Here is a 72,089-nt window from a genome sequence, read left to right on the forward strand (position 1 = left end):
TGCTTCGATCGGCGGTTAGTCCTCTTGAAGCGCCTTGCTCTGATACCACTTGTTGGTCCCTTTGGAGGCCGGCAAGAGGGGAGGGGTGAATTTTCCTACAAAATAAAACTCGAACCTTTCTCGGATTTCAACTATATCATAAACACTTGTAATAAAAAGTAGAGACTAAGTAAAGAAATCATACACCAGAGATTTACTTGGTTTGCAATCAGAGGATTGCTAATCCAAGGAAAGTAAGCGCACTATGATCTCCTCTGGGCGGAGAAGCCTCTTTACAACGTTGACAGTACAAATAAAAAGAACATAACTGAAAGCACAGAAAGAATTGATTACAAGTGAGTTTTTTTATCTGTGCAAACCAGTGCTATATTTATAGCACTGGTCGGGGCGCCCCGAGGGATTCCAGGCGCCCTGGGGGGATAAAATTTTTTCCCCCAATGATCAGATCGCGTTTGACGCGATCCTGGTCAAAATCCAGGTCCGGGCGCCCGGAAGGGTTCCGGGCGCCCCGGAGGGCTCCGGGCACCCCGGAGCCCAAAGTCAACAACGTTGACTTTTTCGCCTCCGATTCAACTAGTCTCGGTCCGGGTCTTATTCGCTCCGGCTCCGCTAGCTTTAGGTGATCTCGGCCATCCGGAATAGGGTTCACCCGAACCCAAGTTCCGGCCTTCTCCTCGAGCAGCCTTCCTTCCCGGTTTCTCGTCCCTTGAACGCCGCGCACATTCTTCTCATCCACCGATGTACTCTTCCGCGGTCACCTCGTCCCTCGGACGCACCGAGCCCGTCGGCTCTCTCCCAGTGTCGTCCTTCTCGCTAGCCGCATCTTCCGCTCGATTTCCTGTGTTCCTAAGCTCCTGCACACTTAGACACAAGGGTTAAACAAATGCAGGACTTAACTTAGCTTGTTTGATCACATAAAAACACCTTGGGGTTCCAACAGTTGAGGCTATGAGAATTAGCCTAACTTAAATGAGGTATTGTCTGTTGATACAGTCTGACCTGGATGTTGTTTTGCTGTTGACACTGATTTAAGTTTGTATCAGATATTTAACTCAGATTGATTACTAATCTAGGTTGACTTAGTTGACCTGATTGAGAAAGTCCTAACTGGGATGTTAGGCAGTTGGAAAGTCCTGGTGAGTGAAGCCAGGCAGATCTTGGTGAGTGAAGCCAAGTGAAAACCCTAGTGAGTGAAGCTAGGTGCAAGTCCTGGTGAGTGAAGCCAGGCAAGGGAAAATCCAGATGGATCAAGGGTGATCGGACATCTGGTGTTGAAAAGTCCAAGAAGGAAACTTGGCATGCGAAGTCAGAGAGGGCTCGGTAGCTCGTTCTCTAGGACCAGATGAAGTCGGAGAGAGCTAGGGAGCTCGGTTCTCCGGACTAGGTCAGAGAGGGCTCGACCCGGACTGAGTCAAGAAGTCGGATCGATCGGTGAAACCTGGACACCTGATTGGTCCGGCGACCGATCGGGAATCGATCGATGGCTATCGTAAATCGATCGAGTTCATCAGGATTTACCGATCGAGACCGATCGAGGCCGTAAGCGCTTGGGAAGAGCGACATCCGATCGGTCTCGGACCGATCAGATTAGTGCTGATCGGTCCGCAGAGCCGTCGGAAGGATATCCGATCGGTCCGGAGACCGATCAGATTAGTTCCGATCGGTCCGCAGACCGATCGAGAAAGCGTGGATCGGTCTGCAGACCGACCCACGGTATTGTTTGTTTTGCATGTACTTTTTCTGATTGCCGTATTTGTTTTCACCCATCTGTTTTTAACCATCTGCTGTGAGTCTTTTTAGCTTGCAGGTTGCAGGTCACACTCTCATGGTTGAATTCAAATTAAGCTTCATTAAGAGAAGAAGACAAGTGCTCTTTATACTGTGATTTGCTGCAACAGATGCATTTGAGGCATCAACGTTCACTGACGAATCTGATTACGATTGGGCTGCGCTCAGTTTGACCTCTACTTATTGGTTCGTATCCAGAGACGCCAGTGATTTCCATTGGCATGGGTTCAGAGAACCAGATGAGGAGGAGAGGTGATTGGCTACGCTTTGTTGGCAGCAGCGATTCTGCAGGCGGCAGTGATTCGAGCCAGTAAAGCAGAGAGACATAAGAAGGAAGAAGAGAGGTTCAGAAAGGAGTTAACTGGATTCTCTGTTTTCCAATCGATCAATCCTTTGAGAAAGCAAGTTGGTGAAGCTGTGAGCTCCTTGCTAAGAAGGTTGTTGTGTGCTCTCTGCTCTGTTTCTTCTCCGCGTGGCTGTAAGCTCATCTGATTATTCTTCTCAGCCACTGTAAGTCTTGTGCTTAACTCTATAATCAACTGAGACTCTGTTGAGAGGTTGCTCCACCGAGAAGGAGACATCTTTAGCCGAATTTTGTCCGGGGTGCGATCTACCGAAAGATCAAGGAGTCGTCCTCCTTACGGACACGCCGAGGAGTAGGGGCAAGTTATCCCCGAACCTCGTATATCCTTGTGTCTGCTGTGTGTGTTTTTCTTCCTTCGTTTTAGTTTTCTACTTCCGCTGTGCTAACTAGTTTTTGTGTAGAACTTTCTGTCTAAGTTTTTTTTAAGAGGCTATTCACCCCCCCTCTAGCCATCTAAGATCCCAACAAGTGGTATCAGAGCAAGGGGCTCTTTGATTCGGATTAACTCCCAAAAGAGCAAACAAGGATGGCTATGAAGGAAGGCTTTAGCACAAATCGACCACCCTACTTTGAAGGAGCAGATTTTCAATATTGGAAGGGCCGCATGGAGTATTACCTCAAGACCGACATTGCCATGTGGTTCTCAGTCAAGGAAGGTTTCACACCACCAAAGGATGAAGAAGGTAAGGAACTCGATTCGTCAAGGTGGTCTACCGAACAACTCCGCAAAGCACAAGCCGATGCCAAGGCTATGGTCACCTTGCAATGTGGAATCGCCAAGGACCAACTCGTCAAGGTAGGTCCGTTCTCGAGTGCAAGAGACCTATGGAACAAACTCATCGAGCTCCAAGAGGGAACTCGAGATTCTCGGATTGCCAAGAGGGACCTATTCTTGAATCAGCTCCAAAATCTAACCATGAAGGACAATGAAACGGTAAGTGAACTTCATGGGAGATTCAAGGAGATCATCAACGGTCTACACTCTGTGGACGAACGAGTGGAGAATCGCGATCTAGTAAGGTACGCTCTTAAATCTTTTCCTAGGAATGCCTTGTGGTCATCTATGGTAGATGCCTACAAGGTATCCAAGGATCTTTCCATTGTTAAACTAGATGAATTTTTCTGTGAGATGGAACTTCATGAGCTTGCTAACAAAGGTCAAAAAGAGAAGGGTATTGCTTTATTTGCAGGACCAAAGAGCAAGGATGGAAGAAGGAAGAAGGAAAAGAAGAAGGAAAGGGAGATTTCCTCATCCACCTCTTCCTCCGAATCCGATGATGAAAGTGGATCATCATCAAGTGAGATGGCGAACTTCGTAAGAAGGATTATGAGAAGAAGCCGAAGATACAAAGGAAAAGGTAAAACAAATGATCAAAATTTTGATAAATCTAATGTTATATGTTATGAGTGTAGCAAGAAAGGACACATTCGGAGCGAGTGTCCGAAATTAAAGAGGAAGGAGGAACGAGCCAAAAAGAAGGAGGAAAGAGCCAAGAAGAAGAAGGCTCTCAAGGCCACTTGGGATGAGTCCTCATCAAGCTCATCGGAGGAAGAAGAGAAGATGGAAAAGAGCACACGACAATTAGCACTCATGGCAAGGGAGGTTTCGGACTCCGGAAGTGAGGGAGATTCGAGCGACGCCTCAACCGCGGCTTCATCATCGTCGGATGATGAAGAGGTAACCTCTTCTCATATAGAAAAGTGTTATAAGACTATCACTCACTTATCTACATTGCTTAAAAAGTCAAAAACAGAAAATAAATTGTTAAAAGAAGAAGTAAAAACCTTAAGGACCCTTAGGGAAGATGAGGTCGATGACCTACATCTAGAAGTCCTTGAGGATGAGAACAAGGCATTAAAGGGTGAGGTTGAGAAACTCAAGAAAATGCTTGAGAAGTTCTCAACTAGCTCTAAGACTCTAGACATGATTCTAAATGCCCAAAGGGCAGTCTACAACAAGGCCGGGCTAGGGTATCAACCCAAGGAGTCGAGTTTCATTTCTCTAATGTCTAGAACTCAAAATAGTAGATCACATGTTTCTAGGGCTCATGGAACTAGGAAAGGTATGACCAAGGCATGGATTCCTAGGTCTTTCGTTGTAGAAGCATTAGGTCCCAAGATTTGGGTACCTAAAACCTCTATCTTCCGTGTCTTGTAGGCATTGGTCGAGGGGGAGCATCTATCAACTTGGTTTGTTGATAGTGGATGCTCCAAGCACATGACGGGGACAAATCACTGTTTACAACCATTCAAAACAAAAGTAGAGGTAATGTGTCTTTTGGTAATAATGGTAGCCTTAAGGTTGTAGGAGTTGGAGACATTCATATATCCGAATGTTTCCATATCAAGAATGTCCTTCTAGTCAAGGGGATGACTTTTAATCTCCTAAGTGTCAGTCAATTGTGTGATACGGGTTACACAATTGAATTTCATTCAAGTCAATGTTTGGTTAAACACATTGACACACTTGACACAGTACTAGTAGGCACAAGGGTTGATAATATTTATCAAGTATCGTTTAAAAGTGCTACTAATGCTTTGATTAAGTGTTTCATGTCGAAAGAAGAAGAGTCTTGGCTATGGCATAGAAGGTTGACACATGTAAACATGAAGAACATCCGGAAGTTGGCCGACCAAGGATTAGTGTGAGACTTACCCAGCATCAAGTACCACAAGACCAAACTATGTGATGCATGTCAAAAGGGTAAGCAAACAAAAGTTGTTCATAAAGGTAAAAGCACTGTAAGTACATCTACTGCTTTAGATTTATTGCACATGGACCTATTTGATTGCAGTAGTGTAATATCATTGAATGGAAGTAGATATTGCTTGGTAATCGTTGATGATTTTACTAGATACACATGGACTTTCTTTTTGAAACATAAGGACCAAACTATAGATATTTTTATTTCCTTTTGTAGAAGAACTGAAAATGAAAAATCGACAACAATTAAAACCATTAGAAGTGATCATGGTGGGGAATTTCAAAATCATAGGTTTTTAGGGTTTTGTCAAGAAAAGGGATATAGGCATGAGTTCTCTACTCCAAGGACCCCACAGCAAAATGAGGTTGTGGAGAGAAAGAACCGAGTCCTACAAGAGGCTGCACGAAACATGCTCAATGAGTACTCACTACCGAGCTATTTATGGGCTGAAGCTGTGAATACAGCTTGCTATGTGTAAAATCGAGTTTTAATACATAGGTTTTTAGGAAAGACTCCCCATGGACTTTGGTTTGGGAAACCGCCTACAATTAAACATCTTAGGGTGTTTGGTTGTAAGGTGTTTATCTTGAACACCAAGGATCATCTTGGGAAGTTCACGGCTAAGGCTGATCAAGGGATACTGGTCGGGTACTCTCTTACCAGCAAAGCCTATCGAGTCTACAACAATAGGACTAAATTGATTGAAGAGTCCTCTGATGTAGTTTTTGAAGAAATCCCTAACTTAAATGATCAACCAAGGGATGTAGGAGAAATTCAATTTGAACTTAGAAATCTAAGTTTGAATGATCAAAATGAAGAACGAGTCGAAGTTGACTCTGATGTTGATGAGCAAAGGCAACAAAGAACTCAATCTGATCCTTTGCCTGATATTGAGTCCTTGCCTGTGCCGAGTGAGACCACTCATGAGGCACCGCCAACACCAAGGCAGTCTAGGTTAGCCACTAGTCATCCCCAAGACCAAATTGTGGGAGACATCCAATAAGGGGTTAGGACTAGGTCATTCTTTAGAAATGAGTCTAATGAAGTCGCATTGATTTCAGATATTGAACCAAAAATAGTTGATGAGGCATTGCACGATCCTGATTGGATCTTAGCTATGCAAGATGAGTTAGGTCAATTTGAAAGGAGCCAAGTGTGGGACTTAGTTCCTAGACCTAAGAAGACCACCATTATTGGAACTAAATGGGTCTTCAAAAATAAGTTAAATCAAAAGGGAGAAGTTGTAAGAAACAAGGCAAGACTTGTAGCCAAGGGCTATAGTCAAGTCGAAGGTCTCGATTATGATGAGACTTATGCTCCCGTGACTCGATTAGAGTCCATTCGTTTGATGCTAGCTTTTGCTGCACATAGAGGTTTCAAGCTCTATCAAATGGACGTTAAATCAGCCTTCTTAAATGGATTCATCAAAGAAGAGGTCTATGTTGAACAACCACCGGGGTTTGTGAATACCGAAGTTCCAAACCACGTGTACAAGCTCAAGAAAGCTCTTTATGGGCTTAAACAAGCACCTCGAGCATGGTACGAAAGGTTGTCAACTTACCTATTAGAAAAGGGCTTTGTAAGAGGCCAAATAGACCCAACACTATTTCTGCGTAGAGATGGTAAAAATATTTTTGTAGCCCAAGTGTATGTCGATGACATAATTTGTGGCTCAAATAACAAGGGCTATTTGAATGAATTCATTTCTCACATGGAAAGTGAGTTTGAGATGAGTCTAGTAGAAGAGTTGACATTCTTCCTCGGACTTGAAATCAAACAAACTCGAGATGGAATTTATGTCCATCAGACAAAATACACTCAAGAGATGCTTAGAAAATTCAATATGAGTGACTCTAAGGAAGTGTCCACTCCAATGGCGACAAACACTCGCCTTGACAATGATGAGAGTGGAAAACCAATTGATCTAACGCAATATAGAAGCATGATTGGTAGTCTTCTATATCTCACAGCTAGTCGACCAGACATACTTTTTGTTATGGGCATGTGCGCTAGATATCAAGTCTGTGCCAAGGAATCTCATTTAATTGCAGTTAAGAGAATATTGAGATACCTTAAGGGCACAATTCGAGTAGGTCTATGGTACCCTCGTACAGAGTCTTTTGACTTGATAGGCTATACCGATTCCGATTATGCTGGGTGCAAATTGGATCGGAAAAGCACTAGTGGGGGTTGCCAATTCTTAGGTTCATCATTAGTTAGTTGGTCAAGTCGGAAGCAACATTGTGTTGCTCTCTCCACGACCGAGGCTGAATACATTGCCATGGGAGAGAGTGTATCACAATTGTTGTGGATGATTCACACTCTAGAAGATTATGGACTTTCGTATAAGGGAGTGCAAGTGTTGTGTGACAACATTAGCACAATAAACCTAACGAAAAATTCAGTCCATCATTCAAGGACCAAACACATTGAAGTGCGTCATCACTTCATTAGAGATCACGTATCTAGGGGAGACATTGCACTCACATATGTTGAGTCAAAGTCAAACTTAGCCGACATTTTCACAAAACCCCTTCCGAAAAATGAATTTAGTCATTTAAGGAGGGAATTGGGAATGTGTTTGGCTCAATAAGTCATGTTGACCACATCATGATCAATAAGGACCATTAAAATGACAAGAAAAATTGGAAAATTAATTTGGGCAACTTGGGGACATCTCACACAAACTATAAGGTTTAACAAATTATTTTTGTTTGCTAAATATGGGGTGAGATGCTAGGATCAACCAAATTATTCAAAATGTATCATGCATCCCTTGAATAATTAGGTTGAAGAGACATTAATTGAGTATGGGGAAGGCCATTACATAATTCATGTGTATTTGGCTCCTAGATCTTACTCATATATTCCAACCAAGGAATCTTGGTTGGACTTTTGCCTAGAAATTATCTAATTATGGTTGATGGTTGATGTGTTGATTGGTATTGTTGTTTGGTTCATTTCATGACTTTGATTGATAAAACGATAGGTTGTTAAAGGAAATAATAGCAACTTGGATATATTTTGACAAACTTGAAACTAAACATAACAAAGATAAAAAATTTCAGCTTTCATGCCTTGATTGAAAAATTAGGACAAGTTGTTTATATTTTGACAAATTTGAACCTGATCATAGAGATGAGTTTAGCAAAAATATGTTTTGAACTTCTAAGGACCAAGAAGACAGAACTCCATATGGTTGGAGTTAGTGTGAGGTTTTGTTTGATAAGAGTCTGAAACTTTTGGATTATGAACAAGTTCAGGCCATAAGAAATCATATTTCGAATATATTAGTGTTTGGTGATTCCTAAGTTCTAGGGTATGTCTTAGGGAAGTTATGAATTCTTGAGTTCCGGATTCTTCAGACTTCATGGCTCAGTATTTCAGTTACTGAAATTACTGAAATCAGGTTATCAGACACTGATCGGTCCACGCATCGATCAGAAAATCTGATCGGTCATCGACCGATCCGAACGAAGTCAAACTCTGTTTGGTATCCGATCGGTCCGGTGATCGATCGGCGAAGAAAGCCCCCTGATCGGTCCGGGCACCGATCAGGATGATCCCTGATCGGTCCACTGACCGATCAGGTGTCGCCGATTCACTCGGGTGAATCTGATCGTTCAGGATTTCTCCTGATCGAACAGCCGTCCGATCAGGGAATAGATCGATCCCTGGCTTTAACTCCTCCCGACTCCCTCCTTTCCCATTACCTACGAAGCCCTAGCCGACTCTCTTTTTTTCCCCCGTTTCTTCTTCCCCTTGATCGCCGAACCCTAGACGACTCCCTCCTGCCTCAACATTTCTTTCTTTCTTCGAAAACCAGAGAAATGGCTCCAAGGTAACTTCATCAGCTCTATTTCTCGTTAGTACTTCATTTGTTTCATTTCTCACTGATTCAGTGATTTGGGGTGGTGCTCGGGTTGTGCTCCTTTGCTTCATCTGTGTCATGTTCCTAACCCCTTAGGAAGAAACCAGTAAGTGAGGGTACTTCCAAGTCCAAAGATAAATCCAAATCCAAAGAAACCTCCCGACCTCAACCATCCAGTTCGGGAAGATTTCCCAACCAATAGTTTGAACAATCCTTTAAGGAAAGGACCTTCAAGTTGCTCCCATGTAGATCAGTCGATAAAAAATACATGAATGAGTTTTGTCCAGCGATTACGGAGACCATAGCCTACTATAAACTTGATTCCTTGGTATATTTAGAGAGGGATATCAACCTTGACCTAGTTTCTGAATTCTATAACAACCTTCATCAGACTATTGATGGTAGTTATAGATCAAGAGTGGCTAAGCAAACCGTTGATTTCAGCTTAATTACCTTTTTTGATTATTTAGGCTGTCGTTTGTGTTCGGGGACGGTGTTCTCATTCTATCCTGCTTTGCCTGAACCCGTGCCTCATCCTCTTGATGTCTCATCTGACTCGATTTATGAGTACTTCTTTGGACATCCGAGACCGGATGGATTAGATGAGTTAGATGTCGACTTTCCTACATTTGCAGCCCTTGGCCTTTCTGCTCCTGATTACATTCTTTTCAAAATTATCACAAACTGTCTACTACCTATTACTTCTAAACCATTGGCAGAGATTCGACCGTATCATTGTCTGATGCTTTATGGGTTGCGTAGGCGTCTTGACTTTGATATCATGTCGAGTGTCTATACTTCTATCATATCCCATAGCGAGCCAAGCGGTTCCACCATCTATATGCCTTATGGGCATATAATTACTGATTGGCTTGAGTCCCTGGGTGTTGACGTCTCTAGGGGGAGGATGGTAAAGATGGTTAGGAAGGATTGTCGACTTGGGAAACGTGCATTTTCCAAGTCTGGAATCTTAGGACAGGCTGGGGAAGTTAGGTGGAAGGATGGAGGGCATTGGGTGAGTTACCTCGACGACAGGTTGCTCCTGTTGCTGCTCCTCCTGCTGCTGACGATGGAGAGGCCGATCCTGATCTGCGCTGGCAGATCGTCGAGCTGGAGAGTCGCTTTGATCGCCACGAGGAGATGATGGCTGCTGAGTTCGATGGACTACGCATACGGATTGACCAGCGCTACGACGATCTGCGCGGCGCTACGACGATCTGCGCAGCCAGCAGTTGGTGACTCAGCAACTGCTTCGAGGGTGGATGGCCAGATACCCACCTCCGCAGCACCACCCGGACCATACACTTTCGAGCAGCAGCATCCCGCCTCCGGAAGATATTCCTCCAGCCGACACTGGAGATATTCCTCATCTTGAGGAAGATGACTGATACTTTTTGATGATCATATTGATTGTATGTTTTGGATGATGGTTGCTAGATACTTATGCCTGACCTGGTTGTATGCTACTTACTGTTATGCTACTCATTCTTCCTTATATATTTGCTGTTCTTTTCTTGGTTGTTACTATACTCTTCATATGTCTTTTATTTCTTTATTCATTTACTGTCCTAAAATACACTTAGAAGGAATTCTAGGGGGATTAAGCAGAAGACAGTATGGATTAAGGGGGAGCTCTTTAAGTTATCTTACCTTGTTCGCTCCTTTTCGGTGTTTGACAAAGGGGGAGAAGATAACTAAGTTTAGAAATGAATGAAAGGTTGATTTTAGGGGAGAGGATGACTTTGAGTCTTTTTGAATCCTCTTACCTAATTCGCACCTATTCGACTAAGTTAAGTTAAGTGATGAATTGACTTCATCGAGTCGATATGAAAAAAGGGGAGAAGATAACTAAGGTATATCCGTCTTAGGGGGAGGATCCTGATTTCCCTAAAAATTATGGGTATATGAGCATTTCTGATCTAAACTTAAATCGTGTTGTCAAACAACAAAAAGGGGGAGATTGTTGATACAGTCTGACCTGGATGTTGTTTTGCTGTTGACACTGATTTAAGTTTGTATCAGATATTTAACTCAGATTGATTACTAATCTAGGTTGACTTAGTTGACCTGATTGAGAAAGTCCTAACTGGGATGTTAGGTAGTTGGAAAGTCCTGGTGAGTGAAGCCAGGCAGATTGGAAATCTTGGTGAGTGAAGCCAAGTAAAAACCCTAGTGAGTGAAGCTAGTTGCAAGTCCTGGTGAGTGAAGCCAGGCAAGGGAAAATCCAGATGGATCAAGGATGATCGGACATCTGGTGTTGAAAAGTCCAAGAAGGAAACTTGGCATGCGAAGTCAGAGAGGGCTCGGTAGCTCGTTCTCTAGGACCAGATGAAGTCGGAGAGAGCTAGGGAGCTCGGTTCTCCGGACTAGGTCAGAGAGGGCTCGACCCGGACTGAGTCAAGAAGCTGGATCAGTCGGCAGACCGATCCAGTGAAACCTTGGACACCTGATCGGTCTGGCGACCGATCAGGAATCGATGCTCTTGATCGATTCTCGATCTGCGGACCGATCGAAATCGATCGAGTTCATCGGATTTTACCGATCGGCCCGAGACCGATCGAGGCCGTAAGCGCTTAGGAAGAGCGACATCTGATCGGTCTCGGGACCGATTAGATTAGTGCTGATCGGTCCGCCGATCGGAAGTCGCGGCGACATCTCGATCGATCGGAGACCGATCAGATTAGTTCCTGATCGGTCTGTAGACCGATCAGCGATGATTCAGAAAGCGTGGATCGGTCTGCAGACCGACCCACGGTATTGTTTGTTTTGCATGTACTTTTTCTGATTGTCGTATTTGTTTTCACCCATCTGTTTTTAACCATCTGCTGTGAGTCTTTTTAGCTTGCAGGTTGCAGGTTGCAGGTCACACTCTCATGGTTGAATTCAAATTAAGCTTCATTAAGAAAAGAAGACAAGTGCTCTTTATACTGTGATTTGCTGCAACAGATGCATTTGAGGCATCAACGTTCACTGACGAATCTGATTACGATTGGGCTGCGCTCAGTTTGACCTCTACTTATTGGTTCGTATCCAGAGACGCCAGTGATTTCCATTGGCATGGGTTCAGAGAACCAGATGAGGAGGAGAGGTGATTGGCTACGCTTTGTTGGCAGCAGCGATTCTGCAGGCGGCAGTGATTCGAGCCAGTAAAGCAGAGAGACATAAGAAGGAAGAAGAGAGGTTCAGAAAGGAGTTAACTGGATTCTCTGTTTTCCAATCGATCAATCCTTTGAGAAAGCAAGTTGGTGAAGCTGTGAGCTCCTTGCTAAGAAGGTTGTTGTGTGCTCTCTGCTCTGTTTCTTCTCCGCGTGGCTGTAAGCTCATCTGATTATTCTTCTCAGCCACTGTAAGTCTTGTGCTTAACTCTATAATCAACTGAGACTCTGTTGAGAGGTTGCTCCACCGAGAAGGAGACATCTTTAGCCGGATTTTGTCCGGGGTGCGATCTACCGAAAGATCAAGGAGTCGTCCTCCTTACGGACACGCCGAGGAGTAGGGGCAAGTTATCACCGAACCTCGTATATCCTTGTGTCTGCTGTGTGTGTTTTTCTTCCTTCGTTTTAGTTTTCTACTTCCGCTGTGCTAACTAGTTTTTGTGTAGAACTTTCTGTCTAAGTTTTTTTTAAGAGGCTATTCACCCCCCCCCCCCCTCTAGCCATCTAAGATCCCAACATTGTCAAACATCAAAAAGGGAGAGATTGTTTGTGCAATATCCCTCAAGTCAAGATTGACCTGATTGACCAAGCTTGAGTCTTGGTTTGGATTTCGATGTTTGAAAATACAAGACTTCGATGATATAGACAAGTACATGTGCAGTTGTTCATTTGGGGAGATTGTTTGGTGCAATTCCCCTCTGATCAGGGTCTGATCAGGTTGGTTGAAGAAGAGTCAAGTAGGTCAAGGTTGACCAGATACTTGACTGGGAAGTCCTAACTGGGATGTTAGGTAGAAGGAACATCCTGGTGAGTGAAGCCAGGTGAAAGACCTAGTGAGTGAAGCTAGGCAGAAAGAAAATCCTGGTGAGTGAAGCTAGGTGAAAGACCTAGTGAGTGAAGCTAGGCAGAGAGAAAATCCTTGTGAGTGAAGTCAGGTGAAAGACCTAGTGAGTGAAGCTAGGCAGTTTGAAAATCCTGGTGAGTGAAGCCAGGTAAGGGAAAATCCAGATGGATCAAGGCTGATCGGACATCTGATGTTAGGAAGTCCAAGTAGGTCAAAGGATTGACTGGATACTTGGCACGAGAAAATCCAGATGGGTCAATGTTGACCAGACATCTGATGAAAATCCAAGTAGGTCAAGGGAGTGACCGGATACTTGGCATGATGAGGAAAAGTCCAAGTGGGTCAAAGGGATTGACCGGACACTTGGTGAGGGAGTCCTAGCAGGTCAAGGGTGACCGGATGCTAGACATGATGAACCAACATGTCATGGATTGACCGAATGTTGGTTTGGGGGCTTGGGACTTGGTTTTGGACAAAAACCAATGTTTGGATCCATCAGCCGATCGATTGGCTGATGCCCAATCGATCGGCCGATCGATTGGGAAGGTCCCCGCGACAAGCCTCGAGTGGGCAAGTCGCACAGAACGTCTCTGGATCGATCGGTCGATCGATCCAGAGACCCCAATCGATCAGTGGATCGATTGGGGTGGCGCGTTTTTACGTGATAAAGGCTAGATCGATCAGCCGATCGATCCAGACATTTCCCGAAGAGCACAGAGGCGCTCTGGATCGATCGACAGATTGATCCAAAGCCTCCCCGATCGATTTGGAACAATCCAATCGATTGGGATCCGACTGTTGGCGCAGATAAAGGCTGCAGGCGTGCGATTCCTTCGATAGAACTCTCGGCCACTTCTCCCGATCTTCACCAGCGATCGCAGAGCTTCTCCACAGGGTTCTCACCGCCAGTTCTTGAAGCTCTTGGAGGTTTTTTCAAGTCAAGAGGCGGACCTACAGCAAGAGGAAGAAAGCTAGGGTTAGGGTCTTCTATACTCATTGTAATCTTTTGCTTGTATTTGTGTATATTTTCCCTTTCTTCTTGTAGTGTGAACTTGTAGGGTTTCTCCACCTTCGACAGTTACCGAAAAGGAGTGTTTAATCGATTGTAAATGGCTCTTTGTTTTCCAAGAATCAGATCAAGATTCTTGGAACCCAAGGTGAACCGTTCTAACGTGTCTTTAAGTTCTTTAACTTGAGTTTTCAAATTGGAATTTTCTTCCTCAAGTTGTTGGACTTGAGTTGAACTTCCAATTTGAACTGGCTCAGTCAAAGGAATCAATTTAGTCTCCTCCTGAAGGATTATTACCTCCTTTTAGAGTGGTTTGATTCGGAGATTGTATTTGGCTAACTTACGCATAAGATAATTGGCTAAATTATGGAGTTTAGTTAATTGAGAAATACTTACAATGGGGTTAGGCCCTTCAGAAACGAATACTGATCCATGGCTTCTCTCGGACTCAGCTTCTAGCTCGCTCTCGTATTCGGATTCATCAACTTGTTCGCAGGCCGTAAGTGCAAGGAAGCTCGTCTGTTTGAACTCTTTGTCAGAATCTTCTGAAGAAGACTCATCCCTTATTGCTTGCAGTGCTTTCTTCTTCTTTTGCTTCTTTGCTTCCTTTTGGTCTGGATAGTTGGCTTTGATGTGCCCTTTTTGGTTGTAGTCGTAGAAGGTTACTTTGAACTTCACTTTTGGACTTGATTGTACCTTCTTGGATTGAATCACCCTTTCGATGTCCTTCTTGGTGAATCCTTTCTTTTTGTAGAGTTTACATACTAGGTTAACGATCTCGGCTGCGATCTTGTCGTCATCATTGTCTGAGTCTGGTTCATCTTTGGATTTAGGTTCGGTTCGACACTTGATTTTTGGTTCTCTTGTTTTGCTTACACCTGCAATCAAAACAATACCTTTCTCGATCGGACGTGCATTAGTCTGTTCGTGCAATTCAAATTCTAAAAATAACTCGTCTAGTCTAATTGAGGAGAGGTCCTTAGAGACCTTGTAAGCATTTACCATTGATGCCCACAAGGTGTTCCTTGGAAAAGCATTAAGTGCATACCTGATGATGTCGCGATTCTCCACCTTCTGCCCAATACCTTTCTCAATAGATCTTGTATGCGAGAATGGAGTTGGCTAGCTGACTCACCTTCTTGCATTTTTATATTATATAGTTTATTCAAAATTAAATCATGTTTACTTACTTTTGTATCGGAAGTTCCCTCGTGCAACTCAATTAACTTCTCCCACAACCCTTTTGCACTTGAAAATGAGTCGACTCGGTTCAGTTCTTCTTTGGTTATGCCGCATTGAAGTATTTGTGTTGCTTTTGCATCAGCTTCAATTTTCTTGCGGGTTGGTGCGCCCCATTTGTCACAAGGGATAAGGACTCCATTTTCGGTGGGAAATGTGAATTATGTCTGGATGATTATCCACATTTCCACCTGTGTCTTCAGATGGTACTCCATTCGACCTTTCCAGTATCCAAATCGTCACCGAAGAAAAGAGGCGGACAAGATGTGTTGTAGCCTTCTTGGTGGGCCATTAAAAAAAATCTCGCACACACAAAAATAAGAAAACTTGTTCCAAGACTTGGTCTTGGATTAGTAATGCGAGATTAAGAAATCAATATGCGAACTCGAGTGGTGTTGCACCAGCTTCGAGAGAAAATTTCGATTGCGATAAAAATAGCTCAGAAGGCGGCAATTTTATCGATTCCGATCGACTCCGAAAATTAAAAAATTACCACGAAAAAGAAATGCTTGAATGACGATCTCATCGATTCGAAGTGACCCCGCTCTGATACCAATTATAGGATCGAAAAACACTAGAGGGGGCGGTGAATATCGTTCGTGGCTAATTCGTTCGTTTTAAAGCAATCGAGTTAATATGCAGCGAAAATAAGAAACAAACAATGCTAACATCGAGATGTACTTGGTTCGAAGCCTATGATGACTCCTACTCCAAGGTCCACACTCGTTGAGTGTTTACTTTGGACAATCACTATCAATTCGCAGAATTTACAAGTATAAAAGATTAACTGCAGTAATGAAAATTATACCGACAACTAAGAATAAAAATTTTGAAGCTTCTGGTCGTCGGAGTCGAGTTACAGTTTTGTTGGATCGTCCTTTGAGCAGCGCGTAGTAGAAAGATTGTAAGTTCTTGATGTGTTAAGCCTTTGCTTGAGACAAGCTTATATAGTCTGTTGAGGGCGCCTCCAACCGCATGGAGGGCACCTCCAACCCCGTCGAATCCGCAACGCCGATAAGCTCCGTTTCGCCCGCTACTTATCAGCCCGAGGGCGCCTCCATGCTCCATGTTCATCCAAGGTTTTTCATCTTTTTCACTCCCTGCAAGATGTGTTAGTCCAAAAATACCAAACATATCCTGCAAAATAGAGTTAACACATTAAATTATGAAATAGAAAGTTGTTTTGACAGTCTCCGGACTGTCCGGTTCTGACTTCCGATTTCCCTTCCGGAAATCCTAAGTTGAACTGACGCCTACTGTTCCCTCACTGGGGAACGCGTCCTCACCTACTCCACTCAAGAGAGTTTACCTGTTGTCAGACCGGTCCTCTAGATTGACTGGACTTTTGCTCAGTGCCTGAGGCTTCCGGTCTTCATGCTGGACGTCCGCTCCACGACCCGTCCAGACTTCCACCCGGTTCGCGACGCCAAGATTTCAACCTATAGTCCCCGACTCTAGGATTTTGCCCGAAGCTCTCGACTCGCCAAGACTTTCCGCCTAGGGTTACCACCCCCCTAGGATTTTCCACCTGCCTAACCGCAGCTAGGACTTTTTACCTAAGTATACTTAGGACTTTCTTGCAATCTCATTCAAACTTGTTAGATCACAAATAACCTTAACTTTAAACCATTTGTCATTACCAAAACTTAAGTTCGATCGTCGGATTCTTCCAGCACCAACACCTTGTAGTTCTTGAGCGTGGAGTTGGCTCACCACTTCAAGATGCCAGCCGGTCGAGAAGTCAAGCCGCTCGAGAAGGCATACGAAAAAGAAATGCTCGCGCCAATACTTATTTGAAGTGGGTATTTTATCGAAAAAACTAAGCCCAGTCGGGTTTGGAAAAGAAAAGTTCTCGGCTGGGACAATATGGGATAGTAAAAATAGTGAAAGAGCCGGGAGTAAGAGAAATACCGTGTAGGCGGAACAGAACGACTATCCTGCACAGCAGCTGAAAGGAGTTCAACACTAGTTGATGGAGAGAAATTCGAAAGTATTTACATACGACAGAAAAGAAAGGGTGGATCAGAAATCGTAGACCGACAGTAACTGATCCCTAAAGAAACAAAGGTAGTCGGGCGACGGATAGTGTGGCCGATCGGAGGAAGTAGGAAGAAGAATTTCATAAATTGGAGGAAATTCGTAGGCGGTCGTTAAGCTCTCAGTATCGCTGGCGTCAAACCTGGACTCAGTAAAGGTATACCAAAGTCCAGGGACGGCGACGGGAGGCTGTTAAGAACTCGCCATCGAAAAAATAGAAAGGCAGCAAAAAGACGCGATTGAGGGGAAAGAGCTTACTGGAATGTCACCGGAGGAACAGTAGAGGAGTATTGTCGAGAAACAGACGAGAAGTGTCACCGGAGAGCTTGAAGACGGAAATGCGCAAAGGAAAAAGGCGATGTGCACGGGTTTATAAACCTCGGGTCCGGTCAACCGGAGCCGTTCAATCTATGGTCACGAAAACCTAGGAAAAGATTTGTCCATTGAATTCGAAACGTCAAATGTCACATCACCAACGGATATCCGCATGTGACGTCGAGCGTGCGGCGGCAACACGTGAGACACGTGGCGCTTGACTACGGGATGACATTTAATAAAGGCAATTAAGAGACATGGATGCACGCTCAGCCATAATGAGCTTGGATTTGTACGGTCTTCCAAAAATATGGATGACGTGTGCCCAGATTGTGTTCATCCAAGGAAGCACAAGGAAAGGACAAAGTATGGATACTCGCCGTGTCGATCGGCTCAAGGAAGAGGACATATGGCTGAACGACACAAGAAAGGTGTTAGCACATCGATCAATTACGAAGAAGCGGGCACATAGCCGAACAATATGTTATGGCCGTTCGATTAGAGGCTAAGGAGTGCCATAGGCCGATCGACTGAAAATCGTCACTAACACCATTTATCCCACCAGAAGACGAGAATTGCCCGCACTGTCGACGAGACTTGAGCCTTGATCCGAAACACTCTTATCTCGAGCAAAGAGACTACGCAGAAACCTGCAACATCGATCGAAATAAATCTGGAAATCTACATGCATATAAAAAGCTTGAACCTGAGACTATTGATCTCAGAGCCTCCGTCTTAACCAATAGGTCAAGGTCTCATTGGCATTCAAGTGCATTTATTAACCTGACTTGTGAGTCTTGTTTTATTAGATTTGAATTATTTTTTAAATTACAGCAGAGTTTATAAAAATAATAATTATTGGTTTCTTTGCTTTGAGAGGGGTATTTTGAATAAACAAGTAGAAAATATTTGTTATGATTGTTAATCAAATAAAGTTTATTTTGATTGTCAACAGAGTATGGTGGACTTGGACTAAACTCATTTAGGATACAAATACAACATAAACTCAGAATTTAATTAAATATGATATATCTATCCGCACCAGCGATGCGAACTGTCCGTACCTTCGACGAGCCACACTTATCTCGAACAAAGAAACTAATTAAATCTACCTAAATAAATTAGCAAAACTGCCAAGAAAAAATCTCAGGGCCTGCGCCTTAACCATTGGACCAAGACCTCATCGACGGACCAAACTCATTATTAATATCGCTCTTAGACTACGAAAAAAAAAAAATCTCCGTCGACTGAAGAGTTAAAAAAGCACGTCGCCTATCACCACCGGCCATGTGTCTTTCTTCCTCGGTTCAGCCAGTTTATCTTCGCTGATGAATTCTGTTATTTCTCTTCATCCACCGTCCACTCGACTCGTCTTCGAATTCCAGAATCTTCCACGATTCGACGCCCCGCATAAAGCCGTTGTCTTATCCTTTCTCTTTCACCCACTCGCACTCACAGTTGAGGTCTCCCTGCGCCGCTGCGCTACCACCGGCCCGCTAGCCTTGGATTAGGGTTTGCGTCTTCTTGATTCGTAGGCTTATTCGATCGTCCATGGCGGCCTCGTCGGCGCAAATCCATGTCCTCGGCTCTTCTGGAGCCTTCCCTTCTCTTAAGTTGCCGTCCTCTTGCTTTGCCGCTTCCAATTCCCTCTTCTTCGGCCTCTGCCGACCTAGTGGCGCTCGGATTGTTTTTGGGCGCCGGAGCCATGACTCCGGTTATAGGCCCTTGCGGGTCGCGTGCGAGAAGGTTGTCGGGATCGATATCGGCAGCACTAACTCCGCCGTTGCTGCCATGAAAGGAGGGATGCTGACGATCGTGACCAAGGGACAGCGAACAACGCCCTCGGTGGTGGCCTACACGAAGAACGGCGATCGGTTGGTCGGGCAAATTGCCAAGCGGCAGGCCGTGGTCAACCCTGAGAATACATTCTTTTCGGTGAAGCGGTTCATCGGACGGAAGATGTTAGAAGTGGTCGAGGAGTTGAAGCAAGTCTCTTATCGGGTTCTGAGAGACGAGAATGGAAATGTCAAGCTCAATTGCCCTGCCATCGGGAAACAGTTTGCTGCTGAAGAGATCTCAGCTCAGGTAATTTTTTTTGTCCTGCTTTGTCTATTTCGTTTAGTAGTATGTCGTGTGAGCTATTTAGTTTAAAGTTTCTTTACGAGAAGTTTGCTGGCTTGAGTTTCAGTCCACTGACATAACAGTGGCCGCAACTTGTTTCCCTTCCCTAATTGTTTAGTAGCTAGAGATTAAACTGTGGTATTTCCCTCGCTAGCTAATAAGACAATATGATTTAGAATCATTTTACTATAAAAACAATAATATAAAAACTGTAATGATGGGTAGCATTTTAAAGATCCCGACTCGTCGAATTGTTGGACCTTTGTTGCAAATATTTATGGTTAAGTTAAATTCTATAACTTATGTTGTCACAGTTCTGATTGCTAAGCTTTGACTTGGTTGCATTATTTTTGCCTTGATTGTTAACAACTTTTTATTTTTATTTTTTTTTCGTTCTTCAGGTTTTGAGAAAGCTTGTGGATGATGCTTCCAAGTTTTTGAATGATAAAGTTATGAAAGCGGTGGTAACTGTTCCTGCTTACTTCAGCGATTCTCAAAGGACAGCTACAAAGGATGCTGGCCGTATTGCTGGTTCAGAAGTCCTTCGTATCATTAATGAGCCAACAGCCGCATCATTGGCATATGGGTTTGAAAAGAAAAATAATGAAACTATTCTGGGATTTGATTTGGGAGGTGACACTTTCGATGTTTCAGGTAAACATGCTCACTGAAGTTTATTTATTTTTGTAATTATCTTATCTAGCCAATTCCATTTTCAGATGTTATTTGAAATTTCAGATTATTAAGGACCCTAGGGCATTCCAATCTTCCAGTTCAATATGGACATGTTGGTAGTTTGCATTATAACAGAAAAAAATAGAGTTCAGTTATGTCTTTGGATTTTGAATTCTTCTTATGTTAAGAGGTAACTTTGAATGTACATTTATGCACACGCATCTTGTGAGTTTCACATCATTGATGCCAACTTTTGTAAAATTCAGATCAAACACATTATTCAGCAGTTTGATATTTGTTTCATCATCTTAAAAATTTAAAGGCATAGAATACCTTTGTTACATTATTGTAGGAGATGAATATGCTTTGAATGTTAAAGATGGTAGTACTTTTGGTAGTTCTGATTATGGTTGGCTGCAAATATTTGCCTTTGATTGACTGGACTACACCTAATTGTATATTGCAGGGGTTCAATAGTTGTAAATTTAGTCGTTAACCTATGAACGGAAACTCAAATCACAGAGCACTTAATACTCTATCCTCACTATTTATCCACAAAGTTTCTTTGTTGACAAGCATACGACACTTTGTTGTATTGCATGTGATTAATAGGAATAGATAGAGGAAAACAGGTTAAAAATTGATTTGGATGATTTAGCATGGCATGGAGCAGTAGCAGTAGCAGTGTGTTCATGCTTCTGAAACTATTAATTGAATAGACAATCTACTTTAGTTTCATATAGGTTATTTTCATGACATAAGGAGATCATGATAAAGGTTTTTAAAAAATATGCATGAAAGTAGCTTCTTGACAATCTACTTTGAAAGTGTTGCATGAAAAAGTGATGCAGGTTGTTGGCACATGCTTCTTGACAATTCCTTCAAGCTCACATCGTCATCTCAATCCGTACCAATCAGCCGCAAACTCCCGACAACACCAACACCAACGACATTCAACTTCCTTTTGGTGCCGTTGGGCCCTTGCCCATTGCTGACCAACATCGCCAACCAACATGCTAAGTCCCCTGCATGGTCCCCTCAGTTGCACCTCATGCAATGTCGCAGGCTTGTCAAATCAAATCATATAAACCCTATTTATAGTCTTTTACATTTTAGTCTAGAAAATTTTCAGTTTTACATTTTAATCATCTATTCTGTTTTTTAAAAAGTTACTGTGGCAACAATAGCCAAATAAAAAGGAAAATAGAAAAAAAACGAGGAAAAGCAGTAAGAGAAAGTTGTAAAAAAATTTATTGGTGTACTATACACCCCCGACCTCCACTTCAAGCTTTGTCTTCATTGTTAACCTTAACACCCTCTTGTAACACCCTCTTGCAAGCATCATGTAAAATTATAGTATTAAGTATGTTCATCCATTGGTCTAATTAAAAACTTGTGGCTACTTCAATGTCAATGAATGATCTCATCTAAGTATAATCACATTTCCTCTTTGAAAATTACTTTTTTATTTAGTTGGTAATTTTAAATCACCTACATTTAATTGGTGTTTTCACAATTATTTCACGCTCATATATTATTTAGAAGAGACAAAATACTATCACATTGTTTTCTATGTAGTGTAGTCATCATCCATTTGAAAATATATATACTACTATAAGTATAATAATTTTTTTTAATGTTCTTTTGCATTGCATTTAATTTATCATATTCCTTTTATTTTATAATTATCATTAGTTGTCGATACTTAGATTGACATATCAATAAGAATTGCCCAACTTAACACTAATACATAAGAGAGTGGATTTTAAGAGAGTGATATCAACCAAACTATATTAATGTTAACAATAAGCTTAATTTCATGAGAACTATAACAAACCACCCAAATAATTATTTATACATTTATAATTTAATGACACTCAAATTATGTCATATCTACAGAAGATTTATTCTATTATTTTTTTGAGAATAATACTTGTTGTGACCCAATGAGTTTAGGACAAATGCCCCTATTTTTGTTGGTAGAATGGACCTTAATGTATTTCTTGAGTGCTTGGATGATATTGAAAATTATTTTAAGACATAATGTGTCATCTATTGAATGTGTACAATTCGGTAAATTCACTTTTAATGGATCCACTAAAAATTTTTAGTGATATGTCCAGACCATTAGTCTAAGAAGGACAAAAGCCAATTACACATTAACATGAAATGAAAAGACAAAGGACAAGATACACATTGACATGAAATAAACAGAGAATTAATGAAAAGATATATTACAATTTTAATTGACGGGCCTAACAAGTATGTAAAGACAAAATAAATTTCTTCAAGTGGGTTAAACTCGAAGGTAGCATCCAAAGACCTTAGTTCACTTGCAATCCATCAACTTGTAACTAAGATGAAAGAGTTGTGGTTAAATAAAGCTCCTAATAATCAATATAAAATAACTCTCTTATTACAATTTTAAAAAGGCCCTCCAATGTTACTTTAAATGAGCCCTTTAGCAATGCAATTTTAGAAAAACCTTATATTTACTTAACTCCTTTTGAAGATAGTGAACTTGATATCAACCAAACTTAGGCTCACAAATTTAACTCATTCGTGTTATTCAGAAAAACCAAAAAAAAGAAACTATGCAAAGCAAATATCATGAACTAGTATTGGAAGAAATCTAACTGAAAACTTTGCAAATTACTTGAGATGACTCCTTTAATAGATGTTTGTCAACCAATTGAATAAAGTTATTTTTTTTCTATCCATTGAATCGAGAGTTCCTCCGCTTCATCAATGTTCTCTAAGTTCTTAGTGGTTCGATGCTTCAATTTGGTGACTTCTCTAAGTTCTTGGTGATTCAATGGTTCTATTTTGGTGTTGTGTCATATAGTCTATATGGATCTTAATTATTTTTGACTCAGATTATGAACATAATAAATTTTTTTTATTCTTCATTCATAAGACAAATTAGCAACTGTGTCACCCAAGAAGTAAAAATTAGATCACATGCTACAATGACTTTTTTTTTTCTACATGAGAAATTTGGCCAGGTGCCTAATGGCTTGGGATATCAAGCAGGTGGCAATATGTGTTAAAGAGTACATGTGACTCATTTCTTGGTCCGCCATGTATGTGTTGACTATTGGATCAGGCTGTGTTGGGTCAAGCCCAATCATGAGCTAGGGTTGTGTGCTACATATGTAGTAGATCTCCTTGGTCGAGTTTGGCCCGCAATATTTTCATATTAAAGTACTAACACTAGCTATTAATCCAAAATATTTTTAATAATACTTAATAAAATTTATATTTTTAATAATATTTATCCTGGATTTTTAATGTAAAATACAATTAAAATTATCAAGATTAGAAGAAAAAAATGGTACCAGACCTAATAGTATGAAAATATTGATATTTGAGTTTGAGCCTGAAAGATATAAGGGACATTCGAATTTGATTTGAAGTTCGAAAATACAAATAATTTTGATTCAAAATAAAATTCAAGCTCGAGTTCGATTCCAATTATTCGAACCTTGATTCGAGCATTATCGAAGGGTTCAAGTTATTCGGACCTTAATTTGAGCATATTTAAATTAAAATTATATAAAAATAATCAGTATTTGGTTCGAGTTCAGCTCGTGAACAATCGAATAAAATATTATGGATTTGAATTCGGCTCGAAGAAATTATCGAACACATTCGAGTTTGGCTTGAATTCAATAATTTCGAATACGAATCAAATATTTTTCGAGCCGACTCGAAAAGCTCGTGAAGAGACTCGATTCGTTGACACCCCTAATTTGGGCCGTGCTCGGCACAGCCTGAATTGGTCCGAACTGAGAAGACACTGCATGGTTTTTCACAGGCTCAAATTGGCCCAGGTTGTGCCAAGCATGGGGCCGGTCCATTGATAATTTAGTGTCAATGATTTATAAATTTAAGTAGCCCATTAAAGATCTGTACACTTGCTGATTGGATATGCAGGTGTAAGAACTCATGTTGCAGCAGTTGAACAACCCATTACTGCAAAGGCTCAAAAGTTAGAAGCACCTGTTGTCATTGTTACTGGAGCATCCAGAGGTATAGGAAAAGCAATAGCCTTAAAACTGGGCAAAGCTGGTTGCAAGGTCAGTTGATTTGATGTATGCCTTGTAATAGAAATTTGTGTTCATGGTATTTTGTTTAAATGTAAGTTGAGATTGCAATTGCTCGAGCAAGCATGCCATTCTGCAGGATTCATGAAATGAAGATGACAAGTCTTGTCATCTTACTAGTTAGTAACGATTGTTTCATGGGCCTTGAAATTCTTTATAATTTAAATTGAAAACTAGCATTAATATACATACCTAAATCAAAATTTTCAGTCTCGTGTGATTATGATTATTGCATGACCCTTAAAGCTTGTTTTCTACTAGAGAAGGAAATGAAGTGATAGAAAAAAAATTCCTAGTTTTTCCTCCATTTATGTTGGTGGAGCGAAAAGGAGGGCAGAAAAACGTCAGAGGAAAATTTTAATTAGTTTCCCTTATATTAATTTCATCTGATTTAGTCATAGAACTCACTTTTGTGTGCAATGGAATTTAATTCTATTTTTGATCTATGTTTTGTTATGTTTTTAAGAAATAAAATTTTAAAATTTATGATTTCTTCCCTCTATGGAAACAGTTAGAAAATATTTCACAATCTCTTTTCTCTACATTTTTTTTTCATTCCCTAGCAATTTCCTTGCATTGTAGGAAACAAGGCATTAAGGTAAAAAGGAATATGTTGTTGTGTGATTCATCATGCTGTAAGAGTATTGGATTGTAAACATACAGAATGACAATGTTGAGAAGCATGCTACATGATATGAGACCACAACAACAAAGCCTTATCCCACTAGGTGGGGTCGGCTGTTTCATGAAATGAGAAAAAAAATGAAAATTGTTATTATTTGTTAGTAGATAAGTGGAGTTCCAATAGGTGATAAAATGAGAAATATAACACGAATTAATTAGAACTGGTGTGAGGGGTAAGTAGATACCAAAGAAAATTTGTACTTAATTAAAAGATACCTAAATGACCTAGGTAATACAAATGATATGGGCTCACATAAAACTAAACAAGTCAATTTAAGATCCAGGTAGCCAGCGACATATGTTTGACTATGACCTGTTATTGCACTTGAAAATACTTTTGGCACATTTTTTTTACTTCAGCAAGCCAATGACCTGACATGACGTGCAGTGACTTGGAAGTAGGTTGTATGTGTGTGTGTGTATAATTTCTGCAACTTGCTATGTTAACTTCCATATGGAGTGATCGAATCTTATATCAAGGTGTTATAAATATTGTACATTCTTCGGACAACTACTTCTTTTGGAGTGTATTTCGGAAAGGTTTCAAATCCATCTCCACATGGAGTCTCTCATTTTGAGTTAGTGTCCAAGTTCTGGTGCGCACAACAGCTTTTACAGTTGGTACTATGATGTCTGAGTGAAATATAGTTTTTCCAATAAAATTGTAGTGTGAGTTCCCTGTTCAAAACACAGATTATTACTGTTTTAATTTCCTTAATTTGGCCCACTTGTGGATCTTGGAGAGTTATTAACATGAATGCTATATTTCCAATGAACAATATTATTTTTGGGTTTCTGTTAATTATTATTCTCTATGGAAGTCAGGTTCTTGTGAATTATGCAAGATCGTCCAAGGAAGCTGAAGAAGTATCCAAAGAAGTAGGTTCACTTTATTTGTCATATATATATATAATTTTTGATTTAGGCTATCATCTGTGAGTGTAATATTTTATTTGTTTGGTCCTCCAACAGAAATTTGTATTGATGGGATTTGACTCTGGAAGTTCTACATCACACTTTATTATTGTCTTTTTGCTTCTTTAATTTGACCAATCACATGCTTTTTGCAAATTAGTTTTTACCCCTTGGTGGACATCTTTTGTAGTATCATTTTGCATTACATCAGCGTTCTAAAGTGTTTGCAATTTGAGAAAACTTATTTTGTTGTATTTTTCTTTTTAAATTTAGCAATGTAAGTAATAAGAACAAGAGTGTCTGAATGTAAGAAGATTTTATAGTGTAGCTTGGAGTGTCATGAGAAGATACATTTTATGTTAGAGATGATAGGGAGCATATTGGTACAAGGTCTGACTGTTAAACATCATTGCAGTATTGAGGACCAGAATTTAAATATCCAAACATATTTGGTCTGTTATAAACAAGTCGTTAAAAAAGAAAAAATCATTAGGTTCCCCTATGGATTTCCCAAGTTTTGGTAAAGGTTGTCCTGATATATTTTGGTAAATCGCTCATCAGATTACAATCTATGAGGTCATTTGAATACTAAAGATTCAAAGAGATTACCTCTAAAAATGAGCTAAAATCCATGGGTAGATGGTAAGGTAGTATATTGATACAAGTCCTGACTATTAAACACATTTTGTCCATCATAAACATGGTTGTCAAATTTTTCTGTTATCATTATGGATCGATGAGTTCGATCCATGCAAATAAAGGATGATTTCATCTTTTTTCAGAATCCGTAATCTCATATAGATTTGTTAGGTAGTTTAACAAACTAGAGTTTCAAGAAATTATCTAAAATGAGTAGAATCCATTGGGAAATAGAAGGAACTAATTGAAATTTGGTCTATCAGAGAAAAAAAGGGATAGAATATCTTGGCATTTGCTTAATTAGCTACTTAAAAAAACTTGGCTGATCTAGCCTCTGTTTTTTTTTTGCTGATTGTTGCTTGAATGCTAGCGAAACGGGAGCAAAGAGTCTTTAGCATATCTTAGATTCCAAATCACATAGCCTCACTATGATACCTCAATTTATTGTGAGATTGGTCAAGTGATCTCTTTGAATAGATGGAACTAATTGAAATTTGGTAAATCAGAGGAAAAAAATGGATAGAATATCTTGGCATTTGCTTAAATTAGCTACTTTAAAAAACTTGGCTGATCTAGTCATTCTTTTTTGCTGATTCTTGCTTGAATCCTAGCGAATTGGGAGCAAAGAGTCTTTATCATATCTTAAATTCAAAATCACATAGCTTCACTATCACTCAATTTATTGTGAGATTGATCAGGTAATCTCTTTGAACGCTTACAATCAGTCACCAACTAGGCCAACCACCTTATCCATATATCTCTCTGTCTTGCTTATTATTGATCTAGAGAGAATTCAATGCATCTCTCACTTGACAATAGTCTCAAACTCCTTCCTATAATCCTGCTTTCGATATGATTGAAGTCCCAATTAAATCCTAATAAGAGATATTAATTGATAGTATACTTTTATTAAATTTATATTAATAATCTAACAGTATTTAATAACTTCATATTTATCGATATGATGTCATTAAATATTGTAATATACTTATATATATAAAAAAAGGGCAGCCCAGTGCACGAAGCTCCCGCCATGCGGGGCCCTGAAGAAGGATCCATTGTTCGCAACCTTACCCTACTTTTTGTAAGAGGCTATTTCCAGGATTCGAACCCGTGACCTTTTGGTCACATGGCAACAACTTTACCATTGCGCCAAGGCTCCCCTTCATTGTAATATACTTATATAATTTTATTAATTATATATTAACAAAAATATGGTTTATCATATATAAATTAATCTAATAGATATACATCTTTAATAATGTTATAATTTTATTTAAGATTTTTAATTTATGATAATATTCTATGTGCTACTTATCTAGTTCTATCAATTCAACTATTTATGATTTATCATTTGTGTTATTAATAATCTGTTACTCAAAGAAACAATTCATTCGTCTAATCCTGATACCACCATTACTGATTTTAACAATTGTGATCGTAAAATTAACCTTTACAAATAGATACATTGATGCTTGACTGAATGATTCTCGTTGTGCTGAAATGATTTTTGCCAATACAGTTTCTCTTGGTAAGGCATTCTTGTAGCAGTGAGACTAATGCCGGATCTTGATTTTTCAACAATATCTGCAGATTGAGTTATCTGGTGGTCAAGCAATTACTTTTGGTGGTGATGTTTCTAGGGAAGCTGATGTGGAATCTATGATAAAAACTGTTAGTTAGAAACACTATGCATTTAATGTCTTCACATTTAGCTTGAACTTACTATATTGTAAATCTGATTCTTCCAGGCAGTTAATACATGGGGAACAATTGATATTTTAGTTAATAATGCAGGTCCTTAGAATCTCAACTCTTCCTGGTTGTATTTTTTAAATATATTGTTTCCTGATGGTGAATATTAATTGATGCTTTCAGGAATTACACGAGACACATTGTTGATGCGAATGAAAACATCTCAATGGCAGGAAGTCATTGACCTTAATCTTACTGGTGTTTTCCTTTGTACACAGGTCTGCTAAGATTTATGTTTGTGAGTTTTGCATGATAAATTAGTTAACTCTCCATTTCTACGTAAACAACTCTGCAGGCAGCAGCCAAAATAATGTTGAAGAAGAAAAAGGTACAATATTCATCTAAATTTTGCTATAACATAGTTAATAGTTGAGCATGCGATACTTTTGTTATCCAGGAGGGAATCTACTGACAGTTTTATTGGTTTAATTTAATTGCACACATCACTAGATTATTCTTTATTGGTTGCAGTAAATTTTGAAAGATATGAATGTATTATTGGTGCCACTATGTGCAATCAACTGTACTGAAGAATTCTTGAGTTAATTGGTTTTTAGTTGAGCTTATTTTGTTAAATAATTTGCAAATTATTATTTTCTGGCCGTGGTCACTACTGATTACCATGCCCCTGTGCCGAAAAGATCTCTGCCACTATTTTTTCAGTTCTGAACGTGTGCTGTGATAGTAATAAGAAAGTCTGAGTTCCTGTGGTATTACATGAAATTAGATAAGATAATTGGCATATGATTCCATTGCAAGAAGATATTGGAACAATGAACTTTCTGGTCTTGCATCATATATTTTATTCCTGTTATATAGGTATAGCTAGGGCTGGGATGTGTTTTCCAATTTCTTGCTAGCAATATAAACTTAGGGCTGAGATGTATATCGGGAAATCATGGGATTTGGCGGATTTAATTGGCAATCGAAGTAGCATAAGCTGATTTCAATATATATCATGATTCCCTAGTTAGTCACACATGCAAGTTGTTTATTCAAGGATGACTGAATTATGGTTAACTTTTTAATATTTTTGCCTAATAACTTAATGAGTCAATTCTCTCATTGGACTAGTTATTAGAATTGGTAGCAAAATGGAGCTAAATCTTTGGTATGGCAAGCTATTTGGAGAGGGTTGTCTATGGGATGTCTGTGCTATTATTGAGCTTCACATGCTGCTCATCAGCCAATTAGAGATGATTATGAGCTTTGATTTGGAATTTTAACCTTGAGCCTTTGGCAGGGAGATTGTGATTCAAGTTTGGTTCTACATGGTGAGGTGTGGGCTAATGAAAGGAACTTACTGGAGTGGATGGCTAAACTTCAATTAAGTTGGGTTCAAGTATTTTGGCTAGTGGTTTGGCTTAATGTGTAGTTACTCTCTTTTGCGGTATCTTCAATATCTACTATTCTTATCATCAAATTCTATGACTTGATTGCAGAAATATTTACACTTTAAAATTTGCCTTTCTACAGGTTTAGTTTTTATGCAGTTTATGCTTATTAGTGAATTGCCCTCTTAGTGATATATATACCTTGACAATCTTATGAAGGCTGCAAATGTTACAGCCTCTGATCAATCAATTTGCTGCATCCCATTATGCTTTTGTGCTTCATTATGATCAAACATTAATTGCCAATATACCATTCATATCGCTTTATTTTTTAATAGGGGAGAATTATTAACATAGCATCTGTCGTTGGCCTTGTGGGGAATGCTGGCCAAGCTAATTACAGCGCTGCAAAGGCTGGAGTTATTGGTTTTACTAAAAGTGTTGCAAAGGAATATGCAAGCAGGAATATCAATGTAAATATATGTTTTAATCATGCAAAAGGTTCAATTTAATTTTCCAATTCTCTTTGTTCTGATTGTCTAGTGATATTTTTTTTAGGTGAATGCTGTTGCTCCTGGATTCATCGCATCTGATATGACTGCTAAATTAGGTGAAGACATTGAGAAGAAAATATTGGGGACCATTCCCTTAGGTAAATTAGAAATGCGAATTATTGGCTTTACATGAAGCCTAATTCCTCATAATGCTTTCCTACAATTGTAAAAATTCACTAAAGTTGGATGTGTTCTAAGGCACCACCCTACCAGCTATACAATTATATGTAGTAATTACATGTTGACCTCTTTCCTATTTGGAACTCTTGCAGTCTCTGCTTGAATTTTGTCCCAACTGTATACCACTAATCTGATTTAGATCATCTCAGCTTCCAATTACCTAGACTATCTTTCAGTTGCAGCTATTTTTGTTGCTGAGTTTTTATGATTATACTGCAAATTATCTTCAGCTTTGCCAATAGCCTGCTAATACTTTGGATCATGCTTTATATGGTATTAGAGTAAGATGGGATTATGTGTAACGGGTTAGTTCGATACTTCTTGTTTTAACCTTATATGCGTAGGGTATTCGTTGAGACATGTAATTGTCCTCTTGAAAACAAGCAAGGCAATATTATTATCTCCAATTTTCACAATATTATAAGTTATCACTTAAAATAACCATTCAGGGAGATACGGCCAACCAGAAGAAGTTGCTGGATTGGTAGAGTTCTTGGCTCTAAATCCTGCATCAAGTTACATTACTGGCCAGGTAACGATAGAATAGTCAAGCACTTGCTTTTGAATTCACGAGTGTTTATCAATATTGGTTTATGACCATTTTCAATTTGCTATTAAAGAACTCTCAACTTCATGCAGTTATTCCCTTGTGTGAACTGTATTTATCTTCTTGTTGCTATGTTTCCTGAGAGCATTTCACTGTATTATGTTGCAGGTCTTTACCATTGATGGTGGAATGGTAATGTAATACCACAAGCAGTTTTCATGTTCGGCATTTGGCAGTTCTGTCGCCTAGAGTTTGAACAATGATCCAGACAACGAGTCCTTTCCACCCTGCTTAGTTTCCGGCAAATGTTAGTCTTAAATGCTAAAAAAAATTCACACTTCGTTTGTTCCCCCCCGGATAGCTATAAAATTCACAGTATTTAGCACATATGCCAAAAGGTTTCGAGGACGCGAGACGACAAAGTAAAGGGGAATGTGATACAATGCAAATACCACCACTTGAACTTGTAGCCAACTCACTTTGACCAAATTGCATTCCCATCATTGTTGGGCATCACTATTATTAAGACGATTTGCAATTCATGTGCATTTATTAACATGATTTGTGAGTCTTGTTTTATTAGATTTGAATTATATATACAGAGTATCCTGATAGCTTGTATTCCTTATGCTGTGCACTCATACGCGGCATTCCTCTTGCGTATTATTTCTTTTTTATTTTATTTTTATAAATCCAATTTGTTCTCGTGTTTTCTCTTGATTCTTGCTTATCCATGCCGCCTGCCTACCGTGCCTGTTGCTTGCTCGGTTGGCAGAATCCGGCCGCTTCTATACCTCGACTGGTTCGTTGCTAGAATCCGGTTGGAATTGGTCGCAATCTGGCCATGATGATAGCGACTGAAATTTCGGTGGGATTTTGGCGCAGTTGAATTCCGGCCACGATCCAGTTGCGATTCAGCATGATCGTGGTCAGAATTCGGTCGTTGCTAGACCTAGGGTTGTAAACAAGTTGAGCTGAGTTTTGGGGTATTTAAGTTTGATAAGGTAATCGAGCTTAAAATGAAATAAATTTTTGAAATGATTGTTCAAGCTTAGTTTGGTTTATTTTTTATGAGTTTAAGTTTGTTTGAAGCTTGGCTTGAGCTTGATTCATTTAGATGTAATCGAGTTCTCAATTTAAGTTTGGCTTGAGTTTGGTTCAAGTTTGGTTTGAGCTTGGTTTGTTTAGATGTTATCGAGTTCTCAATTTAAACTTGTTTGATTGATTATTGAGCTTGTTAATTTAAATTTATTTATTTATTTTATTTATTATTTATTTAGCATATTGAAAAAAATTTTATTAATAAATGATACATGTTATATCAAGCAGTTCCCTGGAGATGGCGTGGAGGTTTAGATCAAGGCGATGTGGGGGTCAAAATCGGAATAGGGCAGCAATCCCCATCTGCTTCTGTGGATCACCCAACTCTCGGACTTTGTTCGAGTGGTTTTGATGTAGAACGTTCAGATAAAGTTGACCGACTATAAGGCAAGTGCTGACTGACTATAAGGCAAGTTGGACATAAGGACTCTAGTAGTTTACTCAGTAAATAATGTACCCGGTTAGTCAAACAGCTGGCCATATTCAAAGGGGCCATGCTAGAGGAAAAGATCGGGCGGACTCGAGAACATTTAGCCTCATAAAGCGCTCAATAGACGTCTGACCAGATAAAGGCCGAGTGAATATAAGATTTTATGTGCACGCCCGCCTGAGCAAAGACCGAATGGACTCAAGGACACATAGCCTCATAAAGCGCTCAATGGACGCTCGACCGGATAAAGGCTGAGCAAATATAAGGCTTTCTGTGCACGTCTGGTCGGATAAAGACCGAGCGGGCTCAAGGACACTCAGCCACATAAAGCACTCAATAGGCGCTTGGCCGGATAAGGTCGAGCGAATATGAGGCTTGTTGTATACACCCGGCCGAGCAAAAATCGGTCCGGCTCAAAGACACTTTGCCTCATAAAGTGATCAATAGATGCCCGGACAGATAAAGGTCGAGCAAATATAAGACTTTCTGTGCACGCTCGACCGGGCAAAGACTGGACGGGCTCAAGAACACTTAGCCTCATAAAGCGCTTAATAGACGCCCGATCGGATAAAGGGTGAGCGAATATAAGGCTTTTTGTGCGCGCCCGGCCGGTCAAAGACCGGGCGGATTCAAGAACACTTAGCCTCATAAAGCACTCAATAGGCGCCTGGCCGGATAAAGGCCGAGCAAATATAAAACTTGTTGTATACGCTCAGCCGGACAAAGACTGGACGCGTTCAAGGACACAACCTCATAAAGCACTCAATAGATGCTTGATCAGATAAAGGCCAACTGAATATAAGGCTTGATGTGTATGCTTGGCCGGGCAAAGACTCGGCAGGCTTACTAACTTTCACCTTCCTCTTCCGTTCCTTCGAAGCTTCGTTCCTCATGTCGCCGCCTCTCCATCGAGTGGAAGGGCTAAGCGATTGAAGAAGCCATGGCCGTCGGCGAGGTTACAGAGGTCGTAGCGGCTGCCGCCCATCGACTTGCTTAGGAGACCTCTGCACCTTCTGCGCCCTCCTTTCCATGAAAAGATTTCTGAGTTTTTTTTTTAATGGCTTTATGTGCCAGATAGCACCCAGACTGATCGCCCTTCCAGGGACTATTCGCTACGCATCTTGCTTTTTATTGCTACTGGCTCTTCTTCTCCCAGGTCGAGCAGATCTGTCCGGTGGACCACGTCCTGCTTTGGTCCTTCTTTTCCCATGTCGCCGACGCTACGGATGAGAGCATTCATAATAGAGATATTTTTAAAAATATATTTTTCTAAATATTTTACTTCTCAACTATCCCTTCTTCAGGGATATTTAAAAGGTAATTAAAAATCATCCGGCATACCGATGATTTTTTTCCTATGGAGACTACCAAAAGTGGATAATCTTTATTTTTTATTTTTTATTTTTTTATTTTTTATTTATTTTTTAAATTTAATTACTGTGTGGTAAATAAAAATAAATTTTCAACATGATAATTTTTTTTTAAAAAAAAATCAATCAACGTTGTTCGTCCATGTTCATTTTTCCTGCTATATATTTTTCATCTATATTACATTAAAAAAAATGGCTACGTACCACATTTATTCTCCTCTTTATCACACTAAATTTTTCATTTGTTCCAAAATATTTCAAGATCTCAACCAAATTAATACGAAAAAACAATTCCAAAGATACAACAAGCCATATATAATATCAAATCATGATGAAACAATTATTCGTGATGGTAGTACATAATTAATTTAGAGGGATTGAATTTGTATAAGATTATTATGGGAGTACACAAAGAAAAAAGATAATTATTATCTGATACACTCAACTTATCAATGATTATTTTTCTGTTAAGTCGGTATATACTGATGACATGTTCCGATGACAAGTTCAAATAAGAAAAGAGTTATTTTTTGCATATGGTCACGAATTTAGAAAATGATAAGGTCATATTCTCACTGCCCCACCTTTCCCGGTCAGCATATTAATAAGGTCATATTCTTACCTTCATCCTCTAGCTATAGCCTCACACTGATATATGATAGTGGATTCTTGATGCTTGCGAGCCCCGAAGGAGCAGAGTGGATTAGAGGGGGAAACGTATATTTGTTGTGAAAGATATTATTTTATTTTAATGGATTGCTATATGAAGTGGATCGTGGCTACAGAATTCTTATATTCGACCTCACTTCGTTCCCTCTAGAGACAAATATGTACATCGAATGTAAGTTTGAGCCGCATGTCTTAGAACAAGATGAATCAGTGGACCTTGTCGAATTGACATGCGAGATATTGCTGGTGATTCAGAATATGTTTGATAAAGATATCGAAGAGGACCGCACGCCTTACGTTGACTGCCAACTTCACCCCGCCCTGATCTGACTCATACGAATCCGTCAATTTAAAATCTTTAAAATGATAGAGGTAAAAAATCTCAAGGCACATCTTCTGAGTGGAACAAGATGGAGGCTAGGAGATTACAGATCTAGGCAATTTTACTCTATTTTTGGGAATAAATGAGTCATTATTATTGTAGATTAGTGAATTTCCAATAGGGGTGAGTATTCGATTAAAATCAAATCAAACTGAACCGATCCGAACCGATATTTTCCAAGAAACCAAACTGAATCGATTTTCGATAAAAACCGAACCGAACCGAACCGAATTTTTAATAAAACCGAACAAACTGATTTTTTCTAAAAATTTGGTTTGACTTTATAAAAATTTAGTTCAGCCTAAAATTTATGGTCTAAAAAATCGATTTAATTCAAAAATTCGGTTTATTCGGTTTAACCAACTAAAAAAATTTAAAATCGAACCCGAACCGAATTAACCGATTTTTTGGAAGTAAAAAACTGAATTTCTGAATAAACCGAACCGAATTTTTAAATTTGGTCGGTTTGATCGGTTTAACCGAACTTTTGCTCACCCCTAATTTCCAACACTCAAAAGAAATTCAATTTATTTCACTAGCTACATCAAAACCTACACTAAGAATGAAGTAGAAAAGGTTATATTTGGCTCATTGCTGAATAATCCAGCTACCGATGTGGGGGTGTATGATATAGAGACGATGAGCATAGACCTAATATTAGATTCTAATGGGCGAGGGACTCAGCTTGTCGGTGCCACCAATTTAGTTTTTTCCATCTTATTAATGATTTTTTTTTCTGCAGAAACAAGAACCTTTTTAGTTTACATTTGAAGAATTTTTTTTGTAATTTTGTGTCATTTGTGATTAGCATTTACCAATTATTACTGTTCATCAATTTTCTGTATTGCTCATGAATACATGATACTGGTACATAATTCTGAATAAAAAATTATTCTGACTAATAATTTTGTAGTGTAACCCATCAATTATTAAATTATGAACCGAATTAACTAATTTTTTAGAAAAAAAAATTGAATTCTGAATAAACCGAACCAAATTTTTAAATTCGGTCGGTTTGATCGGTTTAACCGAATTTTTGCTCACCCCTAATTTTCAACACTCAAAAGGAATTCAATTTATTTCACTGACTACATCAAAACCTGAAGTGGAAAAGACTATATTTGACTCATTGCTGAATAATTCAACTGCCGATGTGGGGGTATATGACATAGATACGAGGAGCATAGAGACAATATTAGATTCTGACGGGCATGAGGGACTCAGCTTGTCGGTGCCACCAATTTGGGGGTTTTCCATCTTATTAATGTTTTTTTTTTGTTGCAGGAACAAGAACTTTTTTAGTTTACATTTGAAGAACTTTTTTTTGTAATTTTGTGTCTTTTGCGATTAGCATTTACCAATTGCTATTGTTCATCAATTTTCTGTATTGCTCATGAATACATGATACTTGGACATAAGTCTGAATAAAAAATTGTTCTGACTAATAATTTTATAATGTAACCCAATGGTATTCTAAAATTAGGTATTTTATTGTTAAAAGTTGCAAGGAGGAAAATTTGGAAATATCTGTTTAGCAGGGTGTTTGGGCAATTCAAAGAAGTAATGAAGTTATTGAATGAGGCATTTGAATCCACATAAAATGTTATTTTGATATTCTCAATCAACAACACTCACCATTTTCAGAATTATGTTGATTATGTATGCATGTAACTTGTGTTGTTATTTTGATATCTTACCGTGCTTTGCATTTGATATGTTGTATCTGAAACATAGAATGTGTGTCGATGATTTTATAATTAGTGTGTGCTGAAACATAGATGACTTATAGAATTGTTGGTTTTATTGGTGGAGGGAATTGGAGATATTCACACTTTGGTCCAAACTTTTCACTTAAATGACGAAAGGTACAATGATTTGAAATCAATTCATACTATAGCTTTCTTTGCTTGCTCAGACTTCTCTAGTGATATTTCTTTATACTATTTGTCAACTAAATGCTTTTTCCCCTTCTAACTTTGCTAAATTGTGTTTGCAGTTGTTTCTACTAGGCATAATTTTGAATTATAGTTCGATTTTGTTCGAATCATGTTCAAATAATTCAAATCGAACTAAATTTTATTTCAAATTGAACTCGAGCAAACAATATTTATATTTTTCAAACTTTGAATTCAATTCCAATAGGATATCATATCTCCATATATAAATTTGAACTCAAATATTAATATTTTCATACCATTGGATCGATTGAGTTCATTTGCATCCCTACTACACACAATTTTATTTTATCCCGTAACACATGATCTTTCACATATATCCAATGCTGCTGCAGTTCTTCACCAGAAAAACTTCCAACAGCACATTTCCTATACCAAAAGATTGAGTTAGAGGTATGGCATCTTTTCCTTCCCTTTTTGATTAAATTTTGTCGTTGTAATGTCCTAGTTGCAGCGAAGTTTTTTGTAAATTTTGATTTTTTTTTTTTTTTTTTTTTGCCATTCCTTGAAAATAATTTAGTGCATAAAAATTGTTCAAGTAATTAATAGGGTAGACAATGCTATAAATATCCTCTTGTTTTATGTTCTAACTTTTATACTTCCACTAAAAAAATATATATTGATTTAACGATAAATTTTGGTAAAAAAAATTATCATAAATCTACAACAAAACAAAAAATCATTACTAATTAGTAACAAAATTAATAAAAAAAAATTATCGTAAATTAACCATAAAAGATCTTTTATCTTAAAATTTGTTATAAATTAACAACCAAATTCAAAATTCATCATTAAATTGTGATGAAATTTAAATTCGTCATAAAATTTTACTATAAATTTACAATTCGTTACAAATTTATTACAAATTTTATGATGAAAAAATTTCCTCACAGGAGCACACACAATTCCAAAAAAAAAAAAAAAATGGATTTCCCTCGGGTATGATAATTTAAAACTTTGATTTAGTTTATTTGAAATTTATTTTTTTAAAAAAATATCAATTATTTAGCATAATCCATAGAATATACCGGTCGTTAATAATGAAGTATTTAACATGAAAATTATTTTTACAGCTTAATCTGTAAGAACTTTTTTTTTCATAATTAAAAATTAATTTCGTATTTTTTTCGTCACAAGAATTTCGTAAACCTGGACGGCCACGATGATTAACAAAGGCACAGATCCGTAATAGCGTTCTTCCTTTACTAACTTTCACCTTCCTCTTCTGTTCCTTCGAAGCTTCGTTCCTCATGTCGTCTCCTCTCCATCGAGTGGAAGGGCTAAGCGATTGAAGAAGCCATGGCCGTCGGCGAGGTTACAGAGGTCGTAGCTGCTGCCGCCCATCGACTTGCTTAGGAGACCTCTGCACCTTCTGCGCACTCCTTTCCATGAAAAGATTTCTGAACTTTTTTTTTAATGGCTTTATGTGCCAGATAGCACCCAGACTGATCGCCCTTCCAGGGACTATTCGCTACGCATCTTGCTTTCTATTGCTACTGGCTCTTCTTCTCCCAGGTCGAGCAGATCTGTCCGGTGGACCACGTCCTGCTTTGGTCCTTTTCCCATGTCGCCGACGCTACGGATGAGAGCATTCATAATAGAGATATTTTAAAAAATATATTTTTCTAAATATTTTCCTTCTCAACTATCCCTTCTTCAGGGATATTTGAGAGGTAATTAAAAATCATCCGGCATACCCGATGATTTTTTTTTCTATGGAGCCTACCAAAAGTGGATAATCTTTATTTTTTATTTTTTTTATTTCTCTTTAAATTTAATTAATGTTTGGTAAATAAAAATAAATTTTCAACATGATAAATTTTTTTAAAAAAAATCAATCAACGTTGTTCGTCCACGTTCATTTTTCCTGCTATATATTTTTCATCTATATTACATTAAAAAAATGACTACGTTATTCTCCTCTTTATCACACTAAAATTTTCATTTGTTCCAAAATATTTCAAGATCTCAACCAAATTAATAGAAAAAACATTTCCAAAGATACAACAAGCCATATAATATCAAATCATGATGAAACATTATTCATGATGGTAGTACATAATTAATTTAGAGTGATTGAATTTGTGTAAGATTAATATGGGAGTACATAAAGAAAAAAAATAATTATTATCGGATACACTCAACTTATCAATGATTATTTCTCTGTTGAGTCGTGTTCCGACGACGATTCCAAATAAGAAAAGAGTTATTTTTGCATATAGTCACGAATTTAGAAAATGGATATTTTAAAATGGAGGGAAGATGCAGTGAGGAGAAAAGGTCTATCTCCGTTCTAGAATATAAGGTGACTATCCTTCAACTAGCTTATGAAGGTTCTGTGACAAGTACTTACGGATGTGTGAAACAACTGCCTCGAATACTTATCCAACTTTTGTCAATGTGTGATACAAATATACAAATGTGAGTACTTAAAAAAACCTCATGCAACTGGCATCACGCGTTTGTTTGAAATGCATGAACAAAAGCACAGTCTCCTTGAGATGTTAGGAAGTCTTGATTCCATGCATTGGGCCTTGAAAAATTATCCAGTCGTGTGGAGGGTACAGTACACACAAGGTGATCATGGCTATCCAACAATTATACTTGAGGCGGTTGCATCTATCGATTTGTAGATATGACATGTATTTTTTTTTAAGTTACTGGATCTCGCAATGATATCAATGTGCTGAATGAATCGTCTATTTTTAATGACGTCTTTAAAGGAAATGCACCGGAAGATAATTTTATTATAAACAGTACACAATATATAAAAGGGTTACTATCTAACGATGATATATATCCGGAATGAGTCACCTCGATCGAGGTGCCTAGAAATAATTTAGACATTTTGCATCTTTTTTATTTCAAGTTTTTTGTCAAGACGCCTGGATTTGTCAGGCGCCCCATGTCTCATGCCTTTATTTTTTAAAATATACCATAAATATCTAAAAAACTATTATCTTGAACATAATAACCCAAGAGAAAAGGTTAAATCCTAGAAGAAAAATCTTATATTAACTTATTCTCATTATAACTCAACCCCTAAATCCTAAAATCTTAAACCCTAAATATATATAATATACCCTATAAGTATCTAAATTTTTTAGTTTTAAACACTATAACTCAAGAGGGAAGTATGAACCTAGAGAAAATATTTTTTTAGCTCAAACTCATTATAACTCAATTCCTAAATCCTAAAATTTTAAATCTTAAATACATAAAATATACCCAAAATAAAAAAAATAAAAAAAATAAAAAAAAATTACACAAAAAGAATCTACGCGCTTGGACAAGTTCATACACGAGCACCTAGATCATGTTCAAGCACCCTAAGTCTAGTCCAGACAAACTCACGGACTAAGATACGTAAATAAATCTAGGCGCTTAATTACACAAAAGAATTTAGGCGCTTAATTCTGAGATAGATGGTACTCTGATCTGACCACACATTTTGTCTAGTAAATAAATCCAAGAAGCGATCTGATACTCGACCGCCCAATATCATGAGTTGTTTGAGTAGCATAAGCTAGCGTCTAAGAATGTGCCGGTGAGAATCAAACTCTTACCATCTGAGAATGCGCCGGTGAAAATCAAACGGGGGAATAACATCAAAGTCTTAATATCTTACAAAAGTGATAATTATGAATCAATTAATCATGTAATTATGCAATATCAACTTAACATTTGTAGGTATTAACATAATCATAAAATTGTTACTTTAACTTTAATTACTCATAATTACTAGGAATACCTTTTTATGCAATTATTGCATTACATTTAATATTATAGACAAGGAAAAAAATCTTTTAGAAAAAAATATTTATACAATGAATTTTCAAAGTGGCGGCATAAATAAAAAATAGAAGCAAAAAATAAAATAATCTAATCACAAACCAAACGGGTATGATAAAAAATGAAAAATGATATACTCAAGGAAAAAAATTCAAGAAAAAGTTCAAAGATAGACATATAAAATAATGAAGCTCATAAAAAATGAAATGATCGATCATAAATTTATGTATCTATCATTGAACTTTTTTTTAAAAAATTTTCCTTAGCATATCATTGCTTGATAAGAAATATCATTTACCAAGCGTCAATCAAGCGTTGAGATGATTGATTGCCCAAGACACCAACGCTCGATTGCCTTGTAGCGTGTTGCAGGTAGTTTAGATCCTCTGTCCCCATTTCTCTCTATCTCCGTGTTTCATTGTCGATCGGACGGATCAGATTAAATCTCAAAGATACTTTATACATCACGAAGATACTGCACATATTTTAAAGATGTCATGATGCTTTGAAATTTAATATGATCCGTCCGATCGATAATGGAACACGAGGACAGAGAAAAATGAGGAGAGAGGATCTGAACTAAGTTGTAGGAAGGATTTGTTAGAACAGAAAGAACATATATTTTTATAAAAAAAATATTATCTTATTTTAAAAAATCAAAAGAGGTTCAATTAAAAGGATAGTACGGTGCACTAAACTCCCGTTATATTTATACTGGTCTCTAGAAAAGATTCATTGTACATAATCTTATCCTATTTTTTACAATAAATTGTTTCCAGAAAATAGATTCAATTAAGTTCCCTAAATAAATACTTGCCTAAATTTATTTCTATGATATTTGATATAATCTATTATATTAAGGCGTTAATCGGTAAATGTTTAATACAACGTAATTAATAAAATTAGATAAAATAGAACTATTAATTGAAAAAGATAAAGTAGTTGAATACTTGAATAGCCTATTTTTTTAATTTAAAAGGAAAAAAAACGATAAGTTGAATAATTCCGAATTAAGAAATCTTTAGAATTTATTATGATAATGTTTTTTATTTTAAATGATAAAAAAAATATTATATATATTTAATATAAAACCATTTAATATTTAATATAAAACCATTTAATACTAAAAAAAATTATTAATTAAATTATAACTGAGTTATAATAACTTTTTTAAAGTTATTATTCGATTGAGAAGGTGATAATGCATATTTTTTAAAATCACCCGAATCCATACTACTTCAAATATTTATTTACTTAATCTATTATAATAAAAAAATATTAATTATAATAAAATATGATAAATTAGAGAAAATTAAATATAGATATTAGTGTAAGGCCAATAAATTCACATAGTTTTAAATAACAACACTAATAGATATTATTAATTATATAACATATTATTAGGTAAACATTCACATAGCTAATAACAACACTAATAGATAGTAGCATACTACTTCAAATATTTATTTACTTAATCTATTATAATAAAAAATATTAATTATAATAAAATATGATAAATTAGAGAAAATTAAATATAGATATTAGTGTAAGGCCAATAAATTCACATAGTTTTAAATAACAACACTAATAGATATTATTAATTATATAACATATTATTAGGTAAACATTCACATAGCTTTATATAACAACACTAATAGATATTAGCATACTACTTCAAATATTTATTTACTTAATCTATTATAATAAAAAAAATATTAATTATAATAAAATATGATAAATTAGAGAAAATTAAATATAGATATTAGTGTAAGGCCAATAAATTCACATAGTTTTAAATAACAACACTAATAGATATTATTAATTATATAACATATTATTAGGTAAACATTCACATAGCTTTAAATAACAACACTAATAGATATTAGCATACTACTTCAAATATTTATTTACTTAATCTATTATAATAAAAAATTATTAATTATAATAAAATATGATAAATTAGAGAAAATTAAATATAGATATTAGTGTAAGGCCAATAAATTCACATAGTTTTAAATAACAACACTAATAGATATTATTAATTATATAACATATTATTAGGTAAACATTCACATAGCTTTATATAACAACACTAATAGATATTAGCATACTACTTCAAATATTTATTTACTTAATCTATTATAATAAAAAAAAGATTAATTATAATAAAATATGATAAATTAGAGAAAATTAAATATAGATATTAGTGTAAGGCCAATAAATTCACATAGTTTTAAATAACAACACTAATAGATATTATTAATTATATAACATATTATTAGGTAAACATTCACATAGCTTTAAATAACAACACTAATAGATATTAGCATACTACTTCGGACAATAAATTCACATAGTTTTAAATAACAACACTAATAGATATTATTAATTATATAACATATTATTAGGTAAACATTCACATAGCTTTAAATAACAACACTAATAGATATTAGCATACTACTTCAAATATTTATTTACTTAATCTATTATAATAAAAAAATATTAATTATAATAAAATATGATAAATTAGAGAAAATTAAATATAGATATTAGTGTAAGGCCAATAAATTCACATAGTTTTAAATAACAACACTAATAGATATTATTAATTATATAACATATTATTAGGTAAACATTCACATAGCTAATAATAACACTAATAGCTAGTAGCATACTAGCTCAAATATTTATTTACTTAATCTATTATAATAAAAAATATTAATTATAATAAAATATGATAAATTAGAGAAAATTAAATATAGATATTAGTGTAAGGCCAATAAATTCACATAGTTTTAAATAACAACACTAATAGATATTATTAATTATATAACATATTATTAGGTAAACATTCACATAGCTTTATATAACAACACTAATAGATATTAGCATACTACTTCAAATATTTATTTACTTAATCTATTATAATAAAAAAAATATTAATTATAATAGAATATGATAAATTAGAGAAAATTAAATATAGATATTAGTGTAAGGCCAATAAATTCACATAGTTTTAAATAACAACACTAATAGATATTATTTATTATATAACATATTATTAGGTAAACATTCACACTGGATGTAATATAATCTTACTTATAATGTAATTAAATTTGTAATGTAATGTAATCTTGATTAAATTGTTCATTTAGTAATGTTTTTTTCAACTATGAGAAACTTAAAGATTAAAGAAATATACAAAACCATATTTTTTTTCCAAAGAAAGAAACTGCACACAACTGTTTATAACATCCAACGCTGCTAAATGATTACAAACTTACTGACAAATGGAGCTCGAGGGAGGCTGCCAGTATAATCGGAGGAAAGGCTTGTCGATGCTAAAGGAAATCGGACAATTCAGTGTGTCTGTGAACCACATTCGTTCCAAAATCATAGGCAGTGTGAAGGAATACCGGTGCCAATATCCAATCAAATCTTCGGCAAACTCTCGATCTAGAATTAGAAGTTCTAAGTCATCTGTAATATATATAGAATTAGGCGTCAAATGTGGAAAATCACGAGCAGGAAGGCAAAGTTGGTGGCAGCCGCCTAAGTAGACGATGAAGTCTTCCAAGTCATTCGCTTCTTCTAATCTCATACTTTTGTCCACCACCACCCTATCGTCGTCTACGGGGATAATAAACACTCCCAAGTCTATCACTGTCTCTAGTCTTTCACTTGGCTTTTCCTCATCCATCACCCTGTAAACCTTGATAGAGATGGTGCTCCTAAACTTGTCCTTCCAAATACTGAAAAGATCTCCCCGAGGAGTCTTAAGAAAGTAGTGTACATGTGGACGATATAAAGCTCGATCGACCACTCTAAATCTGGGCATTTCGCCATCTTGAATTTGGGCCTCGTCTAAGTCACAAACACACACTTCCGAAAGTGTGCTCATATACAGTTTACCTTTATGGAAGACTATATTTTCAACTGAAATGGAGTTCCTTAGGTCGAACCATTTTGCATCACCGGAGCGGGTAAAAAGGATTCTCCTGGAAGGATAATGGATGAGCGCGATGGAGTAGCCGTCTCCGAGCGACGGATCAGCAGATAGGATGGCTTTGAGGTGATGCTGTTCTAGACAGCATTGGCTAGGGATTCCACCATTTACCTCCACTTCCTCCCCTGGTATCGGCATCATGAAGCCCATTAGACGCCTTGCAATGTCGCGGATGGGGCGGGCGCGCTCAGAGAGGAGGGCGCGAGGGAGGTCGATCTGCGCGCCGGTGATCGGGTTCAGCAGTTGCACAAAGAGGCGGACGTCGATGGTGATGATCCAACCGTGAGCAGAGCCGAGGAAGAGTCGATCTCTTATGGGAGGGTCCGGGACGGGGATGGTGAACTCCCTTCGCTCGTCGAGAGCGTAGAAGGTGATGGCGGAGGGGTCGCCATGGGGATCGTCGTAAAGCACGAGCCAGGGGTTCTGACCGCGGAACTTAAAGCAGTTGCTGCGCGTGGACAGATCGCGGGCGTTAGCCGACCACGAAACACAGACGGCGGCTGAACGGAGTAATTGAGGAAGGGAGAGTTTGGAGAAGATGAGGGAGAAGAGATCCAGCGGGAGATCAGCCCAGCCGCCTCCGCCAGCCATTGCAGTAGACTCTACGAGAGATAGATGTGGCGGCAATGGCATCTTCCTGGATTTTATAGTATTGTTCTAGCGTTGCCTCAAGGATTTATTTCCAAAATTTTCTTCACGATCTGTTTCTTTTTTCTTCTCAAATTCCAAATCATTGTGTGTGAATTTATAGATTTTTTTTTGATAAAATAGAATTTATCAAACTGCAATTAATATCAATTAATATCGTATTTATAGATTTTCCGTTTCCGACTTCAACAAATCGGGAATCAATTTATTTGATTAAAATTGTCAAACAAATTATTTCAATTATAAATAAATACAATAAGTTATATATATATATATATAATATTTATTTATATACATATTATGCTATGTGCTATCAAATTCTGTAGTATTATTTAGACAACACTATTTCGTCTACAAGGTTAATCCCGTTATATTGCTAATTGTCTGCTTTTTGAGATGAAGCACAGAATTCGGGTCTCACCGTTGGGTCTTGTTTTTTACCTCGAATTTGAGTCCGTGCTAAATGATGTCCCGACGTTATCGAGGATACCGTTCTATCAAGTAGGGTTCGGGTTTGCTCGCCTCGCGCGTCACTGTCCGCTAGCCGTTGCTGACGACGAGGCCTACTTTTCTTGGTGCGTTGTTGACTTTGGGCTTGTATGCCAAAGTGATGCATTCAAGAGGGATGTCAAGAAAACAACATTCCTTGGCATCGCCGGCTACCGCGTGCATCCTTGCGACATTGACTTCCTCACCATTGCCTTTTGCGACTTCAACTACGACGCGCTTTGTCTCACTCCAATACGTCGCTGCAAGCATAAAAAACTCTATGTCGAGATTCAGATCCCTAGCGCCACCGTTGTCGACTTTCACATACCTCTGAAGCGACCTTATCGTCCTGACGTCGCCGCCTCCGTTAATTCATTGTGCAATGTTGGCGAACCCATACTTACGAATTACAATGGAGGAAGCCTTCGAGATGTTTATAAAAATCTTTAAAAAAACATTTTAAAAATCATTTTAAAATTCTTTTAAAAAAATTTCAAACATTATTTTTAAAACAATTTTAAAAATTCTTTTAAATTAAAAAAAAAACATTTTAAAAGTTCTTTTAAAAATAATTTTAAAAATTCTTTTAAAACAATTTTTAAAATTCGTTCTAAAACAATTTTAAAAAACAAAATTCTTTTTAAAAAAATTTTAACAACCATTTTTAAAACAATTTTTAAAATCATTTTAAGATCCATTTTTAAAACAATTTTTTTTAAAAAAATATTTTTAAACAATTAAAACAAATTAAAAATCATTTTAAAAAAACTTAAAAAAAATCCTTTTTAACAACTATTTTAAAATTATTTGTAAAAATCTTTAAAAAAAATAATTATTGTAATATTAAAAATAAATTTAATTAAAAAAATTATAAGTAAACAATTAAAACTTAATTGAATTAAACTTAATCTAATTTTATTTTATTTTATTTAAAAACATTAATTTGAATTAAAACCTTGATCTAACCTAATTAAAAATTTAATCAAAACATTAACTCAATTTAATTAAAATATTAAACTAAATTCAACTCAATTTATTTAAAATTTAACATAAATTTAACTTTAATTAATAATCTAATCTTAATTAAGAATTTATGTTAGTATTAATTAAAAAGTTAATTTAACTTTAATTAATACCTTAATTTAAATAAATATAATTTAACTTAATTAAAACTTTAATCTAACTTGATTTAATTTAATTTAACTCAATCAAATTGTTTTATCAATTAACATAACTTATAATCTAATCAAAGTTTAACTGTAACCTTAATTAAAACCTAAACTTAACATTAATTAAAATCTTAAATTTACGTTCATTAAATAAATCCTAATTTAAGTTAAACATTTAATTTAATTTATTAAAAAAATAATCTCAATTAAACCTTAATAAAAATTTAACTTTAATTAAAATTTGACAAAAATCATGCTTAATTAAAATTTTAATCAACCTTAATTTTTTTTTAAAAAAATAACCTCAATTAAACCTTAATTAAAATTTGAGAAAATTCAACCTTAATTAAAAATTTTATCAACCTTATTTTTTTTTTTAAAAAAAAAAGAAAACTTGATTTTATTAACATTTTTAATAGAATAACTCTAAGTAAACCTAAACTTTGTTTAACCTTGTACCAACTTCAACTTAATTAATCTTAATTTAACTTTAATTCAAATTTAACTTAATTAATAACTTAAACTTTTTTTAAAAAAATATTAATTTAATTTTAATTAATAATTTAACTTTAATTAAAGTTAAACCTAATTAAACTTAATCAACTTAATCCGATATTAATTTTTTAGGATGTGTTAGATAAAGGGGGAGAAAGTACTTTTAATATATGTTGAGCAAGCCTAAACCCTAATATCAAATTAAGAGAGTGCCAACTAAAAGGGAGAATATAAAAGAAAAGTATTTACTTGGAAAAATATTTTTTTTTCAAAAATCCTCGTATTTTAAAATACTAATCAAGCCTGTTTTTCAAAAAATTTCCTATTTGAAAACCATATGCTTAGAAAAGAATTTTCAAAATTCAACTTTTTAAAATTTTTACTTAAAAGTTACATATTTTGAAAAATGCTTTGAAATTTTGTTACAAAATATTTTTAAAATCTTATGTTAAAAAGGGCTGAATGTTTATATTGAAAAACTTAATATTGAAAGCAATTAAAAAATATTTTTAAAATATCTTTAAAAGTTTTGACAAATGTATTAAAAATATTTTTCCCAGAAACCATTTTTGCAAAGTTAATATTGAAAATTCATTTGAAAAATTATTTATAAGACTTATATGTCATAATTTTAATACTTATTTGTAAATTTTTAACATATTTGCAAAACTATATATTACACTCAACTCTGGTATTGATCTGAATGTAACACTTAAACTCCACTTCAATTCTTTTTGATATATAACAAGAGGAGAGTAAGAGTAAGAGTAAGGATTAAAGTTAAGAACTCTTGGACTTATAACATATTTTCTTTTACTTAGGTTTTAGACTTAATGCATATATAGTCTTTTACTTAGTCAGAAAGGGCTTTATTTTTCTAACTTTAACCTAGGTTGTCATTACATCAAAAGGAAGAGATTGTTGGTGTAGGTTGCATTAATGATCAAACTTAGATTTTGATGCATGACAAATGTTAACGTTAGATTATGATGTGATCTAATCCTTTTATCAAGTATGCAGGAATTGACGAATCTAAAGAGCCTAACACTAAGTTGAAGTCCAGATGTGTGATTCTGGCAGAAAGTTCAGTTGGGTCTGCAAGACCTGATAGTTGGTTGAAGTCCAATCAGGATGTTTGATTCCAAACGATTGGTTGAAGTCCGAATGTGCGATTCCGGCAAGAAGATATTGTGGGTTAAGAGGCAAGTCAAGATATTACAAATAGTAAGTAAGGTAAGTCACTGGAGGATAAAGATCTAGTAAGGACGAGTCCCGGTGGAACTATAGGCACGGTCTATCTTAGAGTTATTTGGAAAGTCTAAGCTGAAACCATGATTTGATTTTGGTCTTGGGCAGACAAGATCTAAGTCATAATTTGATTATATTTTTAATGTACTAACTCTATTTTGCAGGGTAATTTTTTTTTGCTTGGACTAACATATTTTGCAGGGAATCAAAGCTGCAAAATGACTGAAAAATGGGATTCCAAACGCCCAGACCTTGTCTGTGTTGGACCCCGTGGCTGTTTTGATGTGATCAACCAAGTTTAGGTTAGGTCCTGTTTGTCTGATCCCTGTGTCTAAGTGTGTAGGAGCTTAGGAGCGCAGGAAGTCGAGCGGAAGACACAGCTAGCGAGAAGGACGGCACGGGAAGGGAGCCGACGGGCTCGGCGCGTCCGAAGGACGAGAGAGCTGCTGAAGAGTACACCGGTGGGCAAGAAGAACGTGCGCGACATTCGTGGGACGTAAAGCCGGGACGGAAGACTGCTCGAGGAGAAGGCCGGGAATTGGGTTCGGGTGAGCTCTATTCCGGTTGGCCGAAATCACCCAAGCAAGCCGAACCAGAGCAAGTCAACCGGGAAGTTGACTTGACGAGTGTTCGGTCGACCGAACCCTCTGATCGGTCGACCGAACCCCTTTCATCAGAAGTCAGCCATTGGAGACACGTCAGCAGCCACGTCAGCAACCAATGACTGATCGGTCGACCGAACCAAAGATGATCACAGACTTGGTCGAAGCGATTTGATCGGGTCAGATCGAGCAGAGACTGTTGGCTGATCGGTCGATCGAATACAAGGATCGGTCGACCGAACCTAAGCTCGATCCATAGAGCCTGCATCCAGACGGAAAGCTGGGAAAGTACACAGGTTCGGTCGACCGAACCTGGGGATCGGTCGACCGATCCCCCTCTCGAGTCAAACCCTGATCCCGAAGATCAGGGGCTCTGGATGAGTCTTGGAACCCCTATATAAAGGGGTCTCGAACAGAACAATGTATAATGAAAAAAACGATACAACTCTGTAATTCTTTTCTAAGCAACCTCTATGCTCTTAAAGTGTAAAAGGCTTCTCCGCCTTCAAAGAAGGAGACTCTTTTAGTGCGCCTTTCCACCGCCTTGGATTAACAACCGTCTCGGTTGTAACCAAGTCAAATAGCTGAGTCCTCTCTCTTTTCTTTTCTGTTAATTACTTTAATTATTAGTATTGCTTTATTTTAGAGTTGAAAGTTTGAGGAGGGTATAATTTTTGATTGCAGGCAATTCACCCCCTCTTGTCGGTCCCCGCTGCACCAACAAGTGGTATCAGATCCCAATAGGCTCAGAAGGACTAACCGCCATCTGAAGCACAAAGATCAGAACAATGGCCGACGCGAACATTCATCCCCCAAAGTTCGACGGAGATTTCGCTACATGGAAGCGAAAAATGGAGGTATTCTTTAAAACTGAATTTGATATACTGTTAATAATGAAGTATGGATATGCAGCGCCAAAAGATAAACAAGAGTGCAATTGGACGAAGAAGGAGCAGGCTGATTGCGTGGCCAATGGAAAGGCCGAATTTCACCTGCTCAGTGTTCTGCCGCTGCAGGAGGTAAGTCGGATCGGAAGTTACGACTCCGCCAAAGACCTCTAGGATAAATTCCTGGAGCTCCACGAGGGCACCTCAGAAGCGATGCTAGCAAGGCGCGATGTCCTCCGGACACAACTAACAAATCTTCGAATGAACAACGACGAGAAGGTTGTGCAACTCCAAGCGAGGATCAAAGAGCTGATAACGCAACTAACAAATCTCAGCGAAACGGTAACAAACCGAGATTCCATCCGGTATGCGCTCAACGCCTTCCCAAGAACTCTAGAGTGGGCGTCCTTAGTAGATGCATACTACATTTCTAAGGACCTTGAAGTAAGTAGTCTAGAAAATTTATTTTCTACCTTCGAACTTCACGAGTCTCAACTTGTAGAGAAATCAGTAGAGAAGTCAAACCTCAACATTGCCCTACAAGCCGAAAAGGATGATCTCGACTCTGAAGCATCGATCGACGATACCGAAACGACACTACTGGTAAGACGTTTTAATAAATTTCTTAAATCTAGCAAATTTAAATTGCAGTCGAGGAAGCATCAACGCAACAGAAGGACGGTTGGATGCTACAACTGCAACGAGGAAGGGCACATCAAGAGCAAAGAAAAAGAGCAAAGAAAAGCCTAAAAAACCGACGTCCTCTACACGCAAGAGTCTGAAGGCTACATGGGATGACTATTCATCCTCCGAGTTAGAAGTCGGAGTTTTCTCGGGACTAGCACTAGTGGCCAACCACCTCCTCGAAGATGACTCGGACTCAGAGATGAGCATTGATCAAGGGGGAGAATCAGAAGAAGAAAGCTACGATGAAGGGGGAGCATCACCAGTTGAGGTAAGTAAGGTACGTGACTTCACTCCTTCTCAGTCTTTTAAGTTTATCAAAGTGCTTACTAAAGACTTGGTCAAATCAGAAAAAGAAATTGCCAACTTGAAAACGCTGTTAAAGAATTTGAACTTAGAAAATGAGAAATTAAATTTAGAACTTGAAAAATTGAAAATTGAAAATGCATGCTTAAGACCAAATCGATTTCAAAAATCAAAAATTAAGGTCTACGGAAAATTAAATTGGTATATAAAAAAATATCAGGGTCAACTTAGAAAAATACCGAAAGTATATGTACCCCCTAAGTTTTTAACCAACCCTGTAGGAAGGAATCTTTACTGGGTTCCAAAATCTTTTCTAGAGTAAAACTTTATGAGTTAGAACTTGCAGCGAGTAAATTAAACAATTAATTTCTTTATGAAGCTTTATCTAAGGAAGTGGTTGTTGCTTCAATAACCAAGAAGGCCAAGAGTCTCGCCACGACCTGGAAGTCGAAATATTGAAATAAAATGTTTAATTAACTTTCTGGTAAAAGCATTAAAAATTAGAATAAAACAATGCTTTAAAAGGTTACTTAAATATTTTTTATCATATTTAAATGTTCCACATGAATTTTGAAAAATTCTCAAATAGTATTTTTATCTAAGTTTAAATCTATTATGAAATTAGAAATTATTTTATTTACACTTGAAAAATCTTTAAAACTATTTTTGCCAAAAAAAAAATGACTTAGAAAATTGTTTTCCCCCGTTTTTGCTGTGATCAAAATGGGAGAGTTAAATGACACAAGTTTAGGGGGAGTTAAGAAATTAAATTTTTTTATAACTTATGTTGAAAATTTTATTTTTCTGTACTTAAAATGTTAGTTTAGTAATTTCCTTAAAATTACTATTTATTAGTTTTACCCTAACTTAAACTTGGGTTGATGCACATCAAAAAGGGGAAGATTGTTGGACCCCGTGGTTGTTTGATGTGATCAACCAAGTTTAGGTTAGGTCCTGTTTGTCTGATCCCTGTGTCTAAGTGTGCAGGAGCTTAGGAGCGCAGGAAGTCGAGTGGAAGACACAGCTAGCGAGAAGGACGGCACGGGAAGAGAACCGACGGGCTCAGTGCATCCGAAGGATGAGAGAGCTGCGGAAGAGTACACCGGTGGCGCGCGAAGAACGTACGCGGCGTTCGAGGGACGTAAAGCCGAGACGGAAGACTGCTCGAGGAGAAGGCCGGGAATTGGGTTCGGGTGAACCCTATTTCGGTTGTCTGAAATCACCCAAGCAAGCCGAACCAGAACAAGTCAACCGGGAAGTTGACTTGACAAGTGTTCGGTCGACCGAACCCTCTGATCGGTCGACTGAACCCCTTTCATAAGAAGCCAGCCGTTGGAGACACGCCAATAGCTACATCAGCAACCAATGACTGATCGATCGGCCGAACCTTCTGATCGGTCGACCGAACCTTCTGATCGGTCGACCGAACCGAAGATGATCACAGACTTGGTCGAAGCGATTTGATCGGGTCAGATCGAGCAGAGACCGTTGGCTAATCGGTCGACCGAATACAAGGATCGGTCCACCAAACCTAAGCTCGATCCACAGAGCCTGCATCCAGACGGAAAGCTGGGAAAGTACACAGGTTCGGTCTACCGAACCTGGGGATTGATCGACCGATCCCCCTCTCGAGTCAAACCCTGATCCCGAAGATCAGGGGCTCTGGATGAGTCTTGGAACTCCTATATAAAGGGGTCTCGAACAGAACAATGTATAACGAAAAAACGATACAACTCTGTAATTCTTTTCTAAGCAACCTCTGTGCTCTTAAAATGTAAAAGGCTTCTCCGCCTTCAAAGAAGGAGATTCTTTTAGTGCACCTTTCCACCGCCTTGGATTAACAACCGTCTCGGTTGTAACCAAGTCAAATAGTTGAGTCGTCTCTCTTTTCTTTTTTGTTAATTACTTTAATTATTAGTGTTGCTTTATTTTAGAGTTGAAAGTTTGAGGAGGGTATAATTTTTTATTGCAGGCAATTCACTCCTCTCTTGCCGGTCCCCGCTGCACCAACAGTCCGAGTGTCCGGAGTTGCTCCGGGTGCCCAAGTCAGGGGCTTCGAGGGAGACCAAGCAGGCGTCCGGAATTGCTCTAGGAGCTCGGACCAGCAAAGTTCATCTACAAGCTGAGTTGGAACATGTTTACTGGGCGACCCATGTTAGCAGTCCAACCACCTGAACATGGATAAACTTTCAGGATAAAGTTTTGATGAGAACTCACCACGTCAGCATACTCCAGGCACACGGATGGAAGTATAAAAGGAGAGTTCGACCAACAACTTCAATACACTAATTACTCCTACTTTTGTTCTTACGTGTTGCTTCGAAAAGGCTTTTATGATGTTGCAACGCTCCTCCGACAACCTGCGATCAAGTTCTGCTAATTTTCTATGTTGCCAGTAACTTTTTTTAATAGTTCTCACACATCACCTATACTTCAATTCTGTAATATATTCGAACTATTAGTGGATTTCTCAACGAAAGTACTCACCGAGTGTGGACCTTGGAGTAGGAGTCGTCAAAAGCTTCAAACCAAGTAATTTGAACTTGTGTTAACGTTTGCCCTTCCTTTTTGTGTCACTCTTTATTTTCTAATACTCTCTCACATGCTAATGACCCAACAACCACTATCCACCTCCATTTTTGTACGAGTGTACTTCTTCTCCAAATGTTTATAGAGAGAAGAACTTAAAAGGATGGTCCATCATAAAATAATCAAGAATCGCGAGTCTTAGAGTAGTAGTCATTGCAGGGTCAGCTCAAGGCATAGGTCATTAAGGCCTATGCCTAGGGCCCACCAAATTTTATATATATATATATATATATATATATATGAGTTTGAATATTAAATAGTTAAAATTATAGTTAAAATAAAATTTACTCCAAATTTATTTTTATTATTAATTTTATTTTTTATAGTCAAATTATATTTGATCAATAATTTTAAATTTTTTAATAGATTAAAGTTAAATTTGATTGTTTTTATTTTTATTTACTCGTGATAGATTTAATTGATAATTTTAATTTTTTTACTATTAAATTAGATTTTGTTGTTAATTTTTTTATTTTTTATTAAAATTTAATTCATAATTTTAAATTTTTGACTAATAAAATTTAATTTACTAATTAAAATTAAGTTTGGTTAATAAATTAAAAATATTTATTGGTTATACTTAATTGATATTATCTTATAAAAATACTTTTGGAAGTCAAAACATATTTAATATTGCACTATCATTTTTTTTTCTAAATTTTATTGTTCTTTCTGTATTCTCCTTCATTATCAATTTTTATACCATTATTATCGTGTCCTTACTCTTCCACGAGGCACACTCTTTTATTTTTAATAATTCGTCATTGATGTTTAATAGTTAAATATTTTTAGCTAAATAAATTTGATTGATAATTTATTAAAGTTAAAATTGATAAAAAGATAGTTTGGTTCATGAAGCTCTCGCCAATGTGAGATCCATAGGAAGGTTGTCTTGTATGTAATGACTATATATACTACTCAAACCTATTACCTTTAGGTCACATAACAATAATTTTATTGAGTCAAGACCTTCCTTTATCGAAGTTAAAATTAATTGATAATTTTTTAAAAAATAGTAATTAAAATGTATATTAATAGTATTATAAATAGTTTATTACTCGTTGTGAAATTAGTTAACATAAACTTATTGCTACATACCTAATTGACCATTGTTTCCAATTGTAAAACTAATCATTAACAATCTATGAAATTGTCCTTTTAAATTTTACTAATAAAATTAAATGTCGCCCCGGGGCATGGTTAAGTTTGGCTATTGTGGGTGGGTAAGAGGTCGAATCTCAACAATGTCAAGAAAATGCTCTCCTCGCAGTGGTGAATTGCAGTTTCCCGATTTACCTTATCACAGATGGTCATGGGGTCGGCCATGTGGATCAATAGGGTGGCGAATTTCACCTTTTGCTACAACTAATAAGATTTTTAATATTTATTTTTTTTAAAAAAAAAATAGGGCTTACTTTTTTTCCACCTAGGGCCTCAAGAATAGTTGAGACGACCCTTAGTCATTGGACTATGAATTTAGTAAAAAAAGAACTTGTATTTTTGTGTGTTTGTATTTACTTATTCTGTTGCTACTTTGAGTTATGATACGAAAAGAAAAGAAGTTTTTAAATCCATGAGATTTACCTCACTCTCTCGTCTCTTTTGATCCAACAATTGGTATAAGAGGAAGGTTACTTTGAAAAAACTTAATGGTTTTTCAAGCTTTTTTTTTTAAAAAAAAATCTTTAAAAAGGTTATTTTCCTTCTTTTTTTTTCTCTATAGTACTCTATTTATCTGATCATTTTTTTACTTTCCATTGCTCTACTTACCTCAAGACCAAGTCTTGGAATATTTCTAGTCTATATTTTTTACAAGTACGTCAAAGTCACATCAGGAATGATATAGTACTGTCCACCTACCACTCTTTAACGAAGAAGATTTAACTACTGGAAATGGAGGATGGAGTGCTTCCTAAAATCTGACATCAACATGTGGTTCAGTATCAAGAAAGGGTACATAATGTTGGTGCAGGTTGCACTGATAATCAAGTTATATGTGTTATGTGATCTAATTATTTTACCAAGTGTGTAGGAGCTGACGAGTCTGGAGGACCTGACACTATGCTAAAATACAGCTAGATCTGTAGGACCTAATAGCTAGTGTGAAGTCCCGATAGGTCCACGGGACATCATATCTGGCGAAAAGTTTGGTTGAGTCCATAGAACCTGACAACCAGCCAAAATCTAGTTGGGTCTGCGACTTGACAATTGACGGAAAGACCTGGTGGGTTAAAGGCGAGTCAAGAGACTACAGTTGGTAAGTAAAAGAAAAGTAACCAGAGGAGAGATCCAGTGATGACACATTTTCGGTTGCGAGAACAGTAGACGTCGGTCCAACTTAGGTCTATTTGGGAAACTTAAGTTGAGACCTTGACTAAATCCTAGTCTCGGGGAGGCATGATCTAATTACTACTACTACATTATTGTGTTAACTTTGTTTTATAGGATGAATATATTTTTTTTGCCTGGACTAACTTTTTTTTCAGGGAAAAGAAGCTAAAAAAAAGAGTGTCCAGGCACCCGGAGCTGGTTCGGGCCCTTGAACCAGCTTCGCCCAGGGTGTCTGGCCATACACATGGGCAGTTTGGACACGCGTACCAGAAAATTCATCCAGAAGCTAAGTTGGACCATGTCAACTGGCTAAGCCCACGTCAACGGTCCAGGCGTCCGGAGGTGACATCAAAAGTATGTGTGATGATTAAAATTATGCTACCTATATTGAGGAAAAATTTTGACTCATGGCTACAACTCCCGACTCCCATCGACTACTTGGGTGAGCTATTATAGAAGGAGAATCGTTGACCCCACTCGCATTATTGTCAAGGCGGTGGGAGAACGTGGCTAGTTATTTCAGAGTTAATGGTCAGTAATTGCCCTTTATTATGAGGAATGTGGTAATGTGGAGACATGATAAGAAAGATTTATTCTTATTAGAAGGAGGTACTACAAGGAAAAGATATGCATATACATCTTCAAAAAGCCCTAATTTAAGAATACTTCTTCCTCTTCATCTTCAAAAACTGACTTGGGCATTGGAGTAATAACGTCGAGAACCTTGTCAATCATCTCCCTAAGAGAAAAAAATATGCTTACTGAGTAAAGCCCTAGATTCCATGGGTCCTTTTTTTTCCTTAGAAGACCTCAAAGATAAATTGCCAAGACATTTCCAGGCCTTACAGATTGAGGAGCATGATGGGGCCACAGATCCTGAAGACTACTTATGTAAATTCGAGAATACGGTCTTATTAAATCAATACACGGATGGAGTCAAACGTGTTGGGGGCAATTTCCCTTTGGTCAAGATTGACCAGTTTGACTAAGCTTGAGTTGAATCAAGCTTGAGTCGGTATTTGAGTTTTGATGTTTGACAATATAAGGAGTTTGACAATATATGGAGATTGCTGGAGCAATCGTCCGGTTGTAGAGATGGTCAAAGGGTTAACCAGGTTGATGAGAATACAAGTCAAGTAGGTCAAGGTTGACAGGAGACTTGACTGGGAAAGTCCTAACTGGAGTTTAGGCAGTTGTGAAAGTCCTAACTGGAGTTTAGGCAATTGTGAAAGTCCTAACTAGAGTTTAGACAATTGGGAAAGTCCTAACTAGAGTTTAGGCAATTGGGAAAATTCTAACTGGAGCTTAGGCAATTGGGAAAGTCCTAACTGGAGCTTAGGCAATTGGTAAAGTCCTGACTGGAGTTTAGGCAATTGTGAAAGTCTAAACTGGAGTTTAGGCATGTGGAAAGTCCTAGTTAGGAGCTAGGCAGGAGAAAGTCCTGATGAGGAGCCAGGCAACAGGAAAGTCCTGGTGAGGAGCCAGACATTTGGAAAGTCTAAGTGTGATCTTGGCAAGGGAGAAAGTCCTAGTGAGGAGTTAGGCAATTGGAAAGTCCAAGTGTGATCTTGGCAAGGGGGAAAGTCCTGGTGAGGAGCCAGGCAGTTGAAAAGTCCAAGTGTGATCTTGGCAAAGGTTGTAAGTCCAAGCATGTGGTCTTGGCAAGGTAAGTCCTAGTGTGATTTGGCAAGAAAAACTCGATAACTAGGATGAGGCTAAAGGAAGCTCCTGAAGGCAATGCGTGATTATATTATGGACTCATTGTATCATATTCATATTTATATAAATAAAGGCATGTGTTTTGGTTATTATACTTATTGTTGGTGCAATATCCCTCAGGTCAAGGTTGACCTGGGTAACCAAGCTGAGTCTTGGTTTGGGTTTAGATGTTTGACAATAAGATATTGATTGAAGAAGAGTCAGGTAGGTCAAGGTTGACTGGATACTTGACTGGGAAGTCCTAACTGGGATGTTAGGCAAAATGAAAGTCCTAGTGAGTGAAGCTAGGCAGATGAAAACCCTGGTGAGTGAAGCCAGGTGAAAGTCCTAGTGAGTGAAGCTAGGCAGATGAAAACCCTAGTGAGTGAAGCTAGGTGAAAGTCCTAGTGAGTGAAGCTAGGCAGATGGAAATCCTGGTGAGTGAAGCCAGGTGAAAGTCCTAGTGAGTGAAGCTAGGTGAAAGCCCTGGTGAGTGAAGCCAGGCAAGGGAAAATCCAGATGGATCAAGGATGATCGGACATCTGGTGCTGGGAAGTCCAAGTAGGTCAAAGGATTGACTGGATACTTGGCATGAAAGAAAAGTCCAAGTAGGTCAAAGGATTGACTGGATACTTGGCATGAAAGAAAAGTCCAAGTAGGTCAAAGGGATTGACCGGATACTTGGCACAGAGAAAAGTCCAAGTGGGTCAAAGGGATTGACCGGACACTTGGTAAGGGAGTCCTAGCAGGTCAAGGGAGTGACTAGATGCTAGGAATGACATACCAACAGGTCAAGGTTGACCGGATGTTGGTTTGGGAGGTTTAGGACTTGGTTTTGGACAAAAACCAAGCGGATCGATCGCTGGATCGATTCAGCTCGGATCGATCGATCGATCGATCGATTGCCCCAAGGTCCAAAGCTTCGGATCGATCCGTGGATCGATCAGATGTCCCAATCGATCGCTGGATCGATTGGGAGGCCGTCGCGATAAGCGTTGGATCGATTCGTGGATCGATCCAGCGCGCTTCGAGCACGAAGCGCTGGATCGATCCATGGATCGATCCAGAGCCTCCCCGATCGATTGGGAACATTCGAATCGATCGGGATCCGACCGTTGGCGTCGTTTATAGCTGCAGGCGTTCGATGGCTGCGACATCACTTCTCCGATTCACTCCAGAGCTCTCGCCAACTCCTCCACAGCGCTCACAAAGCTCAGATCGCCAGTTCTTGAAGGATCTTGGAAGCTCTCCAAGTCAAGAGGCGGATCAAAGCCAAGAAGAGAAGCTAGGGTTAGGGTTTTGTACTCATTGTAAGCTTGTAAGCTTGTATTTCTTGTATCCTTTCCCTCTCTTCTTGTATTGAGTATTGTAGGGCTTCTCCGCCCTTGGTAGTTACCACAAAGGAGAGTTTTATTTAGTGGAGGGTGTGTGTGTTGGTGTGGATCCTTGGATTAGTCACCTCTTGTGAGGTGGATACCAAGTAAAACCAACCGTGTTAGCGTTGTGTGTTTGTTTCTGTATTTTCCGCTGCACATCTTTGAAGGAACAAGCAACGCCGAGCACCGAGCGAGCGCGACGAGCTATTCACCCCCCCCCCCTCTAGCTACTTTTGGTCCTAACAAGTGGTATCAGAGCGAGGCCGCTCTTCACCGGAATCATCGCCGGAAGGGTCAAGCATATCAAGAAAAGCTAGAGGGTGAAGAAGTTGGAGCAAATTCTTCAAGTTCAAGACTTTATCAAGCTCAACTTCAAGATGCAATTCCAAGATGGGCTTGGATTTGACACAAGGGTGGCTCCACCATACACTTCTACGAGTTTCGATTCTTGAAAATCAAGAATCGAAAATTTTCTTATGATGGAGATAGAGCAATGGTTTGCTCTAATGGAAGGCTTCAAGGCTCCAAGCAATTCAAAGGGCAAAGTTCTAAAGAAAAGCAAATGGAGCCCGGAGCAAGTCCAAAGGTGCGAGGCAAATGACAAAGTGACCAAGCTTTTGGTCAATTTATTGCCAAGCACCATCCTTTGCAAAATTGGAGAGTTTGAAGATGCAAAGGAGCTATGGAGCAAATTGGCCAAGCTTCATGAAGAGATCCCCTCCACTGTACAAGATCATGAAGAATCCAGAGAGGGTGACTCTTTGGAGCAAGACCAAGAGGAGGACTCCGAGGTTGAGAGATGCTCAACCTCCGAAGAAGAGGAAATCCAAGAAGCTTCATCCTTAAGGGAATGCAACGAAGGGAACAAGGAGGGAGCATACTCCTTGTTTCATGTTCAAGATGATGAAGCCTCCACCTCTAGGATTGAGGGGGAGCAATCCTTGGTGACGCCGGATCAAGAAGAAGGAGAAGCTTCTACATCCGGGTCAAGTGAAGAAGAAGAAGATGGTGTCACCTCCGAAATTCAAGAAATAGCAAATGGAGGAGCAAGTGCCATCCCTACACAAGAAGGTATAAATGTTTCAATTAAAAATAAAAAACATATAATATGTTTTGAGTGTAGGGAAAGTGGGCACTACAAGAGCAAGTGTCCCAACTTGGCCAAGAAGAAGGGCCAAGTGGCACAAAAGGGCAAGGAGAAGCCCAAGGAGACCACCCCCGGGACAAAGAAGAGCAAGGAGCACATTGTGTGCTTCTTGTGTCAACAAAAAGGGCATTACCGAAGTCAATGCCCCAAGGGGAAGAAGATGGTCAAGGCTCAAGGAGGCACTAGTCAAGGGGGAGCCTCCAAGGTAAAAAGGAAGGTAACTTTCGTTAAGCCTATTCCCTTGCAAAATGGTAAAAAGCATGCTAGATCAAATTTTTATCATTTTAATGCGATTTACCATAAGAATAGGAAGCATGAGGGCTTTAAGGAAAAGCATGTGGCCCTACATGCCAAAACTACTATCCCTAAGGCTAGGAATGTAGGTAAAAACCTACGCGATAACTCTAAGGATGTAAGATATAAGCCTAGAAACAAAAATGCTCATGGATCAAATGAAAAACCAAAAACTAAGGACTTAGTGATAGAAAATCAAGTCTTGAGATCAAGGCTTGATAAAATGGAAAAGACCCTAAAAAGGATGGAAAATATCCTATTAGGGCAAAATGAGCATAACCTAGGTTTAGGGGTACAAAAGCCATCCAATGGCCATAGAGGTTTGGGATACAAACCAAAGGCTAAGAAGGATATGCCCTCTTACCATAGAGTTCCATATAGTTATGGAACAAACCCTAGGTCTAGTGGTCAAGCCAAAAATACTAGGGAAGTCATCCCTAAGAGTATTTTTGCAATAAATGTGACTAAGACTTCTAAGAAGTCTTAGAAAGTCACAAACAAGGTCACAAGGGAGGTTATCCCTAGAGTTGACCTAGAAAATGTGACCAAGGCTTCTAAGAAGCCCAACAAGGTCACTAGGAAGGTATCTAGGGAAGTTATCCCTAGTGAGTACCTAGAGCATCCAAGGAGCACCAATAGGTGTTGGGTTCCTAGGAGCATCTTCTCTACCCCATAGATGGGTTAGAGAGTGTCAACTCCGATTAGAAGGGTAGTTAACCCAACTTTGAGGAAATTGACACTCAAGGAGCATTTTCAAGGTGTTAGTTAACCTTTGAAAATGAAATGGACCTATTGATTACTCCTTGAAAGAGTAAAATGTGCCTAATGGTGGAAGAATTGATTTTAATCTTAAATGGCACAAATTTGAGAAAACACAAGAACTACCAAGTTGGGATTTTGGTATGTTCTTAGGAAATTAAAGGCAAACTAAGCCTTAATTTAAAAGTGCTACTCTTGAGGAAAAATGGAATATGCCAACATTTGAGGACATATTTATTTTCAATTGGCATACATTAAATCAAGGAAATTAGAAATGCCAAATTTAGGCTTTGGCATTCTCTTGTAGCATTTTAGGGCAATCTAGGTTTAAAGTGTAAGTTTAGCTAAGATTTTAAGGATACTTAGATAGCTAATCTAGGTATATTTTATTTATGCTAAACCTTGCCATGATTGTTTGCTCATAATATGCCATGACATCATATTTTATCTTGTTTGTATTTTGCATTCATGACTTATCATGAAAAATACAAAAATACCATGTCATGCCATACATACATCATGTAGTTATAGGAATCTTTCTTTTGAAAGCTATTTTCTTTTGATGTATGCCATAACATAATCATGCATTAAGTTTAATTCCTTGTCATTAATGACAAATGGCATTTAACGACACTTATTAACAAGTGACATCCTGGGTGGATGTCTAATATCTCTAAAATGCCTAGATAAATATGCATGATCCCTATATTAGGGCAAAACCAAAATCTACATCTCACAAACACTATAAGGTGACTTGTATGTGTTTTAGTGCATATTATATACAAGTGAGATGTTAGGATGATGAACAAAACTCAAGATGTTGATTCAGTACATTCTTTTGAGTTTTAGGTTCATCAAAACACATAGTTATGTGTTTTCCCATCATTGGGAAAGCTAATGTACAAGTCATGTGCATTAAGCCCAAGGAATGTGATGGGATATTGGTTTTGAAAATGGTTTTAAAATGTTTTTGGAAAACCTTGGTGAAGGCTATCTTTTGATAGTAATCACCATTGAATAGTTAGACACAAACTTGAAGAAAAACACTAAAGTTTTTGCAAGTTTTCAAGTTTGTGTCAATCTTTGAAAATATGATGTATTTTCATAGAAAGCTATTTTTCCATGATTGAGTATGCCCTAAATAATGTCTACACGAAATTTCATAATTTTTGGATTTTTGTAGAATTTTCTAGGGGTTTCTGAAGTTGACTGAAATGGAATTTCAGCAACTATCAGAGCTCCGATCGATCCATGGATCGATTGGAGTTCCTGAATCGATCCGTGGATCGATTCAAACGGCAATTCCCGTGAGCAGAAGCTCGCTGGATCGATCAGCCGATCGATCCATGGAGTCTGAATCGATCCGTGGATCGATTCAGAAAGGTTCAATCGATTGGAACCCAACTCCAATCGATCCAAGTTGCTGATTTTGGCTGGGAAGGCCTGATTTCAGCATCTTTGAACCTCTTTGAGTCTAGGTAACCATTCCAAACCCCTTAAATACATTTGTATACATACAAAGGGTGTTTTCATGTTGAAAACAAGGATGGATTGGTTAACGACGACTAAGTAGAAGTTTAGGTTGAGGTTGTTTAAAATTTTGAATATCTGAACCTCAAAACTTCTAAATTTGGGTTTCCTAATGTTTTAGGGATTCCAAGTCATTGTTGGTGCAATGACAGAAGTTACCACCATGTCTTTAGGGGGAGGGACTCTTTAAAGACATGAAAGTTACTTTTCATGAACCTTGGAAGGTGGTTAACCTTCTGTTGTAAATTTGCTCAAGGTTGAGCATTTAAACTTGAAATGGGGAGAAATGGGGAGTGGATATCCTCATTATTTCAAGTGGACACTCAAGTAGTAGATAATGCTCAAGGTTGGGTAGTTGTCTACATTGAGGGAGAAGTTAAGGATAAATGAAGGGTGTGGGACCTTCATTATCGTGTTGATCACAACGAGTGATGTTGTGAACAACGATGAGCAACTCTTCAGGGGGAGAGTCTTCAACAAATGGAGTTGTTGAAGTGTGCCCAGAATTGGAGCATAGGTTGATGTGTGTCCAACGATGGGTTGATGTGTGCCAATAGGGGGAGAATGTATGGTTAAGCTTAGTCCTTCATTACCTATGGGAAGGTCATAGGGGGAGAATGAAAGGACTCATGAAAGGGAGTAAGTTAGGCTTTCATTACCTAGAGGGAGTTTCCCTCTTAGGGGGAGAATGAAGAGCTTAATTTATGCTTTCATTACCTAGTGGCATGAAGAAGGAGGCTATGGGATTAGCATAACTTACATATGGGATTGTAAGTGTTATTGTGGTATTGTCAAACATCAAAAAGGGGGAGATTGTTGGTGCAATATCCCTCAGGTCAAGGTTGACCTGGGTAACCAAGCTGAGTCTTGGTTTGGGTTTAGATGTTTGACAATAAGATATTGATTGAAGAAGAGTCAGGTAGGTCAAGGTTGACTGGATACTTGACTGGGAAGTCCTAACTGGGATGTTAGGCAAAATGAAAGTCCTAGTGAGTGAAGCTAGGCAGATGAAAACCCTGGTGAGTGAAGCCAGGTGAAAGTCCTAGTGAGTGAAGCTAGGCAGATGAAAACCCTAGTGAGTGAAGCTAGGTGAAAGTCCTAGTGAGTGAAGCTAGGCAGATGGAAATCCTGGTGAGTGAAGCCAGGTGAAAGTCCTAGTGAGTGAAGCTAGGTGAAAGCCCTGGTGAGTGAAGCCAGGCAAGGGAAAATCCAGATGGATCAAGGATGATCGGACATCTGGTGCTGGGAAGTCCAAGTAGGTCAAAGGATTGACTGGATACTTGGCATGAAAGAAAAGTCCAAGTAGGTCAAAGGATTGACCGGATACTTGGCACAGAGAAAAGTCCAAGTGGGTCAAAGGGATTGACCGGACACTTGGTAAGGGAGTCCTAGCAGGTCAAGGGAGTGACTAGATGCTAGGCATGACATACCAACAGGTCAAGGTTGACCGGATGTTGGTTTGGGAGGTTTAGGACTTGGTTTTGGACAAAAACCAAGTGCTGGATCGATCAGTGGATCGATCCAGGCTCTGGATCGATCGATGGATGTCCCAGCGAACAGAGAGCTTCTGGATCGATCCGTGGATCGATCCAGATGTCCCAATCGATCAGTGGATCGATTGGGACGCGGCTGCTTCGCGCGATAAGCGCTGGATCGATTCGTGGATCTATCCAGGCGCGTTTCCAGAGCACAGAGGCGCTCTGGATCGATCCGTGGATCGATCCAAAGCCTCCCCGATCGATTGGGAACATTCGAATCGATCAGGATCCGACCGTTGGCGTCGTTTATAGCTGCAGGCGTTCGATGGCTGCAGCAGAACTTCTCCGATTCACTCCAGATTACTCGCCAACTCCTCCACAGCGCTCACAAAGCTCAGATCGCCAGTTCTTGAAGGATCTTGGAATCTCTCCAAGTCAAGAGGCGGATCAAAGCCAAGAAGAGAAGCTAGGGTTAGGGTTTTGTACTCATTGTAAGCTTGTAAGCTTGTATTTCTTGTATCCTTTCCCTCTCTTCTTGTATTGAGTATTGTAGGGCTTCTCCGCCCTTGGTAGTTACCACAAAGGAGAGTTTTATTTAGTGGAGGGTGTGTGTGTTGGTGTGGATCCTTGGATTAGTCACCTCTTGTGAGGTGGATACCAAGTAAAACCAACCGTGTTAGCGTTGTGTGTTTGTTTCTGTATTTTTCGCTGCACATCTTTGAAGGAACAAGCAACGCCGAGCACCGAGCGAGCGCGACGAGCTATTCACCCCCCCCCCCTCTAGCTACTTTTGGTCCTAACACTTACTTGTATTAGTGCCAAATAAACTAAATATAATAGCATCCTTGAGTAGAAGGTTCTCACCTATATCAATCGGTTAGTTGAACTGATAGTGAGATGATATAGGGAACACTACTCTTAATCATTCCTAGTCGAGTATTAACATTCAGGGATAATGTTAATGCAATAAGACTAGCATGTAGGTCAACTCGATGACTTGATCTCACAAGTCATGGATATAGAGATATCAAGTTGACACATGGGTATGCATTGGAGAATGTATACTGAATGACCCGCCATGAGAAAGTATCATGGATCGTTATATGAGTGTCATGTACTTTCTCATGTGACTATTAGTATGACTATTAGTCCTTAGACCTGAAGTCACCATGGATCCCTACATAAGGAGTTATGTACTTGCAGAGGGATGTGAGTGATGTAGATGGGATCTATCCCTCCTATATGACGGGAGTGACATCGATATTCTTGATAGAGTGAGACCACGAAGTGCATGGCCATGCCCAAATGAGTCAATATGAGATATTGAGCTCATTTGATTTAGTGAGTCTACTTGGAGATCAAGATTTATATTGATTAGAGGATGACACGGTCTATGTCTCACATTGATCAATCTAGATGTCTTGGATAGAAGGACACTTGTCATATATTGTGAGGAGTCACAACTAGTAGTCACAAGGTGATGTTGGATCTCAACATTCTTGTAACTTGGGTAGTAATGATGTGTTGCTAGATACCGCTCATTACTTATGCTCCTAAATGGGTTTAGGGGCATTGCCAACGTTACAAGAACCTATAGGGTCACACACTAAGGACAATTAGATGGAGATTAGGTTCATATGATGAACCAAGAGGATTAGATTCATTTGATGAATCAAATTGGATTAAGAGTAATCCTAATTGGGCTAATTGAGTTGGACTCAAGTTGATTCATGTGTTCAATGAGTCTAATTTAGATTATGACTCATTGAATCAATTTAATTAAATGAATTAGATTCGTTATATTAAATTGGCTTAAATTAAATGGTTGGATTAGATCAACCATGAGAGAGATTAAGTCAAGTTTGACTTGACTTGAGAGGAAGATGAAGAGTCAAGTTTGACTTGACTTTATACCACATCATTTGTGACTTGACATTAAGTGGCCAATGATGAGGTGCCACATCATCATGTTTAGCACATGTGTGTGCCACCTCATGGAGGTTACAAATCTCTTTAATGGTCACACTTAATGCAAAAATGGGGGTTACACTTTGTGAAAGTGGCCGGCCACTTTTGTGGTGAATGTGAATTCATTTTTTCATGTATTGTTGTGGTAGAGCGTAGCTCCCACATATTTTGGATTGTTGTGGTAGAGCGTAGCTCCCACATATTTAGGGATTGTTCTGTGGTGGAGCGTTGCTCCCACATATTGCGGATTGCTTGTAGTGGAGCATTGCTCCCATATTTATTGTAGATATATGTTACGAATTATTTGTAGTGGAGTGTTACTCCTACATATTGAGGATTTCTTGTGGTAGAACGTTACTCCCACATATGTGGTATTGTGTGTGATGGAGCGTTGCTCTCACACTGGAGGATCTATTCGTTGGTGATTATATATCGTTGGTGATCAGATCAATTTATTGTTGAGGATCTTATGGTTAAGAATGTCTGTGATACGGACATTATGTATTTTGGTTTTATCATTAGGGCTTACAGAGCCTAGATGTTATCATGGACTCGATGATGTTGGGGAGGCCCAGCTGTTGGGACCTCATAGAACTCAGCATGAAGCAGAGTTGATCCGTACTATCAGACGGAGGATGTCTGAGGCGCAGGACCGCCAGAAGAGTTATGCGGATCGGAGACGTAGACCCCTGTAGTTCTCTATAGACGACCATGTATTTCTGCGTGTCTCACCCACGAAAGGGGTGAAGAGATTTGACCGCAGAGGTAAGCTAGCTCTGCGATGCATTGGCCTTTTCCAGATCTTGGAGAGGATTGAAGCGGTAGCTTATCGTCTGACACTACCATCGTTCCTGTCAGGTGTTCACGACGTATTCCATGTGTCTATGCTGAGGAGGTATATATCCGACTCGACAGATTTGTTGACAGATATCTCAGTTCCTATTCAGTCTGACGTTACCTATGAGGAGATTCCGGTACGGATTCTAAATCGGGAGGAGCGTCAGTTGCGGAACAAGACTACCCGACTGGTTAAAGTCGGATGACAGTATCATTTAGACGAGGAGGTTACTTGGGAGCTCGAGGATACTATCCGAGCTCGATACCCCATTTTTCATTTGAGATATGTGATTTTATTTACCATTCAGCATTTATACTCGTTACCTGTTGTTAGTATTTGCTGATGGTAGATAACGAAATTTGGGGACCAAATTTTTATTAGTGGAGAAGAATGTAAAATACCGAAAATAGGTGAATATTAATAAGGGGATTTTTCGAAATTTTTGGAAATTTTCCGGGAATTTTTCGGAGCTCGTACGGACGAGTTAATGGGGATAAAAACGGGGTCCGGGAAAGCCTGTTTAAGCCACCCCATTTAACGAGGAAAAGTTTTATTTTCTTTTACTTTTCCTTTTTGTTTTGTTTTTCTTATTTTTCTTTCCCTCGCCGAACCCCTCACCCGACCCGACGGTTTCCCTTTCTTCCCCGATTCTTCACTGTGCCGTTCCTTCTCCACACCGGCGACGCTGACTTCACCGCCCTAGCGCCGGCCACTGCCTCCTCTTCTCCGAGCCTGATCTCTGCCCACCGACGCCGAGTCGTGCCCTAGTTTCCATTGCCGCCACCACCACAAGGAATAGCGGCGACGCCCCCACAACCGACGCTGCCGAGAATCCTCTCTGCCTTAGCGTCGACGCCCCATTTCCGAAGCCACAGCGTCGCGGCTGGTCGCTAGCCACCCGAGCTCTCGTCGCCGGCTAACTCCTTGTGCCTTAGATTTTTGGGTTCACAGTCACCTGATCGTGCCGACGCCGACGCACAGAACTTCGTCGCTGTGCCCTAGCACCGGCAGCCGACTTCACCGTGCCCTAGCACTGTCGACGGATTCTTGATCACCTCTGACCAGTGGAGAGGAAGAAGGTTACAAGTTGGTGAGGAAGTGGTGATCTGTGGTGTTTTTGGGATCCGATAGTCCATTTCTGCCACCCGGGTCCAGCAGCCACGAACTTTGTAGTGGATCAGTGATCTTCTCCTCTGATTTTCTTCCCTGTTGTGTTGCTTTGCTGTGTATGTTCTTCCTCCTGGTTGTGGATCAAGGGTACGAGATTTGGAGAGGAAGAGTCAAGAAGTCTTTGCTGAGAGGTTGCTATTCTTATCCAGCGACACCTGGTTCCCAACAGTAACCCTCCCATCCAACACAGCTGTGATTTGAGGTAAGGATTAGATGTATTTGAATATTGGTTGTAGATCATGTTCTGAATTGGAGGATTTGGTTAGATGATCATGTGAATTTTGGTAAGGAACATGATTATGATACATATTGATTTAGGTAGGAATTGATACATACATAATTGCTTATGTGTTGGAATTGGTGATATGTGGTGAATTGTGAAGGGGATGTGGATCTATTGGATTGATTCACCATGATTTATTCCTAATAGGTTTAGGATTTGGTCATTTTGATTTAATGATATAATTAATTGTAAAATGTGATTACAGGAGGTTGATTCGAGACGAGTATCTCGACGTCAAATTTGGATCGGATTGGACCTTACCGATTGGAGGCGGGTACCTCTTGACTTATCATTTATGATATTGTCTTTGGATATGCATAGTACTTTATAACTACAAGCAATGAACATGTTTGTCTTTGGTATGTCACTGTTTGATATCCATAGCATGTTAGGTTTGTCGCCTGTGATGTATTCGTGCTTATATCACATGATTTGTTGCCATGAGTATCTTATTGCCATGAGTACTTTATTACCTTATGTATCTTAGTTTCTAGAGTAAGTGACATACCATGTTTTACTGAGATTAGGACTAGGTTCTGGATTTTTGGTTTTAGTCATGTGTATCTAGATTATCTGATACTTAGGTTTTTATGCCATGACTGGTTTGTGTACCTCTATTTGTTTGTCATATATGGTTCGTGTACCTAGACCTTGTTCTTTGATCTGTGCATATTGTTGGTACATAGGTTGTGGAAGGGGGATATGTTTAGGATCTTGGTTGTTATACCAGAGAGGACCTGTATATCCTGGATCCGTGGATTTGACCTACTGATACTGTGGTACCCATATTATATATATATGGATTTTTCTATGCTGATCAGGATATACCATACTTGTTATGTTCGGGACATATGTTTTGATATTCTATCTGACCTGTGTACTCTAGATTTTGGTATGTGACCATCGCTTTTACAGTACCCATTTTGTATATATGGATATGGTTATGTTGATCAGTTTTTGCTATGCATAGTGACATGCATCATGATTGCATGTTGTGCGATTGTCGGCTCCACTATGGTTGAGCTCATCACCAGTTACATGTACTGCACACACCCCCACTCATGCTTTAGTGGTATATCAGGCAGGTGTGCGGCGGTTCTGCTGTTTGGCCCCGTTGGTCATATGATTCTGTTTGGCTCCGCTGGCATTTAGTGTAGCAGCGTGGTAGCCGGCAGATGGTGGACTCTGTTTGGCTCCGTTGGTCAGGTGACTCAGCGTGGTAGCTGGCAGAGATTTCCTCCCCGTCATCGTGTACCGGGAGATGAGAGCATTGAGCTCCCCCATTTATGATTTGGGGTCACAGGACAAGAGTACTCCGACAGCATCCCGTCCACTCGGTCACTCATCAGGAGCAGTGACGACAGAGTGCACGGTTGTCACAGCCCTACCCACTCGGTCTCGCCATTTGTGTGTGAGAGGACTGACTGGCGTCAGGGGTGACCAGGACGCATCATTAGCATCATATGCATTGATTGCCTTTATTAGTTTGTGTTTGCTGCATTTTGGTGGATGCATTTGTTTGACATGCATACAGGAGACATACTGCGTATCGGTTTGATGACCCTTTAGATCAGGATAGGAGTTCCTGGTGAGTACAGCTTCCTCAGTTATTTTTTTCAGTTTTGCATCTTTACTATATATATGATTAGGAAGCTGTATTTCATGTTTATTGTTGTTAGATATATCTTACTAGGCATGTCTATTGGTATTCGCTGAGTTGTTGAACTCACCCCCGTGGACACTATTTTTTTTCAGGTACCAGGTTATTTATGGTGTCGCTTGGAGCATCCTGTTGGTCCCCGCTCACATCAGAAGACATATCGCTGCCTTTCTGTTGTTTTATCTTGGTATATGAAATTTCTGTATTTCGATTTGTGTTCTGATTTTGTTTCCGGGTGTTATGTTGTTGGTTGTGTAAGCCTAGCCGGCTAGCAGTTTTGTGTTTGGTTGTATTTGGTTTCTGTCAGTTTTTTTGTTGTGTTTTGGTTTTGGTACAGCCGAGTGGGTTGCTTTACTTTTAACTGCGTGGTTGTGTCAGCTAGAGGCTGAATTTGATATTAACTGCGTGGTGTTTGTTTTCTTTTATTGTTATGATTCCAGCCGCATGTGGCTGAGGTATATTATGTCTGTAGAAATGCTTCAGATTGTCACCGGTACAGGGGAGGTGCTGCCGAAATTTCTTCGGACAGGGACTCCTCTGGGGCGTGACAATTTAGTGGTATCAGAGCAGGTATACGATACTTGCTATGTGTTTTGGATTTTCGAGATTTATCTGCTATCAATTTATTTGGTATCAGAGATCGGCTTACGAGTCTTATTTCCCTGTGTTTCGGATTTTGTGATTTGGTCTTCTCGATGTGACTTTTCGGATTTTGGGACCTGGCAGCAGCAGGACATCTCCAAGCTATAGGAGGTATGTTGGTATATACTGTTATCCTACCTTTCTGTTAGTATATACCCTGTTGACTATTACAGTTTATTACCTGTATTAGCATACTTTATTAGTACCTGTCTGGTTGTTGTAGCCTATATTACATGTGATGAGTTAGCCACTGATCTTGATTGACCTTAATAGAGATTAAGGATTATAGGCTTTGGTGATTTTACATTTACTTCTGTTATGATGAGTTGATTAGAAGATCGAGGCACATACCAGCATCTGTTATTATTAGCTGTGTAGTGGATAGTGTCTACATATTCATTTTGACTTAGCTAGTAGTATATCATTTTATCTTAATTAATTTTATTAGTAGATAATTGATCTACTCTTGTTAGATTGATCATTAGAAGTTTGATTTACCATAGTTGCTTGAAGAGGATTTATGTAATCTTGATCAGTTGAAAGATGAATGATTTAGTGTTGTTGGTTGATCAGTAAAGGATTGCCATACTCTATTTCTAGAGGTTCGAACCTTTATGTTATCTGTGCTTAGTTATGTATCTAGAGCACATTTGAGTACATGTTTTGTACTGACATGGAAAGGACTGAATTAGGCGTATACCATTGTCGGCTTAGTCAGTCTATAGAGGATCGTTGTATTCTATTCCTTGGGGTACTTTAATTTTTGACTGTATGTACCTAGTTTGATAACCTAGAAAGTAGAATAAGGAATATCAGGTTGATTGGATTAAATATGCTGATTCTGCATATCTATGTAGTGTGTACATATGATTATTACCGGGATGTAGGAGCGTTTTGATGGACGGTCTAATTGCATGTAGTGGGTGCATACTTTTCCAGATATGATTGTTGTGGGTTTCTAGTAGATTATACCCGAGTGGTCTGAGTGTTTTATTGGAGATATCTTATCGATTTAATCTGAATTGTGATATGTGCAGATGTGTTTGGTGTGGTATCTGAGGTATCTTGTTGCTTATGTTTGATATGTGAATGCACCTGGGTTTTAGTATGCCTTATGGGAAGTATATGTTGATTATACTCTTGGCATATGTGTATATTTGTCATGTGAGTGTTGTTTGAGGGGTATTGTTGATTTTACCTACGATGATATATGCACACGGGTTCGGTATACATTGTTGGAGGTATCACAGTGATTT

At 38.3% G+C, this 72,089-nt stretch overlaps 2 protein-coding genes across 6 annotated transcripts; one reads left to right on the top strand and one right to left on the bottom strand.

The window, feature by feature from the left end:
- The first annotated feature begins 18,623 nt into the window (after positions 1–18,623).
- LOC122036421 (3-oxoacyl-[acyl-carrier-protein] reductase, chloroplastic-like) lies at positions 18,624–31,478 on the top strand. 5 transcript variants are annotated; one of them, XR_006127384.1, is made up of 13 exons: positions 18,627–19,412; positions 19,850–20,102; positions 24,060–24,202; positions 25,739–25,792; positions 28,061–28,141; positions 28,219–28,264; positions 28,346–28,440; positions 28,518–28,550; positions 29,895–30,029; positions 30,115–30,208; positions 30,740–30,822; positions 31,006–31,144; positions 31,236–31,478. XR_006127384.1 is itself a non-coding variant. In XM_042595718.1 (12 exons), exons 1-12 carry the CDS (start codon positions 18,879–18,881, stop codon positions 31,036–31,038), a joined length of 1,584 nt encoding a protein of 527 aa, XP_042451652.1. In that variant the 5' UTR covers positions 18,627–18,878; the 3' UTR covers positions 31,039–31,478. The 5 variants fall into 5 exon arrangements, 3 of the variants coding, with proteins under 3 accessions (XP_042451654.1, XP_042451652.1, XP_042451653.1); XM_042595718.1 differs by having other exon boundaries at positions 31,006–31,478; XR_006127385.1 differs by lacking the exon at positions 30,740–30,822 and having other exon boundaries at positions 18,628–19,412.
- Positions 31,479–43,816: 12,338 nt separating this feature from the next.
- LOC122036425 (probable F-box protein At4g22060) lies at positions 43,817–45,133 on the bottom strand. Its single transcript, XM_042595727.1, has one exon. The coding sequence runs from the start codon at positions 45,131–45,133 to the stop codon at positions 43,817–43,819; it is 1,317 nt and encodes a 438-aa protein (XP_042451661.1).
- Positions 45,134–72,089: the final 26,956 nt, after the last annotated feature.

This window comes from Zingiber officinale, unplaced genomic scaffold, assembly GCF_018446385.1.
Source record: "Zingiber officinale cultivar Zhangliang unplaced genomic scaffold, Zo_v1.1 ctg161, whole genome shotgun sequence".
Taxonomy (NCBI): domain Eukaryota; kingdom Viridiplantae; phylum Streptophyta; class Magnoliopsida; order Zingiberales; family Zingiberaceae; genus Zingiber; species Zingiber officinale.

Coding starts and splice junctions, on each gene's coding strand:
- LOC122036421 (XM_042595718.1), top strand. CDS start 18,879: ATGGCGGCCTCGTCGGCGCAAATCCATGTCCTCGGCTCTTCTGGAGCC. Junction 19,413..19,849: donor CTGAAGAGATCTCAGCTCAG/GTAATTTTTTTT, acceptor TTCGTTCTTCAG/GTTTTGAGAAAGCTTGTGGA. Junction 25,793..28,060: donor CTGAAGAAGTATCCAAAGAA/GTAGGTTCACTT, acceptor CAATATCTGCAG/ATTGAGTTATCTGGTGGTCA.
- LOC122036425 (XM_042595727.1), bottom strand. CDS start 45,133: ATGGCTGGCGGAGGCGGCTGGGCTGATCTCCCGCTGGATCTCTTCTCC.